Source organism: Coregonus clupeaformis, chromosome 40 (assembly GCF_020615455.1).
Source record: "Coregonus clupeaformis isolate EN_2021a chromosome 40, ASM2061545v1, whole genome shotgun sequence".
NCBI lineage: Eukaryota > Metazoa > Chordata > Actinopteri > Salmoniformes > Salmonidae > Coregonus > Coregonus clupeaformis.
Window position 1 is genome coordinate 23,559,248 of NC_059231.1, and position 72,089 is coordinate 23,631,336.

Genomic DNA, 72,089 nt, shown 5'->3' on the forward strand with positions numbered 1-72,089 from the left:
GCGTCGCCAGCCCGGTCCGGCCTGTTCCTGCCACCCGCACCAAGTCTACGGTGCGCGTCGCCAGCCCGGTCCGGCCTGTTCCTTCTCCCCCGCACTAGCCCTGAGATGCGTGTCCTCAGCCCGGTACCTCCAGTTCCGGCACTACGCGCCAGGCCTAGGGTGCGCCTCAGACGGCCAGAGTCTGCCGTCTGCCCAACGGCGCCTGAACTGCCCGTCTGCCCAACGGCGCCTGAACTGCCCGTCTGCCCAACGGCGCCTGAACTGCCCGTCTGCCCAACGGGCGCCTGAACTGCCCGTCTGCCCAACGGCACCTGGACTGCCCGTCTGCCCAACGGGCGCCTGAACTGCCCGTCTGCCCAACGGGCGCTTGAACTGCCCGTCTGCCCAACGGCGCTAAAGCCGCCCGTCTGTACTGAACCTGCAAAGCCGCCCGTCTGCCATGAGCCTTCAGAGCCGTCCGCCAGACCGGAGCCGCTAGAGCCTTCCGCCAGACAGGAGCCGCTAGAGCCTTCCGCCAGACAGGATCAGCCAGAGCCTTCTGCCAGACAGGATCAGCCAGAGCCTTCCGCCAGACAGGATCAGCCAGAGCCTTCCGCCAGACAGGATCAGCCAGAGCCTTCCGCCAGACAGGATCAGCCAGATCCGTCAGCCAGCCATGAGCAGCCAGATCCGTCAGCCAGCCACGAGCAGCCAGGTCCGTCAGCCAGCCATGAGCAGCCAGATCCGTCAGCCAGCCATGAGCAGCCAGATCCGTCAGCCAGCCATGAGCCGTCCAGCCAGGATCCGCCAGAGCCGTCCAGCCAGGATCCGCCAGAGCCGTCCAGCAAGGATCCGCCAGAGCCGTCCAGCCAGGATCCGCCAGAGCCAGCCAGCCAGGATCCGCCATTCAGTCCGGTGCTGCCCCTTAGTCCGGTGCTGCCCCTTAGCCCGGTGCTGCCCCTTTAGCCCGGTGCTGCCCCTTAGTCCGGTGCTGCCCCTGAGTCCGGTGATGCCTCTTAGTCCAGTGCTGTCCCTTAATCCTGTGGGGTTTAGTTGGGGGTGGTCATTTGGAGGAGGCTACGTAAGCGGGTAGTGACTATGGTGGGGTGGGGACCACGACCAGTGCCAGAGCCGCCACCATGGACAGACGCCACCCAGACCCTCCCCTAGACTGTATGTTGGTGCGCCCGGAGTTCGCACCTTTAGGGGGGGGTACTGTGACACTCTGGCTCCATGGACTTTGAGTATTGAGCCAGGGTTGTTCATTTTCTTTTGGGTGTATTTCTATGTTGGTGTCTAGTTGTTCATTTCATGTTTGGTGATTAGTCATATGACTCCCAATCAGAGGTAACGAGTGTCAGCTGTCGGCTCGTTATCTCTGATTGGGAGCCATATTTAAACTGTTGTGGTTTCACTGTGTGTTTGTGGGTTTTTGTTCCATGTACAGTCATTTGTCACTGTGGACTTCACTATCGTCATTCGTTTATTTGTTTTCAAGGTTGCTTTGATTAAATAAAGTCATCATGTTCACTCAACGCGCTGCGTATTGGTCCGCTTCCTCAGACGATCGTGACAGTATCCTTTTCTCTCTCCCTCTCCTCCAACACTACTCACTCTGCCCCTACACAGATGGTAATGCGCCGTCGCAACCTTCGCTCTCTCTCTCCCGCTACTCTCTCCTCTTCCATCCTATCATCTCTTCCCTCTGCTCAATCCTTCTCCCTCCAATCTCCTGATTCTGCCTCCTCAACCCTCCTCTCCTCCCTTTCTGCATCCTTTGACTCTCTATGTCCCCTATCCTCCCGGCCGGCTCGGTCCTCCCGTCCTGCTCCGTGGCTTGATGACTCATTGCGAGCTCACAAAACAGAGCTCCGGGCAGCTGAGCGGAAATGGAAGAAAACTAGACTCCCTGCAGACCTGGCATCTTTTCACTCCCTCCTCTCTACATTTTCTTCATCTGTTTCTGCTGCTAAGGCCACTTTCTACCACTCTAAATTCCAAGCATCCGCCTCTAACCCTAGGAAGCTCTTTGCCACCTTCTCCTCCCTGCTGAATCCCCCCTCCTCCCTCTCTGTGGATGCCTTCGTCAACCATTTTGAAAAGAAGGTTGACGACATCCGATCCTCGTTTGTTAAGTCAAATGACACTGCTGGTCCTGCTCACACTGCCCTACCCTATGCTTTGACTTCTTTCTCCCCTCTCTCTCCAGATAAAATCTTGCGACTTGTGACGGCAGGCCACCCAACAACCTGCCCGCTTGACCCTATCCCCTCCTCTCTTCTCCAGACCATCTCCGGTGACCTTCTCCCTTACCTCACCTCGCTGATCAACTCATCCTTGACCGCTGGCTATGTCCCTTCCGTCTTCAAGAGAGCGAGAGTTGCACCCCCTTCTCAAAAAAACCAACACTCGATCCCTCTGATGTCAACAACTACAGACCAGTATCGCTTCTTTCTTTTCTCTCCAAAACTATTGAGCGTGCCGTCTTTAGCCAACTCTCTTGCTATCTCTCTCAGAATGACCTTCTTGATCCAAACCAGTCAGGTTTCAAGACTGGTCATTCAACTGAGACTGCTCTTCTCTGTGTCACAGAGGCTCTCCGCACTGCTAAAGCTAACTCTCTCTCCTCTGCTCTTGTCCTTCTAGACCTGTCTGCTGCCTTTGATACTGTGAACCATCAGATCCTCCTCTCCACCCTCTCCGAGCTGGGCATCTCCGGCGCGGCTCACTCTTGGATTGCGTCCTACCTGACCGGTCGCTCCTACCAAGTGGCGTGGCGAGAAGCTGTCTCCGCACCACGTGCTCTCACCACTGGTGTCCCCAGGGCTCAGTTCTAGGCCCTCTCCTATTCTCGCTATACACCAAGTCACTTGGCTCTGTCATATCCTCACATGGCCTCTCCTATCATTGCTACGCTGACGACACACAACTAATCTTCTCCTTTCCCCCTTCTGATAACCAGGTGGCGAATCGCATCTCTGCATGTCTGGCAGACATATCAGTATGGATGACGGATCACCACCTCAAGCTGAATCTCGGCAAGACGGAGCTGCTCTTCCTCCCGGGGAAGGATTGCCCGTTCCATGATCTCGCAATCACGGTTGACAACTCCGTTGTGTCCTCCTCCCAGAGTGCGAAGAGCCTTGGCGTGACCCTGGACAACACCCTGTCGTTCTCCGCTAACATCAAGGCGGTGACCCGATCCTGTAGGTTCATGCTCTACAACATTCGAGAGTACGACCCTGCCTTACACAGGAAGCGGCACAGGTCCTAATCCAGGCACTTGTCATCTCCCGTCTGGATTACTGCAACTCGCTGTTGGCTGGGCTCCCTGCCTGTGCCATTAAACCCCTACAACTCATCCAGAATGCCGCAGCCCGTCTGGTGTTCAACCTTCCCAAGTTCTCTCACGTCACCCCGCTCCTCCGCACACTCCACTGGCTTCCAGTTGAAGCTCGCATCTGCTACAAGACCATGGTGCTTTCCTACGGAGCTGTGAGGGGAACGGCACCTCCGTACCTTCAGGCTCTGATCAGTCCCTACACCCAAACGAGGGCACTGCGTTCATCCACCTCTGGCCTGCTTGCTCCCCTACCTCTGCGGAAGCATAGTTCCCGCTCAGCCCAGTCAAAACTGTTCGCTGCTCTGGCACCCCAATGGTGGAACAAGCTCCCTCACGACGCTAGGACAGCGGAGTCACTCACCACCTTCCGGAGACATTTGAAACCCCACCTCTTTAAGGATTACCTGGGATAGGATAAAGTAATCCTTCTTCCCCCCACCCCCCTTTACTCCAACCCCCCAAAAAAAAAAAAAATAATAATTGTAAAGTGGTTATCCCACTGGCTATAAGGTGAATGCACCTATTTGTAAGTCGCTCTGGATAAGAGCGTCTGCTAAATGACGTAAATGTAAATGTTATAAACAGAAGAAGAATTGCTACAAAAGTAAACACCCCTCAGACCATAGCAATTGCCTAGACTCCGGCCATTGCTAATTGAGCAAAAGACATGTTTGGGCCCGTTCAAACATTGAAAGTTCTTATGGAATTGTCATGTCAACCTTGTGACAAGGAGTTCGCATGCAAACTGGTGGGCACTCAGGCTTGCTTTGGCCTAGTTTACATCAACGTATAAAATACATTTCTCACCCACTCTTACCCCCCTCATCTGTTGAACAGAAACTACAGTAAAGTTTCCTGTCAAGTTCTGAAAGAAAAAAGGAAACATGTCAGCTAAATTATATCACATAATGCTTTAGGATTATATACTATATACAGTTCTGGCCAAATATTTTGGCACCTTTGCAATTTTCTGAAATTATTCCCCATTTCATCTATAATAAAATGAAATTAAGGTGAGTTTGAGAAGTTAAATCAGGTTTTCTTGTGCCTTCTTCGGCATTTTACATTTACATTTTAGTCATTTAGCAGACAGTCTTATCCAGAGCGACTTACAGTTAGTAGTTGGCCAGCTACTTTGACCTTCTTGTTGGCTAAAACTACAACAAAACATTGCCAACCTCAAACATGGCAGGTAAACAATAGTAGTGCTATCAAACACTTGGTAATGACACAATGAGCAGTGTATGATGTAGACTAGGCTACAATCCTTCAGCTTTACATTGTCAGATCGTTTGAAAGTGATAGACAATAATCATATCTTTGGCCAGGATCTTTGGCCACCTCCATTCTGGCCCCACCAATGTTAACATGCATTGGGACAGTTGGGTCACTTAGTGCCTTCTCCCTCTGCATGAACTCTGGCCATCTAGGTAGTACATAAACAGACAATGGGATAAATAATGTCTACCAGCTATAGGGCCATTGGGAAATATAAAATAATGTGAAAGCAGGCCTCCAACTGCATTGTCGAATTTGTGTTGATGAGAGGAATCACTTGAAACCATTGACGCGAACTGGCTGAGTCGATTCAATGGCTAGCTTTGCACTTGGCTGGCTAACAGTAGCTGCTAGGGGTAAGTTATAACCTACATTTGTGTTTTGTTTTTACATACTGGTAACCAGAGTCTTTCAAGGGAATTTGGGACATGGGTGACTAGTTATCGTTAGCGTGGCTCTCTCTGTGTGTTCGTGCCGTGGGAGGAGTTTTTTTTTAGTTGGCAGAGAGCAATAGCTAGCTAGTATGCTAACTATTCTAGCTAACTAACTGGCTGAATAAGTTGACGACGGACTTGCTCAAGCTGTCGGGACTAACCCAGAACTTTACACAACGTTAGACACGGACACGAATGATCTGCTTGGCATGTTGACACACTGGTGGTTTGTTGTGGCCGAGTATTGGTGCTAAACCGTGTTGTTGGAGGCTGGCATGCTAATTGGCTGTGGCGTCATAGGATTCGGTGCCCTGGACGGTTTTCACGGAAGAATACCGTACCAAGTTAGCTAGCTGAATAAACGAAGTTAGTCTATTCCTAGAAAATATTGAACCGCTGTAGTTTACAACAATTATAGTTTCTGAGGTGGAAGTTGGGAGAGTTATATTTGGGTGTTTCAGTGAAACGTAAGTGAGGGAGGCCCCGCTCTCTCGCTTTCCCAGATGTTTAGTTCATTTCATTCCGATCTCCTTTGCATTATTGTAGCCATTTTCTGTAGCCTGTCAACTATGTGTCTGTCTATCCCTGTTCTCTCCTCTCCGCACAGGCTATACAAACGCCTCACACCGCGTAGCTGCTGCCACTCTAACCTGGTGGTCCCTGCACGCACGACCAACGTGGAGCTCCAGGTCTTCGGCAGCCTCTGGAACTGCCATTCTGCGGCCAACAAAGCAGAGTTCATCTCAGCCTATGCTACCCTCCAGTCCCTCGACTTCTTGGCGCTGACGGAAACATGGATTACCACAGAAAACACTGCTACTCGTACTGCTCTCTCCTCGTCTGACCATGTGTTCTCGCAAACCCCGAGAGCATCTGGTCAGCGGGGTGGTGGCACTGGAATCCTTATCCCTCCCAAGTGGACATTCTCTCTTTCTCCCCTGACCCATCTGTCTATCTCCTCATTTGAATTCCATGCTGTCACAGTCACTAGCCCATTCAAGCTTAACATCCTTATCATTTATCGCCCTCCAGGTTCCCTTGGAGAGTTCATCAATGAGCTTGACGCCTTGATAAGATCCTTTCCTGAGGATGGCTCACCCCTCACAGTTCTGGGTGACTTTAACCTCCCTACGTCTACCTTTGACTCCTTTCTCTCTGCCTCCTTCTTTCCACTCCTCTCCTCTTTTGACCTCACCCTCTCACCGTTCCCCACTACTCACAAGGCAGGCAATACGCTTGACCTCATCTTTACTAGATGCTGTTCTTCTACTAATCTCACTGCAACTCCCCTCCAAGTCTCCGACCACTACTTTGTATCCTTTTCTCTCCCGCTCTCCTCCAACACTACTCACTCTGCCCCTACTCAGATGGTAATGCGCCGTCGCAACCTTCGCTCTCTCTCTCCCGCTACTCTCTCCTCTTCCATCCTATCATCTCTTCCCTCTGCTCAATCCTTCTCCGTCAAATCTCCTGATTCTGCCTCCTCAACCCTCCTCTCCTCCCTTTCTGCATCCTTTGACTCTCTATGTCCCCTATCCTCCCGGCCGGCTCGGTCCTCCCCTCCTGCTCCGTGGCTTGACGACTCATCGCAAGCTCACAGAACAGGGCTCCGGGCAGCCGAGGGGAAATGGAGGAAAACAAGACTCCCTGCGGACCTGGCATCTTTTCACTCCCTCCTCTCTACATTTTCTTCCTCTGTTTCTGCTGCTAAAGCCACTTTCTACCACTCTAAATTCCAAGCATCTGCCTCTAACCCTAGGAAGCTCTTTGCCACCTTCTCCTCCCTGCTGAATCCCCCCCCTCCTTCCTCTCTGTGGATGCCTTCGTCAACCATTTTGAAAAGAAGGTTAACGACATCCAATCCTCGTTTGTTAAGTCAAATGACACCGCTGGTCCTGCTCACACTGCCCTACCCTATGCGTTGACTTCTTTCTCCCCTCTCTCTCCAGATGAAATCTTGCGACTTGTGATGGCCGGCCGCCCAACAACCTGCCCGCTTGACCCTATCCCCTCCTCTCTTCTCCAGACCATATACAGAGACCTTCTCCCTTACCTCACCTCGCTCATCAACTCATCCTTGACCGCTGGCTATGTCCCTTCCGTCTTCAAGAGAGCGAGAGTTGCACCCCTTCTCAAAAAACCTACACTCGATCCCTCCGATGTCAACAACTACAGACCAGTATCCCTTCTTTCTTTTCTCTCCTAAACTCTTGAGCGTGCTGTCTTTAGCCAACTCTCTTGCTATCTCTCTCAGAATTACCTTCTTGATCCAAACCAGTCAGGTTTCAAGACTGGTCATTCAACTGAGACTGCTCTTCTCTGTGTCACGGAGGCTCTCCGCACTGCTAAAGCTAACTCTCTCTCCTCTGCTCTCATCCTTCTAGACCTATCTGCTGCCTTTGATACTGTGAACCATCAGATCCTCCTCTCCACCCTCTCCAAGTTGGGCATCTCCGGCGCGGCTCACTCTTGGATTGCGTCCTACCTGACAGGTCGCTCCTACCAGGTGGCGTGGCGAGAATCTGTCACCGCACCACGTGCTCTCACCACTGGTGTCCTCCAGGGCTCAGTTCTAGGCCCTCTCCTATTCTCGCAATACACCAAGTCACTTGGCTCTGTCATATCCTCACATGGCCTCTCCTATCATTGCTACGCAGATGACACACAATTAATCTTCTCCTTTCCCCCTTCTGATAACCCGGTGGCGAATCGCATCTCTGCATGTCTAGCAGAAATATCAGTGTAGATGACGGATCACCACCTCAAGCTGAACCTCGGCAAGACGGAGCTGCTCTTCCTCCCGGGGAAGGACTGCCCGTTCCATGATGTCGCCATCACGGTTGACAACTCCGTTGTGTCCTCCTCCCAGAGTGCAAAGAGCCTTGGCGTGACCCTGGACAACACCCTGTCGTTTTCCGCTAACATCAAGGTGGTGACCCGATCCTGTAGGTTCATGCTCTACAACATTCGCAGAGTACGACCCTGCCTTACACAGGAAGCGGCAAAGATCCTAATCCAGGCACTTGTCATCTCCTGTCTGGATTACTGCAACTCACTGTTGGCTGGGCTCCCTGCCTGTGCCATTAAACCCCTACAACTCATCCAGAACGCCGCAGCCCGTCTGGTGTTCAACCTTCCCAAGTTCTCTCACGTCACCCCGCTCCTCCGCACACTCCACTAGCTTCCAGTTGAAGCTCGCATCTGCTACAAGACCATGGTGCTTTCCTACGGAGCTGTGAGGGGAACGGCACCTCCGTACCTTCAGGCTCTGAACAGTCCATACACCCAAACGAGGGCATTGCGTTCATCCACCTCTGGCCTGCTGGCCCCCTTACCTCTGCGGAAGCACAGTTCCTGCTCAGCCCAGTCAAAACTGTTCGCTGCTCTGGCACCCCAATGGTGGAACAAGCTCCCTCACGACGCCAGGACAGGAGTCACTCACCACCTTCCCGAGACACTTGAAACCCCACCTCTTTAAGGAATACCTGGGATAGGATAAAGTAATCCTTCTACCCCCCCTTACCCCACCCCCCCAAAAATAATAATAATTGTAAAGTGGTTGTCCCACTGGCTATCATAAGGTGAATGCACCAATTTGTAAGTCGCTCTGGATAAGAGCGTCTGCTAAATGACGACAATGTAAATGTAAATGTTGTTATCTAACCAATAGTAATCAGCAAATTCATTGTGATAGTCTTAGACTTTGGAAAACCTTTGTTGCTTGACTGTAATAATGAAAACACGCCAGCACACTGGTGATGTTGAAGCTCCACTGATTTGATGGATATTACACCAACATGTCATACAGAGTTTGTCACATTATAGCAACCAGGGTCATATTTCTTTAGTACATCAGTTAGCAACAGAAAAAAATAGTTTCTCCTTGGGCACATGCAGCTGGGTCACTTCCCGTTTCAGACCATTTTCTTAGGTGTGCACATGAGTTGTGAAAGTTTTACTAATTAATTATGCTAATCAAATCATGGGGTGCATTTGCTTTTGGCCCACTTTTGGGTCGCCTGCCCTTAAGGGTTACACACAGATTTCTAACATAACAGATTTGCCTTTGCCTACTGAATTATCCTGGGAACGAATTAGCATATGAACTCACCAGCACATAAACGCCACAATTGTAGCTGTCTCTTTGCTTAGTGGGAGGTATTGTTGTCGCCTGCCAGGGAACATTGCTGAACACAGATACTGTGCCGGTTCTGTAGGTTTCGTTCCTCAAACCAATATCTGGTTGGAGAGGAAAACATGAATTGTTTATACATAGGCCATGACATTCTCTCCTCACATTGTTGTATTGTCAACAACATTCATGCACCTGCATAACATTGCATATTACATGAACAATGGCTGCTCATGATTAGAGGTGTTGACAAGCTGAATGTACGGAGCTGTCTATTTGGAATACTGGCACACAGCTCGGACACCCATGCATACCCCACAAGACATGTCACCAGAGGTCTCTTCACAGTCCCCAAGTCCAGAACAGACTATGGGAGGCGCACAGTACTACATAGAGCCATGACTACATGGAACTCTATTTCACATCAGGTAACTGATGCAAGCAGTATAATCAGATTTAAAAAACTGGTAAAAATACACCTTATGGAACAACGGGCACTATGAAGAGACACACACAAGGGTATAGACACATGCATACGCACACATTGTGATATTGTTGTATGGTGGTATTAAACATTTTGTATTGTAGATAGGTAGTGGTGTAATAATGCGATATGATGTACTGTTTTATATTTTGTTTTATATGTAATGTATGTGCTTTAATATGTTTGGACCCCAGGAAGAGTAGTGGGGATCCCTAATAAATACAAATGATTGAGACCACATGCTTGAACATAAATCAATAATGCTTCATAATTATCTCTTCATAGCCTAGAACATTCACAACATGAATACATAGGCTAATTGAGTCACCAATATGCAACTGGACTATACATGTAATCAGGGGCGGTGTGTTCATTAGGGCGATATGGGCGACGCACTGCCAAACGGGAAAAGGAAGGGATTTTTTTTCTAATCAATTATATCACGGCAACAGTAGTTATCAGTGTTCTAATCTAGACGTCTGATCTGCCACTAAATGTCCAATCAGGCTAAAGTCGTGCTTCAAATGGCCCCCGCTCTCTTTTGGGGGCGATTTCAGTCAGGTTGAAAATCGCCCCAGAAGTCTCTCATAGACACTCATGTAAAATCTTTTTTTTCAAATATCAGAGCTTTCAATACAATCTCTATGGGTTCCGGGAGGGCTTGCACTTACGCGCTTTCGTCATACGTAACATAACCATGAACGTAACTAAGAAAAGAGCGGGTAGCAGCGTCAATCAATTCACGTACTACTGTCAAGATGGCTAGCGTTCAGTGCAACTCGATTGTCTCTTTGAAAGAAGTTCCTTTTTTGTCGGCGAACAAATCAAGATAAATTGGCAACGAAACAATTAGGACCTCCCAGACCAAATTTAATAATTCAACAGGTTTCTACTAAAGGGGGAAAGTCCTACACCCGAGGATTTTCCAAAAATTGGTACTGAACGAAAAACCTGGCTAGCAGGCTGCGATGTAGCTAATGCAGTCTTCTGCTACCCCTGCTTACTCTTTCACCCTGAAGGCGGCACGGCAGACAGCACCGCTTGGACAGCGACTGGTGTAACGGACATGCACCATCTTTCAGAAAAGATTAAGAAACATGAGCTGTCAAAGACCCACATGGATAGCTGTTTGAGATTGTCTGCTTTGGGGAGAGTGAACATTGCCACTCAACTGGATGAGGGATACAGGCTAGCTGTCCGCCGCCACAACGATGAGGTTAGCAAGAACCACCACATCCTCAGCCGGCTAATCCAGTGTGTGAAGTTTTGCGGAGTGTTTGAGTTAGCTTTGCGAGGCAAAGATGAAACTGAGGGCTCCACCAACCCTGGTATTTTTCTTGGACTTGTCAACTTTGTGGCACAATTAGATGAGGTGTTTTATGGAAATGCATATTGTTTATGCAGTGTTGAGGAATGTGAAAGAACACCCTTGATTATTTTTACTGTGATAACTTATTTTGCTTTTGTAAGGCAACACTTTTGAGATCAGTCAATAAATGCTTCTGGTATTGACTTATATGCTGCCCCTGTCTTCATGTTGTTGCTGGACATATCTTTTTTTAAATGTGTGTAGGTCACCTAAATCATCAGAAAAATTGCCCCCCCCTGAGAATTTTTTCAGGAGCCGCCACTGCATGTAATAAAAGTCTCATCATTGAGAGGTCAACATAACTTTCTTGTCATTATGAATACTATGCTGGACATTGGAAAAACAGCCGAACAATCTTGTCACCAGATCATAGAATAGATTTACCATACCCGATGAGCTTGACAAGGTTCTCACTCATATGGTGCTCTGCATTAAGGGAACCAGTAGGGTCCAGGACAATGGCAGAGTGGGTCCTGTGATTGACATACTAAACGCAAGTGGTAATACCAAGTCATTGTATGAAAATGGCCTCAAACATAACATATTCAAGTCTCCCACAAAATGGTCCATCTTGTGCAGGTTACCAAGAGTATCCAGTGGAAGTTGCCACGTTGCAGGCTCCAATCAAGCAATTGTGCTGCTCCAGACCGGTCTACAGGAAGCGGAATGAAGATACATTAATATGGTGTGGCAGGCCACCTTTTGTCAGAAGGTGGCATCTCTCCACATATTGACCCCTCTAGCCTCATTTAGAACCATGACACAAAAACAACTCGGCAGACATGCATTTACCTTTGACAGAGTGTTCTTGTGCATCATCACCTTATCCCTGTGCAGGATATCCCTGCCACAAGGTGATCCACAATAAAAACATCTCTCTCCACTTCAAGGTCAATCCACTTCAGTTGGAGGTAGAAGTCAATAACCTAAACCAGAATGGCATATGGTTGGTCAATGTTGACAAGATGCCCAGGCAAGACAGTCATCCCAGGCAACAACTAATTATACTTTATACCAATGGCACACATGGCTATTTCATACAATTCAACCATAACATGTGGGTGACCTGAACATACCACCCCACTAAGCCACTCATTGGGCTTCAATGTAAGGAACTCATCGAGGTGCAGGATGGCAACGCGTCCTTCCAACAAATCCTTGCGGTTGCCCTGTCCACTCCATCCGACGACATGGCCCACAGTTTCTTCACCTACACAAACAGATCATGGGCAGAAAAAAATGGTGTCCAAACTGCCTGACTGTACAGATGTGATTAACATACAGTAGGAGAAGGTGCAGTATGTAACCAAAACAGTTTCACATTCCACTTACTCTATTCTCCAATTCGTCGTCCTTGATGGGGTGTTTCTCAGACCAAGACTGTTAGAATTGGTCACCCTATAGAATAAATGTTGACAGTTCAGTTGCGGACAGACCTGCCTTTTGTATTCATGGTTATACAGAAAACCCATGAGGACCACATGGCTTAGTAAAATGGTCAACATTTTGTCACATACCCACATAAAGACAAAATCAGTAACCAGTAACAAATGAGACCTACTTGATCAACGGTCGATGAATCTTCCTGGCGTTTGGCGGGCATCTGGACATCGTCCTAGGTGTCACACTTATGGCCAGAGTTGTTTGCGCCCAGATGCCTTGTCCTTAGCTTTATTGGAATAGGACAGTCAACACTCGCCAATGGCCAGTATAGCTGCCAGTCAGTGGACACCTCTGGGCGCTGTCCGATGCAGAGCAGGAGCACGTCTCCGTTGGCAACAGGGTAACGACGTGCTGCTGATCTGAGAAACCCTGGTAGAGGAACGATTGGGTGCATGGCACCGGGTTGATTCATCCTTTTGCCTCGATCATCCTGGCCAAGGCCTCAGCTCCAGTTTCTGCCATGTCATCCTCTGACATGTTTCATTTCTATTTTTGTTCAGTATAGATCTGTCATTCTCATTGAAAGCAAGTCTAAGAAGCAGTATATCTGTTCTATGTGCGCTATTTCTATGCTTCCCGTTCTTAAGTTTAGTTTTTGCGTATTTTACTTTTGGTTTTGTACACCAGCTTCAAACAGCTGTAAATACAATATTTTTGACTGTAGAAAATATATTTCACAGCAGTTTAGATGGGCAATGATTCTCTACACAATTACTGCTTGTTTTGTCACAAACTGAAATTAGGCGAACTATTAGAATTCAAGCAACCAGGAAATGGCAGAGTGATTTCTGCATATTGCTCCTTTAATGTATGAAAGTAAGTTACATAATAAGACAATGTTTTTAGTTTTATTGTTTTACTCTTATTATTACTGTACATTTGAGTGTGATTCCATAGCCAGAGGAGAGAGTTGGTTTACACACATTCCTCATTTACATACAGTACCAGTCAAAAGTTTGGACACATCTACTCATTCAAGGGTTTTTCTTAATTTGTACTATTTTCTACATTGTAGAATAGTAGTGAAGACATCAAAACGATGAAATAACACATATGGAATCATGTAGTAACCAGAAAAATGTTAAACAAATCAAAATATATTATATATTTGAGTTTCTTCAAAGTAGCCACCCTTTGCCTTGATGACAGTTTTGCACACGCTTGGAATTCTCTCAACCAGCTTCATGAGGTAGTCACCTGGAATGCATTTCAATTAACAGGTGTGCCTTCTTAAAAGTTAATTTGTGGAATTTCTTTCCTTCTTAATGCGTTAGAGCCAATCAGTTGTGTTGTGACAAGGTAGGGGAGGTATACAGAAGATAGCCCTATTTGGTAAAAGACCAAGTCCATATTAAGGCAAGAACAGCTCAAATAAGCAAAGAGAAACGACAGTCCATCATTACTTTAAGACATGAAGGTCAGTCAATACGGAACATTTCAAGAACTTTGAAAGTCTCTTCAAGTGCAGTCACAAAAACCATCAAGCGCTATGAAGAAACTAGGTCTCATGAGGAAGACCCAGAGTTACCTCTGCTGCGGAGGATAAGTTCATTAGTTACCAGCCTCAGAAATTGCAGCCCAAATAAATGTTTCACAAAGTTCATGTAACAGACACATCTCAACATCAACTGTTCAGAGGAGACTGTGTGAATCAGGCCTTCATGGTCAAATTGCTGCAAAGAAACCACTACTAAAGGACAACAATAATAAGAAGAGACTTGCCTGGGCCAAGAAACACGAGCAATGGACATTAGACTGGTGGAAATCTGTCCTTTGGTCTGGAGTCCAAATTGGAGATTTTTGGTTCCAACCACCATCTCTTTGTGAGACGCAGAGTAGATGAATGGATGATCTCTGCATGTGTAGTTCCCACCGTGAAGCATGGGGTAAGAGGTGGGATGGTGCTTTGCTGGTGACACTGTCTGATTTATTTGGAATTCAAGGCACACTTAACCAGCATGGCTACCACAGCATTCTGCAGCGACACTCCATCCCATCTGGTTTGGGCTTAGTGGGAGTATCATTTGTTTTTCAACAGGACAATGACCCAACACACCTCCAGGCTGTGTAAGGGCTATTTTACCAAGAAGGAGAGTGATGGAGTGCTGCATCGGATGACCTGGCTTCCACAATCATCCGACCTCTAACCAATTGAGATGGTTTGGGATGAGTTGGACCTCAGAGTGAAGGAAAAGCAGCCAACAAGTGCTCAGTATATGTGGGAACTTCAAGACTGTTTGAAAAGCATTCCAGGTGAAGCTGGTTGAGAGAATGCCAAGAGTGTGCGAAGCTGTCAGCAAGGCAAAGGGTGACTACTTTGAAGAATCTGAAGCATATCTTGATTTTTTAAAACACTTTTTTGTTTACTACATGATTCCATATGTGTTATTTCATAGTTTTGATGTCTTCACTACCATTCTACAAGATAGAAAATAGTAAAAATAAAGAAAAACCATTGAATGAATAGGTGTGTTCAAACTTTTGACTGGTACTTGTCACGAAGAAACACAGGAATACATAACATATTAGGGTTTTATTACTCCACCCAACACAAACACATGTATATACAGTGGGGAGAACAAGTATTTGATACACTGCCGATTTTGTAGGTTTTCCTACTTACAAAGCATGTAGAGGTCTGTAATTTTTATCATAGGTACACTTCAACTGTGAGACGGAATCTAAAACAAAAATCCAGAAAATCACATTGTATGAAGTATCAAGATCTCGCAATACATGGCCCCATCCATCCTCCCCTCAATATGGTGCAGTCGTCCTGTCCCCTTTGCAGAAAAGCATCCCCAAAGAATGATGTTTCCACCTTCATGCTTCACGGTTGGGATGGTGTTCTTGGGGTTGTACTCATCCTTCTTCTTCCTCCAAACACGGCGAGTGGAGTTTAGACCAAAAAGCTCTATTTTTGTCTCATCAGACCACATGACCTTCTCCCATTCCTCCTCTGGATCATCCAGATGGTCATTGGCAAACTTCAGACGGGCCTGGACATGCGCTGGCTTGAGCAGGGGGACCTTGCAAACCTGCAGGATTTTAATCCATGACGGCGTAGTGTGTTACTAATGGTTTTCTTTGAGACTGTGGTCCCAGCTCTCTTCAGGTCATTGACCAGGTCCTGCCGTGTATTTCTGGGCTGATCCCTCACCTTCCTCATGATCATTGATGCCCCACGAGGTGAGATCTTGCATGGAGCCCCAGACCGAGGGTGATTGACCGTCATCTTGAACTTCTTCCATTTTCTAATAATTGCGGCAACAGTTGTTGCCTTCTCACCAAGCTGCTTGCCTATTTTCCTGTAGCCCATCCCAGCCTTGTGCAGGTCTACAATTTTATCCCTGATGTCCTTACACAGCTCACTGGTCTTGGCCATTGTGGAGAGGTTGGAGTCTGTTTGATTGAGTGTGTGGACAGGTGTTTTTTATACAGGTAATGAGTTCAAACAGGTGCAGTTAGTACAGGTAATGAGTGGAGAACAGGAGGGCTTCTTAAATAAAAACTAACAGGTCTGTGAGAGCCGGAATTCTTACTTGTTGGTAGATGATCAAATACTTATGTCATGCAATAAAATGCAAATTAATTACTTAAAAATCATACAATTGATTTTCTTGATTTTTGTTTTAGATTCCGTCTCTCACAGTTGAAGTGTACCTATGATAAAAATTACAGACCTCTACATGCTTTGTAAGTAGGAAAACCTACAAAATCGACAGTGTATCAAATACTTGTTCTCCCCACTGTATATACAAAAGGGATGTAACCCAAACAAAGAGTGAGGTGTAACCTCTACACAATATGAGACCCGTAAACAACAATACACGGTACTCACGAGACCAACGGACATGGGACAATAATCGACAATGGGGAACAGAGGGCACTTATATACGCATACTAATCAGGGGGAATAGGAATCAGGTGTGCGTAATGAGACAAGACAGTCCGGGGTTGTTGGTAATGAACCAGATCAGTGACGCCTATAAGGTGGTGACGTAGACCTCCGGAGCTGGTGAACGGAATGAGCAGCAGTACTGGGGGGATCCGTGACAGTACTGTACATAAAGTAAGGTCTTTATGAGGTATAGGTGAATTCACTTTAAAGTATTTGATCCCCTGCTGATTTTGTACGTTTGCCCACTGACAAAGAAATGATCAGTCTATAATTTTAATGGTATGTTTATTTGAACAGTGAGAGACAGAATAACAACAACAAAATCCAGAAAAACGCATGTCAAAAATGTTATAAATTGATTTTTACATTTTAATGAGGGAAATAAGTATATAACTTATAAATGCCTCATGAGCTTAGTTCAGCTGTCTTACTCTATCAGAACCTGAAATATAATAATATTTTACTCCACTGTTTGTGAACAAACTAAATGTAAACAAACACTATTTAGCCTCAAAATATGGTGAATACTATAATTGTTGTATCATCCTTGCATCCATAGCTCTGTCCAGGAATTTGAGTGTGGTTATATTTCTCCAGCCCCATCCCTCAGCTTTTTACCAAAACAGGGGTGGGGTGTGCTTTGTTATTGATTCAACTTCAGATTGCTTCTGATGTGTTCAGTAATGTCCGTAGAGTGAGTTGAGTCTTTCGAAGTACTGACTCCGCTGGCATTGTGCTCTTCGGGCAGTGTGACGTTGAGATGGGGCATTGCTCTCCTGTAGGGGAGAGAAGAGAGGTGAGCAGGAGGGAGGAGAGAGGTGAGCAGGAGAGAGGAGAGAGGTGAGCATGAGAGAGGAGAGAGGAGAGCAGGAGATAAGAGAGAGGAGAGTAGGAGAGAAGTGAGCAGGAGAGAGAGAAGGAGAGAGGTGAGCAGGAGGGAGGAGAGAGGTGAGCAGGAGAGAGGAGAGAGGTGAGCATGAGAGAGGAGAGAGGAGAGCAGGAGATAAGAGAGAGGAGAGTAGGAGAGAAGTGAGCAGGAGAGAGGAGAGAAGGAGAGAGGAGAGCAGGAGAGAGGAGAGAGGTGAGCAGGAGAGAGGAGAGAGGTGAGCATGAGAGAGGAGAGAGGAGAGCAGGAGATAAGAGAGAGGAGAGTAGGAGAGAAGTGAGCAGGAGAGAGGAGAGCAGGAGAGAGGAGAGAGGTGAGCAGGAGAGCAGGAGAGAGGTGAGCAGGAGAGAGGTGAGAGGTGAGCAGGAGAGAGGTGAGCAGGAGAGAGGAGAGCAGGAGAGAGGTGAGCAGGAGAGAGTTAAGTTAAGAGATAGATGAGAGGTGAAAAGAGGAGGGAAGGGGGGGGGGGGGTGAAGGGAAGGAGTGACACAAAAAGAGAGTAGAAGACCCGTACAGAGAAAACACATGAATTTCACATTTGAACATGTGATCACGTGATTTAATGTGAAGTTAATGTGACAACATGTGAAGCAACATGTGATAACATAAAACTACACATGACAACATGTTAGTGCATGTAAGAACATGATCTTGTGAAAGTAATGTCAAATTAATGTGACAACATGGGGATGCAAAATATCAACATGTGATAACATGAAACTACGTGACAACATCTGAGCAAATGTGAAAACATGATCTCGTGAAATAAACAACATGACAAAATGGGGAGGCAACATTTCCACATGTGATACCATGAATTAGATACTATTTTTACTGCTAAACTAAGGTGTTAATATTGAATGACAGTATGCTTCTGTATAATGTTTACTTGGGACTCAACCTCAATTGGATTTTGAACTACAACCTCTTGGTTGCTAACTAACTGAAGTTCCTGCTGCGCCACCAGGTCTGTGGACATAATGGTGATATGTATATATATATACTATATACAAACTAATTTCTTAAAAAATGAAGAAGAAGCAAGAGAGAGAGTGAGAGAGATAGCTAGCTATGTTTTATTGTATTTTTTTCACTTTCACATTCACATTCACTTATTTAGCTAATGAATGCAGCTAGATAGCTTAGCCTTCTCAATCAGAGAGGGATGCTATGTTAGCTAGCTGGCTATGGCTATTCAACACTGGAACTCTTCCAAGTAAATGTAACCTTTTGATTTTATTAATTTATTGCCACTGGGACCTGCCGGTGTAACTGCTAAAATGCACTGTACTGCATGATTGTAGCGGGTTTACTAACGCGTTAGTTCTCGTAGTTTTAGTTGACTATGGCGTGACAACGATGTAGGCTGTGTGTAGCGGTTATGATATGAAGGTTTGGCTTGGAAATATTTTTTCGCCTGGTCACAGACAGATGATGTGTTGTGCACTGAATTCCACAAGCGAAGGGAAAAGGTGAGAGGAGGAGAGCGTGTAGATAGTTGCAAGAAGGAATTATATGTACAACGAGCAAGGTGATCATGCTGTTGTTATGTGGCTCCAATGAATGTGAACTGTTTGCGTGTGATCAGGGTTGTATTCATTCCGCCGATTCTGTAGAAAAACTTTTCTTAAACGAAAGCAAACAGAACGAAACGGGGATAAACATACCTGAATTTGTCCAGAAGAAACTCTTATTTGCAACTGTTGGACTAATGATTACACCCTAGATCAGCTAGATACAGGAAATAGTGTGCAAGGAGGTATTGAATGTGTGACTGTCTGTCACCTTGATTACTAAAAATTATCTCGACCTGTGCACCTACGTTGTAAACTTTCATTCATAGGCTAGGTTGTAGCAACCTCATGATGGGTACAGGGACATTTTGAGTATGATGTAGTAGCCTTAACCTATCGATGTTACATTGAGCTGGGTGAATGGAATATGATTGACTCTCATCCAATATGCTGCAATAGAAATAAGGCCATGCTGATAAAAAAAAGAATCATCCTACCTCATCTTAAACGGCACCGACCGCCACTGGTGTGAGGATATACACCACATGGCCAAAAGTATGTGGACACCCCTTACAATTAGTGGATCCGGCTATTTCACCCACACCCATTGCTGACAGGTGTATAAAATCGAGCACACAGCAATGCAATCTCCATAGACAAACATTGGCAGTAGAATGGCACGTACTGAAGAGCTCAGTGACTTTCAACGTGGCACCGTCATAGGATGCCACCTTTCCAACAAGTCAGTTCATAAAATGTCTGCCCTGCTAGAGCTGCCCCGGTCAACTGTAAGTGCTGTTATTGTGAAGTGGAAACATCTAGGAGTAACAACGGCTCAGCCGAGAAGTGGTAGGCCACACAAGCTAACAGATCGCCGAGTGCTGAATCGTCTGTCCTCAGTTGCAACACTCACTACCAAGTTCCAAACTGCCTCTGGAAGCAACGTCAGCACAATAACTGTTCATCGGGAGCTGGGTTTCCATGGCCGAGCAGAGGCACAATGCAATGCCAAGCGTCGGTTGGAGTGGTGTAATGCTCACCGCCATTAGACTCTGGAGCAGTAGAAACGCGTTCTCTGGAGTGATGAATCACAGGGGGGTGTTTTTCATGGTTTGGGCTAGGCCCCATAGTTCCAGTGAAGGGAAATCTTAACGCTACAGCATACAATGACATTGTAGACAATTCTGTGCTTCTGGCCTGCACAGAGCCCTGATCTCAACCCCATCAAACACCTTTGGGATGAATTGGAAGGCCGACTGCGAGCCAGGCCTAATCGCCCAACATCAGTGCCCGACCTCACTAACGCTCTTGTGGCTGAATGGAAGCAAGTCCCTGCAGCAATGTTCCAACATCTAGTGGAAAGCCTTCCCAGAAGCGTGGAGGCTGTTATAGCAGCAAATGGGGGACCAACTCCATATTAATGCCCATGATTTTGGAATTAGATGTTCGACGAGCAGGTGTCTACATACTATTGGCCATGTATTGTTAATTCTTGGTAACAAATAATCATCTGAAGGCACTGCTGAAATATTAATCCACTCCAGACCAAAAGGTTGCAAATTCAAATCCCGAGAGAATTTATGCACACTAGATTCTATCAGATCCGCGCTAGCGTTGTCACGATCGTCGACTGAAGACACGGACCAAGGCGCAGCGTGATAAGCGTACATTTTATTTCGTACACAACACGAACAAAACAACAAACCAAACTATACGTGAAGTCCTTGGTTAATACAAAACAAACCTTACGGAACAAGATCCCACAAAGACTAGTGCAAAACAGGCTGCCTAAGTATGGTCCCCAATCAGAGACAACGAGCTACAGCTGCCTGTGATTGGGAACCACCCTGGCCAACATAGATCTAAACGATCTAGAACAAAACATAGAAAACTATAACATAGAATCCACACCCTGGCTCAACATTTAATAGTCCCCAGAGCCAGAGCCAGGGCGTGACAGTACCCCCCCCAAAGGCGCGGACTGCGACTGCGCCACACAAACACAAGAGGGTAGGGGCCGGGTGGGCATTCCACCTCGGAGGCGGATCCGGCTCCGGGCGTGACCACCACTCTCTCTCCAACCCCCCCGTTGCGCCCCTGATCTGGTCTGGCCCCGCTGGCCGGAGCTGGACTGGACACCGGTGGAGCAGATTGCTCTGGCTCCGGAGTGGAGCAGCTGACCGGTGCCGGACCAGGCACCGGTGGAACAGGCCGGACTGGACACACGCACCACTGGCTTGGTGCGGGGAGCAGGAACGGGCCGGACTGGGCTGACGACGCGCACCATTGGCTTGGTGTGGGGAGCAGGAACGGGCCGGACCGGGCTGACGACGCGCACCACTGGCTTGGTGCGGGGAGCAGGAACAGGCCGGACCGCGCTGGCGACGCACACCACTGGCTTGGTGCGGGGAGCAGGACAAGGCCGGACCGGGCTGGCGACGCGCACCACTGGCTTGGTGCGAGGGACAGGAACAGGCCGGACCGGGCTGGCGACGCGCACCACTGGCTTGGTGCGAGGGACAGGAACAGGCCGGACCGGGCTGGCGACGCGCACCACTGGCTTGGTGCGAGGGAGAGGAACAGGCCGGACCGGGCTGGCGACGCGCACCACTGGCTTGGTGCGGGGAGCAGGAACAGGCCGGGCTGGACTGTGGAGGCGGACTGGAGGTCTGGAGCGGAGAGCTGACACAACCCGTCCTGGCTGAATGCCTATTTCCACACAATATGTGTGAGGCATCAGCACAGGACGTACAGGGCTGTGCACTCGTACTGGCGCTACAGCACGTGGCACTGGCGCAGGATATCCGGAACCGAGGAGGGGTACTGGAGGCCACGAGCGTTGAGCCGGCACACCCCGTCCTGGCTGCATGCCCACCTTTGCACGACACGTGCGTGGTGCTAGCACAGGACGTACAGGATTGTGCCGGAACACTCGCGGCACAGTACGTGGCTCCGCATAACACGGAGCCTGCCCAGTCTCACGCTTCCTAGCCTGAGTACGGGGAGTTGGCTCTGCTCTACCTCTAGGCTCCGCCAACCACCCTTTTAGCCCCCCCAAAAAAAATTATTGGGGCTGTCTCTCGGGCTTCCTCCTCGGCCGGTACCCTCTGCGTTGCCGTTGCTCCTCTCTGTAGCGCGCCTCCACAGTCTCCTCTCCTGCCTGGGCATTCACCTTTGCCCATGTCCCTCTGCCCGCGAATATCTCCTCCCAAGACCACCATTGGTCCACCTGCGACATCGCCATCTTCTCCTCCTGGGCACGCTGCTAGGTCCTCTTATGGTGGGATCTTCTGTCACGATCGTCGACTGAATACACGGACCAAGGCGCAGCGTGATAAGCGTACATTTTATTTCGTACACAACACGAACAAAACAACAAACCAAACGATACGTGAAGTCCTAGGTTAATACAAAACAAACCTTACGGAACAAGATCCCACAAAGACTAGTGCAAAACAGGCTGCCTAAGTATGGTCCCCAATCAGAGACAACGAGCTACAGCTGCCTCTGATTGGGAACCACTCTGGCCAACATAGATCTAAACGATCTAGAACAAAACATAGAAAACAATAACATAGAAAATCCACACCCTGGCTCAACATTTAATAGTCCCCAGAGCCAGGGCGTGACAAGCGTACACCAGCATAGCAGTTGTTTTGGCGGTGTCGGAGGTGGAACTGCGTTAGAGCTGTCAAATCCACAAGTGGCTCCTGGTATTATACCGAAAGCGGACATTGCCATTGGCTGCATGGAGCTGCATTCAGATAAATCCCATAAAGCCTTGTTTACCAGTTGGAACCACTGATATACTGTACAATCAGTGGCCAGTTTATTAGGACATCCATCTAGTGACGGGTCGGGCCCCCTTTGCCTCCAGAACAGACAGACTTTTTCAGGGCATGGAAACATTGCTCAATTGGTATCAAGGGTCCTAATGTGTGCCAGGAAAACATTCCCCACACAATTTCACCACTGCCACCAGCCTGTACCGTTGACACCAGGCAGGATGGGGCCATGGACTCATGCTGCTTACGCCAAATCCTGACTCTGCCATCAGCATGACACAACAGCAACAGGATTTTTTACACTCCTCAATCCGGTGTGGTTGTCTGCTGCAATAACCCATCCGTGACAAGGACCAACGAGTTGTGTGTTCTGAGATGCTGTTCTGCACACCACTGTTGTACTGCACCATTATTTGCCTTAATTGTGGCCCACCAAATTTTGCCATTCTCCTTCGACCTCTCATCAATGAGCTGTTTTGCCCACAGGACTGGCGCTGACGGGATGTTTATTTTTTTGTCTCACCATTCTCGGTAAACCCTAGACACTGTGGTGCGTGAAAAGCCCAGGAGGCCAGCCGTTTCTGAGATACTGGAACTGGCGTGCCTGGCACCGCCCGATCATACCACGCTCAAAGTTGCTTAGGTCACTCGTTTTGCCCATTCTAACGTTCAATCGAACAGTAACTGAATGCCTCAATGCCTGTCTGCCTGCTTTATGTAGCAAGCCACGGCCACGTGACTTACTGTGTGTAGGAGCTAAACAGTTTCGTGAATGGGGTGGTGTACCTAATAAAGTGTATATAAAACCTTAATCGCTGATGCTATGTATTGGCCATTGAGAAGCTTTGAAGCCACCGGTCAGCCATATTGGCATTCCCCAGTAACTGCAGTGGAATTCTTCAGTATTTCAATTAAATGTTTTAATGACAAAATTACATGTATTTAAGTATTTTTGTTGTTGTAGTGGGGACAGTAACAGTACTCTCTAAAAATATACTTCAAGGAATATGTTTTTATTATATTTTTGAATTTGAAATGTTTATGTTTTAGCCCACATAATATTATTTATTAAGTATGAATTAATGTGTCTGTAATAGAAAATGAATGTAGACATTAATAAATGCATTTCTAGAGCATCCCAAATCTTTTTTTTATAATGGAGGAGTACCAAGATGGCTGCAGGGTGGGTTCAATACGGCTCCAATTGACTTTAATTTTGGAAATCTGTTCCAAAGTATTCCCACGCATAATAGAGAACTATACAGTGACTTCAGAAAGTATTCACCCCCTTGACTTTTTTCAAATTTTGTTGTGTTACAGCCTCAATTTAAAATAGATTAAATATAGATTTAATTTGTCACTGGCCTATACACAATACCCCATAATGTCAAAGTGTAATTATGTTTTAATTATTTATTTATTTTACAAATTAATTAAAAATGAAAAGCTGAAATGTTTGGAGTCAATAAGTATTCAACCACTTTGTTATGGCAAGCCTAAATATGTTCAGGAGTAAAACTTTGCTTAACAAGTCACATAATAAATTGCATGTGCAATAATAGTGTTTAACATGATTTTTGAACGACTATCTCATCTCTGTACCCCACATGTGCAATTACAGTGCCTTGCAAAAGTATACAGACCCCTTGGATTTCTTCACATTTTATTGTGTTACAAAGTGGGATTAAAATGGATTTAATTGTCATTTTTTGTCAATATACTCAAAATAATCTCTAATGTCAAAGTGGAAGACAAATTCAATTTTTTCAAGATTAATAAAAATTAGAACTAAAATATAGTTGTTGCATAAGTATTCAGCCCTTTGTTTAGGCAAGCCTAAATTAGTTCAGGAGTCAAATTTGGCTTAACAAATTGCATAATAAGTTACATGGACTCTGTGTAAATTAATAGTGGTTGACATGATATTTGAATGTCTAACCCTTCCTCTGTCCCCCATACATACAACATCTGTAAGGTCCCTCAGTCGAGTATTGAATTTCAAGCACAGAATCAACTACAAAGACCAGGAAGCTTTTCGAAAGCCTCATAAAGAAGGGCAGTGATTGGTAGATGATTAACAATAACAAATCAGACATTGAATATATCTTTAACCTCTTAAGGTGGAATGTATATAACAGTCACAATAACAGCTGAAAACTCCCTCGGGAGGTAGAAGGGTCGGCATTTGACCATCAGGTATTCCAAGACGTGTGAACAATGGGTCAAGACTTCCACTGCGCTCGAGTCAGCACACCATTTGTTGTTAATGAAGAGGTAAACCCCTCCCCCTCTCTATTTCTCTGATTCCACTGTCCTATCCGCTCTGTGAATGGAGAATCCATCGTGTTGGGGGGTATCTTGTCCAATAGCCATATTTCAGAAAAGCAGAGAATATCGCAATTACGAGAGTCCCGTTGGTAGCAAATCTGCGATCGGCGGTAATCCATTTTATTATGCCAAAAGAATGGAGGGAAGAGGTGGCCAGACGTACAGGATTGTGCCGGAACACTCGCGGCACAGTACGTGGCTCCGCATAACACGGAGCCTGCCCAGTCTCACGCTTCCTAGCCTGAGTACGGGGAGTTGGCTCTGCTCTACCTCTAGGCTCCGCCAACCACCCTTTTAGCCCCCCCAAAAAAAATTATTGGGGCTGTCTCTCGGGCTTCCTCCTCGGCCGGTACCCTCTGCGTTGCCGCTGCTCCTCTCTGTAGCGCGCCTCCACAGTCTCCTCTCCTGCCTGGGCATTCACCTTTGCCCATGTCCCTCTGCCCGCGAATATCTCCTCCCAAGACCACCATTGGCCCACCTGCGACATCGCCATCTTCTCCTCCTGGGCACGCTGCTAGGTCCTCTTATGGTGGGATCTTCTGTCACGATCGTCGACTGAATACACGGACCAAGGCGCAGCGTGATAAGTGTACATTTTATTTCGTACACAACACGAACAAAACAACAAACCAAACGATACGTGAAGTCCTAGGTTAATACAAAACAAACCTTACGGAACAAGATCCCACAAAGACTAGTGCAAAACAGGCTGCCTAAGTATGGTCCCCAATCAGAGACAACGAGCTACAGCTGCCTCTGATTGGGAACCACCCTGGCCAACATAGATCTAAACGATCTAGAACAAAACATAGAAAACAATAACATAGAAAATCCACACCCTGGCTCAACATTTAATAGTCCCCAGAGCCAGGGCGTGACAAGCGTACACCAGCATAGCAGTTGTTTTGGCGGTGTCGGAGGTGGAACTGCGTTAGAGCTGTCAAATCCACAAGTGGCTCCTGGTATTATACCGAAAGCGGACATTGCCATTGGCTGCATGGAGCTGCATTCAGATAAATCCCATAAAGCCTTGTTTACCAGTTGGAACCACTGATATACTGTACAATCAGTGGCCAGTTTATTAGGACATCCATCTAGTGACGGGTCGGGCCCCCCTTTGCCTCCAGAACAGACAGACTTTTTCAGGGCATGGAAACATTGCTCAATTGGTATCAAGGGTCCTAATGTGTGCCAGGAAAACATTCCCCACACAATTTCACCACTGCCACCAGCCTGTACCGTTGATACCAGGCAGGATGGGGCCATGGACTCATGCTGCTTACGCCAAATCCTGACTCTGCCATCAGCATGACACAACAGCAACCAGGATTTTTTACACTCCTCAATCCGGTGTGGTTGTCTGCTGCAATAACCCATCCGTGACAAGGACCAACGAGTTGTGTGTTCTGAGATGCTGTTCTGCACACCACTGTTGTACTGCACCATTATTTGCCTTAATTGTGGCCCACCAAATTTTGCCATTCTCCTTCGACCTCTCATCAATGAGCTGTTTTGCCCACAGGACTGGCGCTGACGGGATGTTTATTTTTTTGTCTCACCATTCTCGGTAAACCCTAGACACTGTGGTGCGTGAAAAGCCCAGGAGGCCAGCCGTTTCTGAGATACTGGAACTGGCGTGCCTGGCACCGCCGATCATACCATGCTCAAAGTTGCTTAGGTCACTCGTTTTGCCCATTCTAACGTTCAATCGAACAGTAACTGAATGCCTCAATGCCTGTCTGCCTGCTTTATGTAGCAAGCCACGGCCACGTGACTTACTGTGTGTAGGAGCTAAACAGTTTCGTGAATGGGGTGGTGTACCTAATAAAGTGTATATAAAACCTTAATCGCTGATGCTATGTATTGGCCATTGAGAAGCTTTGAAGCCACCGGTCAGCCATATTGGCATTCCCCAGTAACTGCAGTGGAATTCTTCAGTATTTCAATTAAATGTTTTAATGACAAAATTACATGTATTTAAGTATTTTTGTTGTTGTAGTGGGGACAGTAACAGTACTCTCTAAAAAATATACTTCAAGGAATATGTTTTTATTATATTTTTGAATTTGAAATGTTTATGTTTTAGCCCACATAATATTATTTATTAAGTATGAATTAATGTGTCTGTAATAGAAAATGAATGTAGACATTAATAAATGCATTTCTAGAGCATCCCAAATCTTTTTTTTATAATGGAGGAGTACCAAGATGGCTGCAGGGTGGGTTCAATACGGCTCCAATTGACTTTAATTTTGGAAATCTGTTCCAAAGTATTCCCACGCATAATAGAGAACTATACAGTGACTTCAGAAAGTATTCACCCCCTTGACTTTTTTCAAATTTTGTTGTGTTACAGCCTCAATTTAAAATAGATTAAATATAGATTTAATTTGTCACTGGCCTATACACAATACCCCATAATGTCAAAGTGTAATTATGTTTTAATTATTTATTTATTTTACAAATTAATTAAAAATGAAAAGCTGAAATGTTTGGAGTCAATAAGTATTCAACCACTTTGTTATGGCAAGCCTAAATATGTTCAGGAGTAAAACTTTGCTTAACAAGTCACATAATAAATTGCATGTGCAATATTAGTGTTTAACATGATTTTTGAACGACTATCTCATCTCTGTACCCCACATGTGCAATTACAGTGCCTTGCAAAAGTATACAGACCCCTTGGATTTCTTCACATTTTATTGTGTTACAAAGTGGGATTAAAATGGATTTAATTGTCATTTTTTGTCAATATACTCAAAATAATCTCTAATGTCAAAGTGAAAGACAAATTCAATTTTTTCAAGATTAATAAAAATTAGAACTAAAATATAGTTGTTGCATAAGTATTCAGCCCTTTGTTTAGGCAAGCCTAAATTAGTTCAGGAGTCAAATTTGGCTTGACAAATTGCATAATAAGTTACATGGACTCTGTGTAAATTAATAGTGGTTGACATGATATTTGAATGTCTAACCCTTCCTCTGTCCCCCATACATACAACATCTGTAAGGTCCCTCAGTCGAGTATTGAATTTCAAGCACAGAATCAACTACAAAGACCAGGAAGCTTTTCGAAAGCCTCATAAAGAAGGGCAGTGATTGGTAGATGATTAACAATAACAAAGCAGACATTGAATATATCTTTAACCTCTTAAGGTGGAATGTATATAACAGTCACAATAACAGCTGAAAACTCCCTCGGGAGGTAGAAGGGTCGGCATTTGACCATCAGGTATTCCAAGACGTGTGAACAATGGGTCAAGACTTCCACTGCGCTCGAGTCAGCACACCATTTGTTGTTAATGAAGAGGTAAACCCCTCCCCCTCTCTATTTCTCTGATTCCACTGTCCTATCCGCTCTGTGAATGGAGAATCCATCGTGTTGGGGGGTATCTTGTCCAATAGCCATATTTCAGAAAAGCAGAGAATATCGCAATTACGAGAGTCCCGTTGGTAGCAAATCTGCGATCAGCGGTAATCCATTTTATTATGCCAAAAGAATGGAGGGAAGAGGTGGCCAGTTTTCCCTTCGCTTTAATCTCGCCAGGACCCTACCTCTCTTGCCTTTGTAACATTGGCGTTTCCTCTTGAATACCCTGAAAATTGGGTCAGAATTACAGAGAGAGCCCAGGGCAGATGAGACAAAGTTGAAGCTGGAATTCAGGTAAGTAACTGCTGATCTGATCTTTAAAAGTTATTGTCAGTTATACACTGAACAAAAATATAAACGCAACATGCAACAATATTTTACTCACTTACAGTTCATGTAAGGAAATCAGTCAATTGAAATAAATTCATTATGCCTTAATCTATGGATTTCACATGACCGGGAATACAGATATGCATCTGTTGGTCACAGATACCTTTAAAAAAGTAGGCTGTGGATGAGAAAACCAGTCAGTATCTGGTGTCCTTCGCATAGAGTTGATCAGGCTGTTGATTGTGGCCTGTGGAATGTTGTCCCACTCCTCTTCAATGGCTGTGCGAAGTTGCTGGACATTGACTGGAACTGGAACACGCTGTCGTATACATCAATCCAGAGCATCCCAAACATGCTCAATGGGTGACATGTCTGGTGAGTATGCAGGCCATGGGAGAACTGGGACATTTTCAGCTTCCAGGAATTGTGTACAGATTCTTGTGATATGGGGCTGTGCATTATCATGCTGAAACATGAGGTGATGTCGGTGGATGAATGGTAGACAATGGGCCTCAGGATCTCGTCACGGTATCTCTATGCAGTCAAATTGCCATCGATAAAATGCAATTGGGTTCGTTGTCTGTAGCTTATGCCTGCCAATACCATAACCCCACCGCCACCATGGGGGACTCTGTTCACAACGTTGACATCAGCAAACCGCTCGCCCACACAACGCCATACACGCTGTCTGCCATCTGCCCAGTACACTTAAAACCGGGAATCATCAGTGAAGAGCACACTTCTCCAACGTGCCAGTGGCCATCAAAGGTGAGCATTTGCCCACTGAAGTCAGGTCAATACCCTGGTGAGGACGACGAGCACGCAGATGAGCTTCCATGAGACGGTTTCTGACATTTTGTGCAGAAATTCTAGGGTTGTGCACAGTTTCATCAGCTGACCGGGTGGTTGGTCTCAGACAATCCTGCAGGTGAAGAAGCCGGATGTGGAGTACCTGGGCTGGCGTGGTTACACGTGGCCTGTGGTTGTGGGGCCGTACTGCCAAATTCTCTAAAATGACGTTGGAGACTGCTTATGGTAGAGAAATGAACATTCAATTCTCTGGCAATAGCTCTGGTGGACATTCCTGCAGTCAGCATGCCAATTGCAGGCTCCCTCAAAACTTGATACATCTGTGGCATTGTGTTGTGTGACAAAACTGCACATTTTAGAGTGGCCTTTTACTGTCCCCAGCACAAGGTGCACCCCTGTGTAATGATCATGCTGTTTAATCAGCGTATTGATATGCCACACCTGTTAGGTCGATGGATTATCTTGGCAAAGGAGAAATGCTCACTAACAGGGTTGTAAAGAAATTTGTGAACAAAATCTGAGAGAAATAAGCTTTTTGTGCTTATGGAACATTTCTGGGATCTTTTATTTCAGCTCATGATTTCCATGTAGGAAATGATAGCGGATACATTTAGTGAAATATAAAGTAAAGATAAACACCAAAACAATCACAAAATAGCTAAGTTGGGTCGGAAGCTCGCAAAACAGCAGCCATCCAGTATGGCGGCGTATGTTCAGCAAAACACTGTAGAAATGTACTGTAAAATGACAAAAATATCTCCAAATTAACAGCAATGGCTAACTGTGTAGTTTCATGTTATCACATGTTAAAAAACATGATTTCACAAGTGGAACGTGACATTTCACATGTGAAAAAGTGTTTTTGTAACACTTCATGTGACATTTCACACTTGAAAATGTTTTTTGGAACACTTCATATTTGACATTTCATGTGAAATAATGTGTGAAGACGTGTTTTTGGAACACTTCATGTGACATTTCACATGAAAACGTGAAAACATTTGTTTTTGGAACACTTCCCGTGACATTTCACATGTGAAATCATGTGAAAACATTAGTTGTTTGAATACTTCACGTGACATTTCACATGTGATTACATGTTTTCATGTGTAATTTCATGAGTTATTGCTGTTCAGCTAAAATATGACTCCACCTTTTGATTTGAACTCACAACCTCTGAATGTGAAGTACGCTGATCTTTGTGCTGCACCACAAAGTCTGTAGCATTCTTCTACACATTCGTTACCTATAATACATCTCTGCACTTAGCAAAATAGTGCCATCTGCACTGCTATTGTAGGCCAGAGTTCAATCCGATCAAGGTTATAGGCATTGCAGCTTTTAAAGGCAATGTTTCCGCATTCGCGGAGACTACATTCACGGTAAATGCTGCATATGTCGTCTCAATCGGAAATTACCTTTAGATTTCTATCGCAGAATCTGTAACGCTTCAGCGATAACAGATTGAATAGAGCCCTTAGTTATCAGTTATTCTGACTATTCTCTCATCATTGATTTCATTTACTTATTTCAGCAATTTTAAGGTTTTCTGTATAGTTGTCTAATGTTGGTGGGGCATATTATTTTTAACATATTAGTTTTAATGTTACTCCTGAATCACTATGATAAATATAATAGTTTTTCTTGAGTGTATTTTTAACAATGCTGAGATGTAGTTTGATGTCCAAAGTGTAGATTGGAATTCCATGAACCAAGAGGTTGTGTGTTCCCATCCCAGGTAAGGACATGTTGAATAATAATGAATGTATAAACATACACAATGTAGTAAAGTGTGTCAAATATTTAAGTTGAAAACACTACGTTAAAAGCACTGTGTGTGTATCATAACAACTCATTTTTGTTTGTAGGCCATCACCTGTGAAATTTTTATCCACATGTATAAGGTTATGTGATCACATGAAAATCCACATAATCACATGTGAAGTGTTCCAAAAACACGTGGTTTCATATGATTTTACATGTGCAAAACGTGGAAATTTCACGTGAGAAATCATGTGATTTTCCACAATTGAAATGGTGTAGAGGTGAAGAAAGGAGACAGTGGTGATTAAGAGAAGACAACGTCACTGGTTTTAGAAAAGGCAGAGGCTGCGCAACCTGTGTTCGCTCAGCCCCCAGGACGCCTTTTCCCATTTTCTAAAACTCCTTACGTACTTAAACATTTTTCAAAACAACATAAACATAAGTAGGAGGCTGTGTAAAGGTTTTAGTGTGTAAGGAAAACACGTGCAAAACAGGAGTTTTCGAAAACGTGAAATGGCGTCCTGGTGGCAGGACGAACACAGGTTGAGCAGCCATTCCGTTTAGAAAAATGATCAAGTGCTTTGAGCTACTGACCTCTCCTCGCCTATCACAATGACTTGTCTGTTCCTTTTTTCTTTTCCTGCAGAAACAAGTTAACATGTATTAGGGCTGGGATTCAATCCAATCACGCTTTGTCGGCTTTGCACCTTTTAAAGGCACTGTTTCAGCATTAGTGGAGACCGCATTCACAGTAAATGCTGCATATGTCGGCTCAATCGGAAATTACCTTTAAATGTCAAGTGCGCTATAATGTGGATCTACCACTGATCAGATTGAATCCCAGCCTAGGTAGGCCTACTTCGTTGAAAATACAACTCCTTCTGAACTATAAATACAATATGAAACCACAGTGCTTTGGGCAATGCAGGTTTGTTTGAATTGAGCCCTTAGATACACAACTTTGAGTTACTCACCTATACAGCCAGACCATACAGCAGATACCAATGCACAGAGCCACTCCTCCAATAGCAGACGGAATTGTGAAGAGCAACAACATCTGTAGGCCATGTTCAGCATTATCTGTGTTAAGTCAAACAGACACAAAAAATGGGGATTATCAGGAAAGTCTCAAAGATCTAAAACGAGTGTCATATTCCTTTGCTTTACAACAATATAGTAAACTGGGGGAAAAACCAAATAATAACGTTCAATATTAATTGTTCGCAATAATTATCACAATAATGTACACATAACAACATTTGGTTGGTAAATTGAACCTTGTGGCTGTTCAATTTAACACTTTTGAAGTGTTTATATGAGAACCACCAGAAAATGTTGAATTTACACTTTTCAAAGTGTTGCTCTTTTAACACTGATACTTTGCAACGTAACATTTTACTCTAACTCTGTGTTAAAGGTACACTGTTATGGTGTTCCCTACTACCTTGTATTTAACACTTTAGAATTAGATTTTTATACTAGGTCAGTGTTAAAGGTAAACTGTTATGGTGTTTACTGATACCTTCACAGCAAATTCTGTAGTGTTAAATTAACACTGGTCCTATAAGGGTCCACACTTTTCAGTGTTAAATTAACATGCTGCTTAGTGTAAAGCCTTATTTGCATATTTCCCAGAGTGCCTTGCCTTTCAATGTGAAATGTAGGGTTACCACCCATGACTGTACTTGTTAGTGACAGAGACATGGTTGTTGCTTTCATTCATTTTCAGTCTTGTGGTCTTCACTGAGATCCTAAATTAATGTTATCATTAAAATCTAATTGTTTAACAAAATACAACAGATCATTCATGGAACTTTATTTTGAGGTCCAAGTTTTACCCTAATACAAAGGCCTGCAAGTCACATTATGCTGGCTTGCAAAGTGCAAAGTGATGTGTAATTCCTATTGGAATCCAGCCAGAGTGGGGATAGCCAACAGTTGGAATTTTATTCACCTGCAACCTGCATTGAGAATGACTGCTGGGTTTAGAAGAGTAAGATCTGAGACTACCTTAAACATCTAAACTGGAACAACCATTTCAGTAAAGGGAGCCATAAATCCATATAACAGATTGGATTAAAATATGTTATTTATATAAGCATAAGATTCATTAATTTATCAATGTACATGCAAAACATAGATGGTGAAACAAACCATTCAAAAAATCTAACTGCAATAGAGTATGCTGGGAAATATCATAATGATGGGTGTGGTTTTGGTTAAACTGGTTATTTGTCACACCGTGATCTGTTTCACCTATCTTTGTGATTTCACCTTCCCCATTATCCCCAGTGTATCTATACCTGTGTTCTCTGTTTTTCTGTTGCCAGTTCGTTTTGTTTTCGACAAGCCTACCAGCGGTTTTCCCCTTGCTCCTGTCATTTTCAACTTCCTGTTTTCCCGGTTTTGACCATTCTGCCTGCCCTGACCCTGACACTGCCTGCCGTTCTTTACCTTTTGGACTCTGATCTGGATTACTGTCGTTTGCCTGCCCCCTGTTTTTGTAATAAACGTTTGTTACTTCAACACTGTCTGCATCTGGGTCTTCTCCTGAAACGTGATTGTTATTAACACCAACACTTTACACCAATGAGTGTTAATTTAACACCTGAATCAACACTCTAAATATTACACTGAAAAATATACATTAGGTAATACTGGCCAATTTGACACGCTGCTATTTTTTAACACCAGCATTCAGTCCGTTCAGAGTAACACAAAGTAACACCATATCAACACCAAAACTGCTAACACCAGGATATGAACACTGACAATTTTTCTGTGCAGTTTTGTTCATGTCACAATTCTTTAGAAATGTGCATATTTACATGTAGTATTACAGAATACAGTTTATTCTCTGGATGTTACAGTATAAACAGAAAATCACGTTCATTACCTATGAGGTTATCTGTGATAGTCAAATTCCACTCCATTGTCTTAACACCCATTCGATCTGAGACAGTACAGCTGTAGGTCCCGGCGTCAGTTACCTCTACAATAGATATAATCAGCTCTGTAGGAATAAGAGAGTCAGCCCTCATCCTGCCTGAGGTGAAGTTTCTGAGAGTTTTTTTCCCCTTGGAACGAGAGAGAATAAGAATTGTGTCCTTTCTCCAGACGACCTGTTTAGTTGTGTTCATCATGGATTCATTGCACACCAAAGAAACATCTTCTCCCAAAGAAGCTGATTTATTTGTTTGAAGTTTTGTTGCTGACTCTATGGGAGAGAAAGGAACAAAGACAATGTTGACAAACAGAGAGGCAAGTAGGCAGATAGATAACAAGATTATCAGATACTCAACAAGAAGGTCTGATTTCATTATTACTGAAACAGGACCCAAGTGGTAAATATTAACATCCAGTCCATTAAAACAATTAGAGGCCCCTTACACTTCAGTGTTGTGATGCAACAATTCTAGCAAAGTGCATAGCGCATAGAATTAAAAAGGTATTGTTGGATATTATTCATTCTAATCAGACAGGTTTTTTTTACATGGACGATACATTGAAGATAATATAAGACAAGTACTGGAAACAATAGAACACTATGAATAATCTGGGAAACCAGGCCTGGTATTCATAGCTGACTTTGAAAAGGCTTTTGATAAAGTATGACTGGAATTTATTTATAAATGCCAGGAATATTTCAATTTTGGGTTATGTATAGTAACCCTATATGTAAAATAGTAAATAATGGCTACTTCTCAGAAAGTATTAAACTGCCAAGAGGAGTAAAACAACTATCGGCATGTCTATTTATTATGGCCATCAAAATATTAGCTATTAAAATTAGCTCCAACAATAATATCATGGGCCTAGAAATCCAGGGCTTAAAAACAAAGGTGTCATTGTACGCTGATGATTCATGTTTTCTTTTAAATGCACAATTTGGATCCCTCCACAGCCTCATAGATGATGTAGATACTTTTTCTAACCGTTCTGGATTACAACCAAATTATGATAAGTGTATTACATTACCTATTAGATCACTAAAAAATACAACTTTTACATTACCGTGTAGTTTACCAATAAAATGGTCTGATGGTGAAGTGGACATACTCGGTATTCATATCACGAAATAAATAAATGATCTCACTACAATACATTTTAATAGAAAGTTGGCAAAAATAGATAGGATCTTGCTACCATGGGAAGGAAAATAACTGTCTATTTAACTATTTAGTCATATTCCAGTTTACCTATTTGCTTATGGCTTGCCTACATCTAGCGACTTGTTTTTTAAATTATATGAGCAAAAAATATTCCATTTTATTTGCAACGGTAAGCCAGAAAAAATTTAACGGGCCTATTTATATAAATAATATGAATTCGGAAGGGAGAAATTATTAAATATTAAAGCACTAGACCTCTCACTAAAGGCTTCAGTCATACAAAAGTTATACTTAAATCCGAACTGGTTCTCTAGCAGATTAGTAAGAATGTCTCACCCCATGTTCAAGAATGGCCTTTTCCCCTTTATTCAGATTACAACCTCTCACCTTTGGTTATTTGAAAATGAAATAATCTCCAAAATATTGCTATTTTTAAAACAAGCCAAAGAAAGTTGGGTGCAATTTCAGTTTCATCCACCAGAAAAGACAGAACAAATATTACAACAAATGTTATGGTTAAACTCAAATATACTAATTGATAAAAAAAACTATACTTTTGGAATAAAAAATAAAAAAGGTATAATCTCTGTAAATTATATGATAAATAGGAGTTATGTCACACATGCAGCTAACAAAAATATATGGAAATGTCTGCTCTACTCAAAATTACAACCAACTAATTGCAGTATTACCGCAAAAATGGAAGAGGAAGGGGAGAAAGTAAGGAACTTGTCTGTTGGCTCTGCATTAAAGACCATAATTGGCTAAAGAAAATTGTGATAAATAAAAAAGTATACCAGTTTCATTTAAGGACCAAAAAATGTACAGCTGTGTCATATAGATTGCAAAATAGTTGGAAAGAGATTTTCGATGTACAGATTCCATGGCACATGGTTTATGAACTGATACACAAAACAACGCTGGATTCAAAACTTAGAGGTTTTCCATTTAAATTATTATACAAAATTCTTGCAACCAATAGAATGTTATATAAATTATATGGGTGATACTCTGCAGATTGTTCTGCAAAGAAACAGAGTCATTAGATGATTTGTTTTGGTGCTGTCCATATGTACAGTGCCTTGCAAAAGTATTCATCCCCCCTTGGCGTTTTTCCTATTTTGTTGCATTACAACCTGTAATTTAAATGGATTTTTATTTGGATTTCATGTAATGGACATACACAAAATAGTCCAAATTGGTGAAGTGAAATGAAAAAAATAACTTGTTTCCATAAATTATAAAAAATTAATAACGGAAAAGTGGTCTGTGCATATGTATTCACCCCCTTTGCTATGAAGCCCCTAAATAAGATCTGGTGCAACCAATTACCTTCCGAAGTCACTTAATTAGTTAAATAAAGTCCACCTGTGTGCAATCTAAGTGTCACATGATCTCAGTATATATACACCTGTTCTGAAAGGCCCCAGAGTCTGCAACACCACTAAGCAAGGGGCACCACCAAGCAAGCGGCACCATGAAGACCAAGGAGCTCTCCAAACAGGTCAGGGACAAAGTTGTGGAGAAGTACAGATCAGGGTTGGATTATAAAAAAATATCTGAAACTTTGAACATCCCACGGAGCACCATTAAATCCATTTTTAAAAAATGGAAAGAATATGGCACCACAACAAACCTGCCAAGAGAGGGCCGCCCACCAAAACTCACAGACCAGGCAAGGAGGGCATTAATCATAGAGGCATAAAAGAGACCAAAGATAACCCTAAAGGAGCTGCAAAGCTTCACAGCGGAGATTGGAGTATCTGTCCATAGGACCACTTTAAGCCGTACACTCCACAGAGCTGGGCTTTACGGAAGAGTGGCCAGACAAAAGCCATTGCTTAAAGAAGAAAATAAGCAAACACGTTTGGTGTTCGCCAAAAGGCATGTGGGAGACTCCCCAAACATATGGAAGACGGTACTCTGGTCAGATGAGATTAAAATTGAGCTTTTTGGCCATCAAGGAAAACGATATGTCTGGCGCAAACCCAACACCTCTCATGACCCCGAGAACACCACCCCCACAGTGAAGCATGGTGGTGGCAGCATCATGCTGTGGGGACTGGGAAATGGCAGGGACTGGGAAACTGGTCAGAATTGAAGGAATGATGGATGGCGCTAAATACAGGGAAATTCTTGAGGGACACCTGTTTCAGTCTTCCAGAGATTTGAGACTGGGATGGAGGTTCACCTTCCAGCAGGACAATGACCCTAAGCATAATGCTAAAGCAACACTCAAGTGGTTTAAGGGGAAACATTTAAATGTCTTGGAATGGCCTAGTCAAAGCCCAGACCTCAATCCAATTGAGAATCTGTGGTATGACTTAAAGATTGCTGTACACCAGCGGAATCCATCCAACTTGAAGGAGCTGGAGCAGTTTTGCCTTGAAGAATGGGCAAAATTCCCAGTGGCTAGATGTGCCAAGCTTATAGAGACATACCCCAAGAGACTTGCAGCTGTAATTGCTGCAAAAGGTGGCTCTACAAGGTATTGACTTTGGGGGGGGTGAATAGTTATGCACGCTCAAGTTTTCTGTTTTTTTGTCTTATTTCTTGTTTGTTTCACAATAAAAAGTATTTTGCATCTTCAAAGTGGTAGGCATGTTGCGTAAATCAAATGATACAAACAAAATAGGAAAAATGCCACTGTAGCTTGCCACTGTAGCATGCTTTTGGTCGCAGGTTAAGGAATGGCTGAAGAATTGCAACATTTACCTGGAGCTAACTCTGCAAATAGCACTGCTGGGTGATATAAAAAGTCATAGTCAATCAATAAATAATCTAATAATTATTTTAGCAAAAATGTTTATCTTTAATGTACAATATATATAATCTATGAGAGTAGAAAGGTTCAGAACTTTTGTGAAACATCACAGCAGAGTTGAAAAATATATGGCAAATAGAAATCAAAACTGGATGGTGTTCAGCAATAGATGGGAGGGGTTGAGTGGAGCTGAAGGATGGGACTAAAAACAAACAAAATATAACTATTGTAAAGTATACTGTGTCCGTAAAATTTATATAGTATGTACAGTGAGGAAAAAAAGTATTTGATCCCCTGCTGATTTTGTACATTTGCCCACTGACAAAGAAATGATCCGTCTATAATTTTAATGGTAGGTTTATTTGAACAGTGAGAGACAGAATAACAACAACAAAAAATCCAGAAAAACGCATGTCAAAAATGTTATAAATTGATTTGCATTTTAATGAGGGAAATAGGTATTTGACCCCCTCTCAATCAGAAAGATTTCTGTCTCCCAGGTGTATTTTATACAGGTAACGAGCTGAGATTAGGAGCACACTCTTGAAGGGAGTGCTCCTAATCTCAGCTTGTTACCTGTATAAAAGGCACCTGTCCACAGAAGCAATCAATCAATCAGATTCCAAACTCTCCACCATGGCCAAGACCAAAGAGCTCTCCAAGGATGTCAGGGACAAGATTGTAGACCTACACAAGGCTGGAATGGGCTACAAGACCATCGCCAAGCAGCTTGGTGAGAAGGTGACAACAGTTGGTGCGATTATTTGCAAATGGAAGAAACACAAAAGACCTGTCAATCTCCCTCGGCCTAGGGCTCCATGCAAGATCTCACCTCGTGGAGTTGCAATGATCATGAGAACGGTGAGGAATCAGCCCAGAACTACACGGGAGGATCTTGTCAATGATCTCAAGGCAGCTGGGACCATAGTCACCAAGAAAACAATTGGTAACACACTACGCCGTGAAGGACTGAAATCCTGCAGTGCCCGCAAGGTCCCCCTACTCAAGAAAGCACATATACAGGCCAGTCTGAAGTTTGCTAATGAACATCTGAATGATTCAGAGGAGACCTGGGTGAAAGTGTTGTGGTCAGATGAGACCAAAATCGAGCTCTTTGGCATCAACTCAACTCGCCGTGTTTGGAGGAGGAGGAATGCTGCCTATGACCCCAAGAACACCATCCCCACCGTCAAACATGGAGGTGGAAACATTATGCTTTGGGGGTGTTTTTCTGCTAAGGGGACAGGACAACTTCACCGCATCAAAGGCATGATGTACGGGGCCATGTACCGTCAAATCTTGGGTGAGAACCTCCTTCCCTCAGCCAGGGCATTGAAAATGGGTAGTGGATGGGTATTCCAGCATGACAATGACCCAAAACACACGGCCAAGGCAACAAAGGAGTGGCTCAAGAAGAAGGACATTAAGGTCCTGGAGTGGCCTAGCTAGTCTCCAGACCTTAATCCCATAGAAAATCTGTGGAGGGAGCTGAAGGTTCGAGCTGCCAAACATCAGGCTCGAAACCTTAATGACTTGGAGAAGATCTGCAAAGACGAGTGGGACAAAATCCCTCCTGAGTTGTGTGCAAACCTGGTGGCCAACTACAAGAAACGTCTGACCTCTGTGATTGCCAACAAGGGTTTTGCCACCAAGTACTAAGTCATGTTTTGCAGAGGGGTCAAATACTTATTTCCCTCATTAAAATGCAAATCAATTTATAACATTTTTGACATGCGTTTTTCTGGATTTTGTTGTTGTTATTCTGTCTCTCAGTGGGCAAACGTACAAAATCAGCAGGGGATCAAATACTTTTTTCCCTCACTGTATAAGCTGGAAGTAGATGCCTAATTGTTGTTGTCCATTAGTTTACTCCAATTAGTGGAGGGATGGTAGGGTTAGGGGAAATAATCAAGGAAAATATGTTTAAAAGTATCTCTATATACAGTGGGGGAAAAAAGTATTTAGTCAGCCACCAATTGTGCAAGTTCTCCCACTTAAAAAGATGAGAGAGGCCTGTAATTTTCATCATAGGTACACGTCAACTATGACAGACAAATTGAGAAAAAAATATCCAGAAAATCACATTGTAGGATTTTTAATGAATTGATTTGCAAATTATGGTGGAAAATAAGTATTTGGTCACCTACAAACAAGCAAGATTTCTGGCTCTCACAGACCTGTAACTTCTTCTTTAAGAGGCTCCTCTGTCCTCCACTCATTGCCTGTATTAATGGCACCTGTTTGAACTTGTTATCAGTATAAAAGACACCTGTCCACAACCTCAAACAGTCACACTCCAAACTCCACTATGGCCAAGACCAAAGAGCTGTCAAAGGACACCAGAAACAAAATTGTAGACCTGCACCAGGCTGGGAGGACTGAATCTGCAATAGGTAAGCAGCTTGGTTTGAAGAAATCAACTGTGGGAGCAATTATTAGGAAATGGAAGACATACAAGACCACTGATAATCTCCCTCGATCTGGGGCTCCACGCAAGATCTCACCCCGTGGGGTCAAAATGATCACAAGAACGGTGAGCAAAAATCCCAGAAACACACGGGGGGACCTAGTGAATGACCTGCAGAGAGCTGGGACCAAAGTAACAAAGCCTACCATCAGTAACACACTACGCCGCCAGGGACTCAAATCCTGCAGTGCCAGACGTGTCCCCCTGCTTAAGCCAGTACATGTCCAGGCCCGTCTGAAGTTTGCTAGAGTGCATTTGGATGATCCAGAAGAGGATTGGGAGAATGTCATATGGTCAGATGAAACCAAAATAGAACTTTTTGGTAAAAACTCAACTCGTCGTGTTTGGAGGACAAAGAATGCTGAGTTGCATCCAAAGAACACCATACCTACTGTGAAGCATGGGGGTGGAAACATCATGCTTTGGGGCTGTTTTTCTGCAAAGGGACCAGGACGACTGATCCGTGTAAAGGAAAGAATGAATGGGGCCATGTATCGTGAGATTTTGAGTGAAAACCTCCTTCCATCAGCAAGGGCATTGAAGATGAAACGTGGCTGGGTCTTTCAGCATGACAATGATCCCAAACACACCGCCCGGGCAACGAAGGAGTAGCTTTGTAAGAAGCATTTCAAGGTCCTGGAGTGGCCTAGCCAGTCTCCAGATCTCAACCCCATAGAAAATCTTTGGAGGGAGTTGAAAGTCTGTGTTGCCCAGCGAAAGCCCCAAAACATCACTGCTCTAGAGGAGATCTGCATGGAGGAATGGGCCAAAATACCAGCAACAGTGTGTGAAAACCTTGTGAAGACTTACAGAAAATACACTGTATTTGATACACTGCTGAATTTTCAGGTTTTCCTACTTACAAAGCATGTAGAGGTCTGTAATTTTTATCATAGGTACACTTCAACTGTGAGAGACGGAATCTAAAACAAAATCTAGAAAATCACATTGTATGATTTTTAAGTAATGAATTTGCATTTTATTGCATGACATAAGTATTTGATCACCTACCAACCAGTAAGAATTCCGGCTCTCACAGACCTGTTAGTTATACAGGTAACATGTTCAAACAGGTGCAGTTAATACAGGTAATGAGTGGAGAACAGGAGGGCTTCTTAAAGAAAAACTAACAGGTTGTCACGCCCTGGCTCGGGGGACTCTTGTATGTTGAGCCAGGGTGTTAGTTTCTATGTTTTGTTGTGGGTTCTAGGTTATTGTATTTCTTTGTTTGAGTGACTCCCAATCAGAGGTAACGAGTGTCAGCTGTTGGCTCGTTGTCTCTGATTGGGAGCCATATTTAACTATCTGTCTTTCACGTTGTGTTTGTGGTTTCTTGTTCATTTCGGTTTGTGTGAAACCGTAGACGTCACGTTTTCGTTTGTGTTTTTGATCGTGTGATCATTTGTAGTAATAAAATATGTTCACCTTCAACGCTGCGCATTGGTCCTCTATGGTAGACGATTGTGACAGAAGAAACCACCAAGATGGGACCAAGCAGCGTGTCCAGGAGCCGTCGCCAGGGAGATCCCTCACAGATCTCCTTCGCCTCCTGGACTGGGTCAAGCCGAGGGAGGAAGACAAGGGCTTGACATTATGGCAGAAGGGCGAGAAGCTGGCGAGGGATATGGAGACGTGGTCCACGGGTAGGAGAGACGCCCCGAAAATTTTTAGGGGGGGGCTCACGACGGCGGACCAGCAGGAGGCCGCGATAGAGCGGTCCAGTGGGTTGCCGGAGAAGGCCGCCGGGTTACGGGGGCCACTGGTAGAAGAGGGGATGGAAGGTGTGGAGGCACGGCGAGAGGTACTGGCGTGTGTTGCCAGTCCGGTCCGGCCCGTTCCAGATCCCGGTGTGGAGCCAGTGGTGTGTGTCCCCAGTACGGTCCGGTCTATTCCTGCTCCCCGCACCGAACCTGCGGTGCGCGTCGCCAGCCCAGTCCGGCCCATTCCTGCTCCCCGCATCAAGTCTGTGGTGCGTCTCGTCAGCCCGGCTCTGCCCGTTCCTGCTCCCCGCACCAGGTCTGTGGTGCGCGTCGCCAGCCCGGTCCGGCCCATTCCTGCTCCCCGCATCAAGCCTGTGGTGCGTCTCGTCAGCCCGGCTCTGCCCGTTCCTGCTCTCCGCACCAGGTCTGTGGTGCGTGTCGCCAGCCCGGTCCGGCCCATTCCTGCTCCCCGCATCAAGCCTGTGGTGCGTCTCGTCAGCCCGGCTCTGCCCGTTCCTGCTCTCCGCACCAGGTCTGTGGTGCGCGTCGCCAGCCCAGTCCGGCCCATTCCTGCTCCCCGCATCAAGTCTGTGGTGCGTCTCGTCAGCCCGGCTCTGCCCGTTCCTGCTCTCCGCACCAGGTCTGTGGTGCGCGTCGCCAGCCCAGTCCGGTCCATTCCTGCTCCCCGCATCAAGTCTGTGGTGCGTCTCGTCAGCCCGGCTCTGCCCATTCCTGCTCTCCGCACCAGGTCTGTGGTGCGCGTCGCCAGCCCAGTCCGGCCCACTCCTGCTCCCAGCACCAAGTCTGTGGGGCGTTTCGTCAGCCCTGTCCGGCCCGTGCCTGTTCCCCACACCAAGCCAGTGGTGTGCGTCGTCGGTTCGGCACGGCACGTGCCTGTTCCACTGGAGCCGGATCCGCCGCCTAGGCGGAGTGCCCACCCGGTCCCTCCCCTGTTGTGTTTCGTTGGCGCGGTCGGAGTCCGCACCTTTAGGGGGGGGTACTGTCACGCCCTGGCTCGGGGGACTCTCGTATGTTGAGCCAGGGTGTTAGTTTCTATGTTTTGTTGTGGGTTCTAGGTTATTGTATTTCTTTGTTTGAGTGACTCCCAATCAGAGGTAACGAGTGTCAGCTGTTGGCTCGTTGTCTCTGATTGGGAGCCATATTTAACTATCTGTCTTTCACGTTGTGTTTGTGGTTTCTTGTTCATTTCGGTTTGTGTGAAACCGTAGACGTCACGTTTTCGTTTGTGTTTTTGATCGTGTGATCATTTGTAGTAATAAAATATGTTCACCTTCAACGCTGCGCATTGGTCCTCTATGGTAGACGATCGTGACACAGGTCTGTGAGAGCCGGAATTCTTACTGGTTGGTAGGTGAACAAATACTTATGTCATACAATAAAATGCAAATTCATTACTTAAAAATCATACAATGTGATTTTCTGGATTTTTAGATTCCGTCTCTGACAGTTGAAGTGTACCTATGATAAAAAATTACAGACCTCTACATGCTTTGTAAGTAGGAAAACCTGCAAAATCGGCAGTGTATCAAATACTTGTTCTCCCCACTGTATTTTATATATATATATATTTTTTATTTTTTATATGAGGGACTGGAAATGATGCAGACAATTACATTGATGGAAGTCACAATGTATCTGCTATATTAAAGCTGATCTACCCCCCAATAAATGTAAATAAAAAAGGTAGGCAGATAGGCAGGATTACTGGCTGGCAGACACACACACACACACACACGCACACACACATAGTAGCTTACCTGTGCAGACAAGGAACAGCGTGATGACCACAGTCACCAAATCCCAGGACAGGAGATTCGCCATGACGACCCTGGACGTGACTGACAGAGAGAGATGGACAGAGTGGAGTGGAACTTCAGGTAGTGATCAGTGCCACCGCTAGCTAACCAGAAACCACACCACTGGTTAGGCTGAGGAGGACGTAGAACAGAGGAAGTGGTCGTATGAGAGAGAAGCTTAAAGATGTATGAAACCTCACAACCATGGAGCTCAGAGACATAACACATACCCACTCAGCACTGATTCCTGAGTGATTGACTATGTGCTCAGAGTTTGATTTCAAAGTGGAATTAACATCGAAAGCATCCAAATTAATTTAATCCCCCATCAATGTCTGTTAAGAAGTGGTGTAACTGGTCGAATTCGTACCCCATGATCAACTCAAGAGTCTGCGACCCAGGAATTACCATTTGTTTCATTATCTGGTTATTTTGTTAGTATATGACATATGCATATTCACTTCATGGCGTATGTGGACACCTGCTCGTCGAACATCTCATTCCAAAATCATGGGCATTAATATAGAGTTGATCCCCCTTTGCTGTTATAACAGCCTCTACTCTTCTGGGAAGGCTTTCCACTAGATGTTGGAACATTTCTGCGGGGACATTCAGCCACAAGAGCATTAGTGAGGTCGGGGACTGATGTTGGGCGATTAGGTCTGGCTCGCAGTCGGCGTTCCAATTCATCCCAATGGTGTTTGATGGTGTTGAGGTCAGGGCTCTGTGCAGGCCAGTCAAGTTCTTCCACACCGATCTCGACAAACCATTTCTGTATGGACCTTGCTTTGTGCACGGGGGCATTGTCATGCTGAAACAGAAAAGGGCCTTCCCTAAACTGTTGCCACAAAGTTGGAAGCACAGAATAATTTAGAATGTCATTGTATGCTGTAGTGTTAAGATTTCCCTTAACTGGAACTAAGGGACATACTCTGAACCATGGAAAACAGCCCCAGACCATTATTCCTCCTCCACCAAACTTTACAGTTGGCACTATGCATTCGGGCAGTGGGTAGTGAGTATTGCAGATGATTTTTACGTGCTTCAGCATTCGGCAGTCCCGTTCTGTGAGCTTGTGTGGCATACCACTTCGCGGCTGAGCCGTTGTTGCTCCTACATGTTTCCACTTCACAATAACAGCACATACAGTTGACCGGGGCAGCTCTAGCAGGGCGGAAAGGTGGCATCCTATGACGGGGCCACATTGAAAGTCAATGAGCTCTTCAGTACCGTCCATTCTACTGCCAATGTTTGTCTATGGAGATTGCATGGCTGTGTACTCAATATTATACACCTGTCAGCAACAGGTGTGGCTGAAATAGCTAAATCCACTAATTTGAAGGGGTATCCACATATGTTTTGCCATATAGTGTGTTAGGTTCTAAATAACAAGGTAAAAACTGACGGACGACTATTAAAGCTCAAACCAAGTTTATTCACCCACTGGGTCACACAGCTACATAAGACAAAATACATGTTCCAACCAGCACAGATATATATACTCCAATTTAGGTGACCTCCTCCTTCCCTCTAAACATTACATCTTCATTGCTAGGCAGGAAGTTAAGTGATGTGGGTAATAAACTGCTCCTTCTCCCTTAATGTGACCTGACCTCTACCCCATTCCTCACTAATCCACAGCTCTCCCTCCACCTTTATCAGTGACTGCAATCATGTGATTGCCTCTCCTATCCAACCTTAATTAACCCCACCATATACATTCCTCCTACAGATAACCATTAACTTCTGGTGTATAAACCAGACTATGTCACTCCTCATGTCTATAGGATAACTGATGATTAACAATATTTCAAGTTTAGAAGTCAGAACCCATCAAGTGGATGTGTTCTTTCCCCCTTATCGCTGTGTAAAATACAGATGGTGAGAGACAGCCATGCACAACAGTGGGAGGCTGGAGTGGGGGTGTCAAACTGATACAGGATGTGTTTGCGTGGTCTTGAAAATAACAAGAGAGATAGCGAAAGAGGAAATACCACAGCCTGTGACTGTGAGGTGCTGTTTTGGAACATGCACTCATAAATTCCATTCCATTTCTTAATGGAGAGTTCAGAAAGTTTAGTTCATGCTGATAAAATCTGTTAATCTCCTGCTGCAATGTACATCTGTTAATCTCCTGCTGATACTGTTTGTAATTTGGGAAAGTCTCCTTTGGGAAAGGCTGCTACAGCTCTCTATGTCCTTCTTTTCTAGCATTGACCACTGTAAATGTCATATTATTTTAATTTCCTTGATACAACCCCCTAAGGTCGATCTAATTAGCATGATAAAAAAATTGCTGGGACATTGTTTTTGCATGGTCTAGGTCTCAATCTACCACATCCGCCGATGACTACCTTCTGCAACTGCGGTGGAAGGTGGTAGAGCTACAGTTGTGTTTGTCAGACCAGGGGCCACATTTATAACCGTAAAGTAAATTTTCCACCAAATTTCTGCTTGCCCAATTTCTGAAAAGTCTGCACAAGTACAAAAATATTGGGATTTATTAAATTATCGCATGAAATACATACATGTTTCCCGTTATAAATTAGACCTGTGGTAAAACTCTGCCTGGAAAACGCACTCCATTTACCTTTTATGGTTTCAATAATGCCCTTTATTTGAGGTATAATTTAGAACTATTGGCATTAGGCCACGTTATGCAAAATACGAATTGTTGTTAAATATTTAGTTTATAACTAGATTATTGGGTTTATATGTCCTGCCTTGGTATAGGCTCTGAGATTAAAGAGTCAATTACGTCATGTCCTATCGCACATAAATACTGTAGCCTACCCCTACTGTCAAATATTTTACATAAGCTACCAGCCTATTTACTGTGTTGGCAGAATGTTTTAATCTTTAGCAGTGACTTATGCTGTATCTGGAAAAGGACTATGTCAGTTTCTGAAAGAGAAATCAATGACAAATTGTCGTCGATCTGTCAGCAGAACGTTTGAATTCAACAATGTTTTGCACCAACTTTCCCCCCCAATCATGGACTCCCGCGAATTCTGAAACATTGTAGGCTACAAAAAAAAATGCAATTACAGTACTTGTAGATCAACTTTAATATTGCAGATAGATTGTGGGTTCTATCAATTTAAATGTCCACATAATTTCCAATCCCCCTCATTTCCCCCCCCCCTTTTCTCAATACTTTCCCTCCTACCCTACCATCCCTACCCTTCTTGCAGCCTGGTCTCATAGGCTAGACATAACATAGTAAATCTAAATCCGGAACCTTCAAATTAGTATGATATGTTATGTTTGGTATGGTTACATAAGATAGATGGTTACTTAAGGCAAAAACTAAAGTAGGGTGGTTGCAGTGGCAACCCGTCATTTTGAGCCCCATCTGTTTAGCTGTTTTGCATGTTATTCTGGCATTAATACGTGTCACAGATCAGTTTACAAACAATGTCCCCCCAAAGATGTTGAGTTAATAAAGCCGCATACAAATACGGTCTCTTTTTTGCTTTCTTGAGTAAGGCAGGTCCAAAATGCAGGTGTTTCAGCCTAGCTCAGTGGTTTCTGTGGTGGAGGGGCAGCCAGTGGTAAATTCAGAGCGTAGACGTTGGTAATCTTCTCTAGTTGCGCCGTGATTGGCTCAGTGTTCTGTCACTCATGGGGACACTACGTCACCTCAGAATCTACAAAATGACATCATATAAAATGACGTCAAATCACGTTATATCTACCGTAGCTTTGATTGGACTGATCATGTCAACATCATACTTTAAAAATCTTAGCTAGCAAGCTAGACAAGCAGTCATCATCATGAATCACGTCGACAATCTACTGGCAAATCCTTTTCAATCCTTGTCATATGAAGATAAATTATAGATAAAACGAATCGGTACTCATCGGCCATTGGAGATAAACATTACAAAACAATGAGTGGTTTGGAAGGAATCGGTGGCTAACTACAAGCATTGCAAAGCAATCACTATTTTGCTTCCCCTGCCTGCTATTTGGTGGAGAGGGTGTGTGGTCCAAGTCTGGGTTTAAGGATCTCTTTTCCAAGCTTGAAAGGATAAACATTCACACGCAATATCATGGGCCAGAAAAGGTTGAATACATTGGCCATGCTGTCAATCCAGCATGACTTCTGCCGCGCTCAAAACAACTGGAAACTCGGAACTGGGAAATCTCAGACTTCAGTGAGTTCAAGACAACTGGGAACTCTGAAAAAACTAGCTCTGACTGGGAAAATACATTTTGAACGGTCATCCAACTCGGAATTCCAAGTCGGGAACTCTGGCCTCTTTCTAGAGCTCCAACCTGGAGAATGGCGCCGGAGGGGATGGCTGCCGTTTTATGGACTCTTAACCAACCTTGGTATTTTGTTTGTTTTTTAGCATTGTTTGAAACTTATTTTGTCTCTTATGACCGAAAAGAGCTTCTGGACATCAGAAGAGCGATTACTCACCTTGAACTGGACGAATAATTTTTCTTTAATGAGTCGGACGAGAGGGATTTTCTCCAGACACCTGACAGGGCCCTCATCCCCGTCATTTGCAGTAGAAAGAAAATTAGATATCGCGGAAGGAGAACGGGGTGCATGGTAAGGAGCCAGCGATGAGTGGCTAATCTGCCTTTGCCATCGATACTATTGGCCAACGTATAATCGCTTGATTATTTTTATTTTTGTATTTTTATTTCACCTTTATTTAACCAGGTAAGCCAGTTGAGAACAAGTTCTCATTTACAACTGCGACCTGGCCAAGATAAAGCAAAGCAGTGCGATAAAAACAACCACACAGAGTTACATATGGGGTAAAACAAAACATAAAGTCAAAAATACACAGAAAATATATATACAGTGTGTGCAAATGTAGCAAGTTATGGAGGTAAGGCAATAAATAGGCCATAGTGCAAAATAATTACAATTAGTATTAACACTGGAATGATAGATGTGCAAGAGATGATGTGCAAATAGAGATACTGGGGTGCAAATGAGCAAAATAAAGAACAATATGGGGATGAGGTAGTTGAGTGGGCTAATTTCAGAAGGACTGTGTACAGGTGCAGTGATCGGTAAGGTGCTCTGACAACTGATGCTTAAAGTTAGTGAGGGAGATAAGAGTCTCCAGCTTCAGAGATTTTTGCAGTTCGTTCCAGTCATTGGCAGTAGAGAACTGGAAAGAATGGCGGCCAAAGGAGGTGTTGGCTTTGGGGATGACCATTGAGATATACCTGCTGGAGCGCATACTACGGGTGGGTGTTGCTATGGTGACCAATGAGCTAAGATAAGGCGGAGATTTGCCTAACAGTGATTTATAGATGGCCTGGAGCCAGTGGGTTTGGTGACGAATATGTAGTGAGGACCAGCCAACAAGAGCGTACAGGTCACAGTGGTGGGTAGTATATGGGGCTTTGGTGACAAAACGGATGGCACTGTGATAGACTACATCCAATTTGCTGAGAAGAGTGTTGGAGGCTATTTTGTAAATGACATCGCCGAAGTCAAGGATCGGTAGGATAGTCAGTTTTACGAGGGCACGTCTGGCAGCATGAGTGAAGGAGGCTTTGTTGCGAAATTGGAAGCCGATTCTAGATTTAACTTTGGATTGGAGATGCTTAATGTGAGTCTGGAAGGATAGTTTACAGTCTAACCAGACACCTAGGTATTTGTAGTTGTCCACATACTCTAGGTCAGACCCGTCGAGAGTATGTGATTCTAGTCGGGTGGGCGGGTGCCAGCAGAGTTCGATTGAAGAGCATGCATTTAGTTTTACTAGTGTTTAAGAGCAGTTGGAGGCCACGGAAGGAGTGTTGTATGGCATTGAAGCTCGTTTGGAGGTTTGTTAGCACAGTGTCCAATGAAGGGCTAGATGTATACAAAATGGTGTCGTCTGCGTAGAGGTGGATCTGAGAGTCACCAGCAGCAAGAGCGACATCATTGATATACACAGAGAAAAGAGTCGCCCCAAAAATTGAACCCTGTGGCACCCCCATAGAGACTGCCATAGGTCCAGACAACAGGCCCTCCGATTTGACACATTGAACTCTATCTGAGAAGTAGTTGGTGAACCAGGCGAGGCAGTCATTTGAGAAACCAAGGCTATTTAGTCTGCCAATAAGAATGTGGTGGTTGACAGAGTCGAATGCCTTGGCCTGGTCGATAAAGACGGCTGCACAGTACTGTCTATTATCGATTGCGGTTATAATATCGTTTAGGACCTTGAGTGTGGCTGAGGTGCACCCATGACCAGCTCAGAAACCGGATTGCATAGCAGAGAAGGTACGGTGGGATTCGAAATGGTCGGTGATCTGTTTGTTAACTTGGCTTTCAAAAACTTTCGAAAGGCAGGGCAGGATGGATATAGGTCTGTGACAGTTTGGATCTAGAGTGTCACCCCCTTTGAAGAGGGGGATGACCCCGGCAGCTTTCCAATCTCTGGGGATCTCAGACGTTACGAAAGAGAGGTTGAACAGGCTAGTAATAGGGGTTGCGACAATTTCGGCGGCTATTTTTAGAAAGAAAGGGTCCAGATTATCTAGCCCAGATGATTTGTAGGGGTCCAGATTTTGCAGCTCTTTCAGAACATCAGCTGTCTAAATTTGTGTGAAGGAGAAGTGGGGGGCATGGGCAAGTTGCAGCGGAGGGTGCAGAGCTGGTGGCCGGGGTAGTGGTAGCCCGGTGGAAAGCATGGCCAGCCGTAGCAAAATGCTTGTTGAAATTCTCGATTATTGTAGATTTATTGGTGCTGATAGTGTTTCCTAGCCTCAGTGCAGTGGGCAGCTGGGAGGAGGTGCTCTTATTCTCCATTGACTTTACAGTGTCCCAAAACTTTTTGGAGTTAGTGCTACAGGATGCAAATTTCTGTTTGAAAAAGCTAACCTTTGCTTTTCTAACTGCTTGTGTATATTGGTTTCTAACTTCCCTGAAAAGTAGTTTATCGCGGGGGCTATTCGATGCTAATGCAGTACGCCACAGGATGTTTTTGTGCTGGTCAAGGGCAGTCAAGTCTGAGGAGAACCACGGGCTGTATCTGTTCTTAGTTCTGAATTTTTTGAATGGGGCATGCTTATTTAAGTTTGAGAGGAAAACACTTTTAAAGAACAACCAGGCATCCTCTACTGACAGAATGAGATCGATATCCATCCAGGATACCTGGGCCAGGTCAATTAGGAAGGCCTACTCGCTAAATTGTTTTAGGGAGTGTTTGACAGTGATGAGGGGTGGTCGTTTGACCGTGGACCCGTTACGGACGCAGGCAATAAGGCAGTGATCGCTGAGATCCTGGTTGAAGACAGCGGAGGTGTATTTAGAGGGTAAATTAGTCAGGATGATATCTAAGAGGGTGCCCATGTTTACGGATTTAGGGTTGTACCTGGTAGGTTCCTTGATAATTTGTGTGAGATTGAGGGCATCTAGTTTGGATTGTAGGATGGCCGGGGTGTTAAGCATATCCCAGTTTAGGTCACCAAGCAGTACGAACTCTGAGGATAGATGGGGGACAATCAATTCACATATGGTGTCCAGGGCACAGCTGGGGGCTGAGGTGGGTCTGTAGCAAGCGGCAACAAATAACAGACTTATTTCTGGAAAGGTGGATTTTTAGAAGTAGGAGCTCAAACTGTTTGGGCACAGACCTGGATAGTATGATAGAGCTCTGCAGGCTATCTCTACAGTAGATTGCAACTCCACCCCCTTTGGCAGTTCTATCTAGATGGAAAATGTTGTAGTTGGGGATGGACATTTCTGAATTTTTGGTGGCCTTCCTAAGCCAGGATTCAGACACTGCTAGAACATCAGGGTTGGCGGAGTGTGTTAACGCAGTGAGTAACTCAAACTTAGGAAGGAGGCTTCTGATGTTAACGTGCAGAAAACCAAGGCTTTTACGGTTACAGAAGTCAACAAATGATAGCGCCTGGGGAGTAGGAGTGATACTGGGGGCTGCAGGGCCTGGTTTAGCATCTACATCACCAGAGGAACAGAGGAGGACTAGAATAAGGATACGGCTAAAGGCTTTAAGAACTGGTCTTCTAGTGCGTTGGGTACAGAGAATAAAGGGGGCAGATTTCCGGGCGTTGTAGAATAGATTCAGGGCATTATGTACACACAAGGATATGGAAGGATATGAGTACAGTGGAGGTAAACCTAAGCGTTGGGTAACAATGACAGAGATAGCATCACTGGAGGCACCGATTGAGCCGGTCTCGGCGTGTATGGGGGGTGGAACAGTTCAAATTGGTGCTAAAGCACAGCGAGCAGGAAGCACGGCTGTTGTTTGCATGTGCTAGCGGGCCGGGGCTAGCAGATGGATCTTCGTGGTCGTCGCAATGGGAAGCCTGTTGAAACCACAGACGATTACGTCGGCAGACCAGTCGTGATGGATCGGCGGGGCTCCGTGTCGACTCTAGGAGGTCCCGTCCGGTTGACAGAGAGGTAGATAGCCGGGAGATGTGCCTGACTCGAGGCTAGCTCAAGGCTGATTAGCCAACAACAACATCCATTTGGTTGCAGCTAGCTAGTTGCGATGATCAGGTGTTAAAGGTCCAGTGATTCAGGCAGAAAATCCGATATGTTCTGGGTCAATAACGCGCTGTGCAGACAGTGCAGACTGGCCGATAATAGTCCAGGCTAGAGCTGGCTGGTAGGTAGTGCAGGCCACGGACAATGGTGAAAAACCGCTAACGGTGGCTAATAGCAAGTAGCTAGTTAGCTGGCTACTCCCATCCGGTAGACAAAGAGGTAGATAGCCGGGATATGGGCTTGGCTCAAGGCTAACTGGTGCTTGCTTCGGGGGCAGTGGTGATTAGCCTACAGCAACATCCATTCAGTTGCAGCTAGCTAGTTGTGATCCGGTTTTAGGGTCCAGTGATTCAGTTATTCCGGCAGAAAATCCGATGTTCTGGGTGAAAACCGCTAACGGTGGCTAATAGCAAGTAGCTAGTTAGCTGGCTAGCTAGTTTCAACTGGAGATTGCAGGAAAGTATATTTAGTAGAAGGATGAAAAGTGTGATAGGGAAATATGTACGAAAAATACAAAAATATACAAAAAACAGGCTATTTGCAGGGACACACAACAAAGAACACGACTGCACTGCTACGCCATCTTGGATAAATAATAAAGTGGACGAACTACAAGCCCGTATATCCTACCAACGGGACATTAAAAACTGTAATATCTTATGTTTCACCGAGTCGTGGCAGAACAAGGAAATGAATAACATACAGCTAGCAGGTTATACACTGTATCAGAAGGATAGAACAGCAGCCTATGTTAAGACAAGGGGTGGCGGTCAATGTACACTACCATTCAAAAGTTTGGGGTCACTTAGAAATGTCCTTGTTTTCGAAAGAAAAGCAATTTTTGTGTCCATTAAAATAACATAAAATTGATCAGAAATACAGTGCAGACATTGTTAATGTTGTAAATGGCTATTGTAGCTGGAAACGGCTGATTTTTAATGGAATATCTACATAGGTGTACAGAGGCCCATTATCAGCAACCATCAGTCCTGTGTTCCAATGGCATGTTGTGTTTGCTAATCCAAGTTTATAATTTTAAAAGGCAAATTGATCATTAGAAAACCCTTTTGCAATAAAAAAATAATAATAATAACTGTTGTGCTGATTAAAGAAGCAATAAGATCTCGTACAACGCTGTGTACTACTCCCTTCACAGAACAGCGCAAACTGTCTCTAACCAGAATAGAAAGAGGAGTGGGAGGCCCCGGTGCACAACTGAGCAAGAGGACAAATACATTAGAGTGTCTAGTTTGAGAAACAGGCGCCTCACAGGTCCTCAACTGGCAGCTTCATTAAATAGTACCCGCAAAACACCAGTCTCAACGTCAACAGTGAAGAGACGACTCCGGGATGCTGACCTTCTAGGCAGAGCTGCAAAGAAAAAGCCATATCTCAGACTGGCCAATAAAAATAAAATATTAAGATGGGCAGTCTGAGATATGGCTTTTTCTTTGCAACTCTGCCTAGAAGGTCAGCATCCCGGAGTCGCCTCTTCACTGTTGAAGCACGCCCCCCATTCTCATCGACAGGGCTGTAGTGGAGCAGGTTGAGAGCTTCAAGTTCCTTGGTGTCCACATCACCAACAAACTAACATGGTCCAAGCACACCAAGACAGTCGTGAAGAGGGCACGACAAAACCTATTGGCATGGGTTCTCAGATCCTCAAAAGGTTCTACAGCTGCACCATCGATAGCATCCTAACTGGTTGCATCACCGCCTGGTATGGCAACTGCTCTGCCTCCGACCACAAGGCACTACAGAGGGTAGTGCGTACGGCCCAGTACATCACTAGGGCCAAGCTTCCTGCCATCCAGGACCTCTATACCAGGCAGTGTCAGAGGAAGGCCCTAAAAATTGTCAAATGCTCCAGCCACCCTAGTCATAGACTGTTCTCTCTGCTACCGCAGGGCAAGCGGTACCGGGGCGCCAATTCTAGAGACTCCTGAACATCTAATCAATTGGCTATCCATACTATTTGCATTGCTAATCTAATTGACCTGGCCCAGGTATCCTGGATGGATATAGATCTCATTCCGTCAGTAGAGGATGCCTGGTTGTTCTTTAAAAATAATTTCCTCTCAATCTTAAATAAACATGCCCCATTCAAAAAATACAGAACTAAGAACAGATATAGCCCCTGGTTCTCCTCAGACTTGACTGCCCTTGACCAGCACAAAAACATCCTGTGGCGTACTGCATTAGCATCAAATAGCCCCGCGATATGCAACTTTTCAGGGAAGTTAGGAACCAATATACACAAGCAGTCAGGAAAGCAAAGGCTAACTTTTTCAAACAGAAATTTGCATCCTGTAGCACTAACTCCAAAAAGTTTTGGGACACTGTAAAGTCCATGGAGAATAAGAGCACTTCCTCCCAGCTGCCCACTGCACTGAGGCTAGGAAACACTATCACCACCGATAAATCTACAATAATCGAGAATTTCAACAAGCATTTTGCTACGGCTGGCCATGCTTTCCAACTGGCTACCACTACCCCGGCCACCAACTCTGCACCCTCCACTGCAACTTGCCCATGCCCCCCCCGCTTCTCCTTCACACAAATTCAGACAGCTGATGTTCTGAAAGAGCTGCAAAATCTGGACCCCTACAAATCAGCTGGGCTAGACAATCTGGACCCTTTCTTTCTAAAACTAGCCGCCGAAATTGTCGCAACCCCTATTACTAGTCTGTTCAACCTCTCTTTCGTAACGTCTGAGATCCCCAGAGATTGGAAAGCTGCTGTGGTCATCCCCCTCTTCAAAGGAGGTGACACTCTAGATCCAAACTGTTACAGACCTATATCCATCCTGCCCTGCCTTTCGAAAGTATTTGAAAGCCAAGTTAACAAACAGATCACCGACCATTTCGAATCCCACCGTACCTTCTCCGCTATGCAATCCGGTTTCCGAGCTGGTCATGGGTGCACTTCAGCCACGCTCAAGGTCTTAAGCGATATCATAACCGCGATCGATAATAGACAGTACTGTGCAGCCGTCTTCATCGACCTGGCCAAGGCTTTCGACTCTGTCAACCACCGCATTCTTATTGGCAGACTAAATAGCCTTGGTTTCTCAAATGACTGCCTCGCCTGGTTCACCAACTACTTCTCAGATAGAGTTCAGTGTGTCAAATCGGAGGGCCTGTTGTCTGGACCTATGGCAGTCTCTATGGGGGTGCCACAGGGTTCAATTCTTGGGCCGACTCTTTTCTCCGTGTATATCAATGATGTCGCTCTTGCTGCTGGTGACTCTCAGATCCACCTCTACGCAGACGACACCATTTTGTATACATCTGGCCCTTCATTGGACACTGTGTTAACAAACCTCCAAACGAGCTTCAATGCCATACAACACTCCTTCAGTAGCCTCCAACTGCTCTTAAACACTAGTAAAACTAAATGCATGCTCTTCAATCGAACGCTGCTGGCACCCACCCACCCGACTAGAATCACCACTCTCGACGGGTCTGACCTAGAGTATGTGGACAACTACAAATACCTAGGTGTCTGGTTAGACTGTAAACTCACCTTCCAGACTCACATTAAGAATCTCCAATCCAAAGTTAAATCTAGAATCGGCTTCCTATTTCGCAACAAAGCCTCCTTCACTCATGCTGCCAAACATGCCCTCGTAAAACTGACTATCCTACCGATCCTTGACTTCGGCGATGTCATTTACAAAATAGCCTCCAACACTCTACTCAGCAAATTGGATGTAGTCTATCACAGTGCCATTCGTTTTGTCTCCAAAGCCCCATACACTACCCACCACTGTGACCTGTACGCTCTTGTTGGCTGGTTCTCACTACATGTTCGTCGTCAAACCCACTGGCTCCAGGCCATCTATAAATCACTGCTAGGCAAATCCCCGCCTTATCTTAGCTCATTGGTCACCATAGCAGCACCCACCCGTAGTCTGCGCTCCAGCAGGTATATCTCACTGGTCATTCCCAAAGCCAACACCTCCTTTGGCCGCCATTCCTTCCAGTTCTCTGCTGCCAATGACTGGAACGAATTGCAAAAATCTCTGAAGCTGGAGACTCTTATCTCCCTCACTAACTTTAAGCATCAGTTGTCAGAGCACCTTACCGATCACTGCACCTGTACACAGCCCATCTGACATTAGCCCACCAAACTACCTCATCCCTATATTGTTATTTATTTTGCTCTTTTGCACCCCAGTATCTCTATTTGCACATAATCTCTTGCACATCTAGCATTCCAGTGTTAATACTAATTGTAATTATTTTGCACTATAGCCTATTTATTGCCTTACCTCCATAACTTTTTTACCCCATATGTAACTCTGTGTTGTTGTTTTTATCGCACTGCTATGATTTATCTTGGCCAGGTCGCAGTTGTAAATGAGAACTTGTTCTCAACTGGCTTACCTGGTTAAATAAAGGTTAAATTAAAAAAAATGTTTTACAAATCTATGCATAGTCACTTTAATAACTCTGACAAAATGTGCCCAAAGTAGGACCACCACACCACATTCCTGTTCAAGTGAGCACAGCACAACAACAGTGAGTCCAGATATGTATTGTATGCTGCTGCATAAATTATGTAATATGCCAGAGAGATATGTATACTGTAGCTAAGTGTATGTTGTGTAGTAAGCTGTTAGTAGCCCATGTGCCTCACCCTAATAACTTGGTCCCTTTCCCCCTCATAACTTAGCCTACTGTTCTGACTTGGTGGTGCACATGTTTTAGAGAAATGTCATCATCGAATATTGTAAGAGCTTTCATTGTCTGCTTATATTGCCCCTTTATTTATCCTACGGTTCTGACTTGGTGTTCAGGGAGAATACTGTAAGAACGGCCCATGTTCTGAATTCTGTCGCTGTACATTTCAAAAGTGCTGAAGAAATAGTTACAGTATATTGACTACGTCCATTTTAGCTCACTCATTAATGCTCATTGCCTCTTATCCGCTCATCGTTCACATATGCCATAGTTGTACATCTCAATTGTCAGTAGAAAACACATTTGTTTAAGCAAGGCAGCCATATTAGCTATGTTTTTTAGAAAGGCAGTAAATTAGGCTGAATGAAATGTTTCACTGCCAGACAAGCCTCCGCTGATAGCCAGGTGTAGCGGTGGTAAGGATTCACTCCATGGTGCTGAAAAGAAAGCTCTGATGTTGGGACAGCTTTATGTAGGCCCTAACAGTTTGTGGGCACTGTTTGACACCGTTATCGTGAGTGTTGTGTTGTGTAGTGGCTTTGTTGGCATGCATAAAAATATATACAGTGGGGAGAACAAGTATTGACACACTGCCGATTTTGCAGGTTTTCCTACTTACAAAGCATGTAGAGGTCTGTAATATTTATCATAGGTACACTTCAACTGTGAGAGACGGAATCTAAAACAAAAATCCAGAAAATCACATTGATGATTTTTAAGTAATTAATTTGCATTTTATTGCATGACATAAGTATTTGATCACCTACCAACCAGTAAGAATTCCGGCTCTCACAGACCTGTTAGTTTTTCTTTAAGAAGCCCTCCTGTTCTCCACTCATTACCTGTATTAACTGCACCTGTTTGAACTCGTTACCTGTATAAAAGACACCTGTCCACACACTCAATCAAACAGACTCCAACCTCTCCACAATGGCCAAGACCAGAGAGCTTTGTAAGGACATCAGGGATAAAATTGTAGACCTGCACAAGGCTGGGATGGGCTACAGGAAAATAGGCAAGCAGCTTGGTGAGAAGGCAACAACTGTTGGCGCAATTATTAGAAAATGGAAGAAGTTCAAGATGATGGTCAATCACCCTCGGTCTGGGGCTCCATGCAAGATCTCACCTCATGGGACATCAATGATCATGAGGAAGGTGAGGGATCAGCCCAGAACTACACGGCAGGACCTGGTCATTGACCTGAAAAGAGCTGGGACCACAGTCTCAAAGAAAACCATTAGTAACACACTACGCCGTCATGGATTGAAATCCTGCAGCGCACGCAAGGTCCCCCTGCTCAAGCCAGCGCATGTCCAGGCCCGTCTGAAGTTTGCCAATGACCATCTGGATGATCCAGAGGAGGAACGGGAGAATGTCATGTGGTCTGATGAGACAAAAATATAGCTTTTTTGGTCTAAACTCCACTCGCCATGTTTGGAGGAAGAAGAAGGATGAGTACAACCCCAAGAACACCATCCCAACCGTGAAGCATGGAGGTGGAAACATCATTCTTTGGGGATGCTTTTCTGCAAAGGGGACAGGACGACTGCACCGTATTGAGGGGAGGATGGATGGGGCCATGTATCGCGAGATCTTGGCCAACAACCTCCTTCCCTAAGTAAGAGTATTGAAGATGGGCCATGGCTGGGTCTTCCAGCATGACAACGACCTGAAACACACAGCCAGGGCAACTAAGGAGTGGCTCCGTAAGAAGCATCTCAAGGTCCTGGAGTGGCCTAGCCAGTCTCCAGACCTGAACCCAATAGAAAATCTTTGGAGGGAGCTGATAGTCCATATTGCCCAGCGACAGCCCCGAAACCTGAAGGATCTGGAGAAGATCTGTATGGAGGAGTGGGCCAAAATCCCTGCTGCAGTGTGTGCAAACCTGGTCAAGACCTACAGGAAACGTATGATCTCTGTAATTGCAAACAAAGGTTTCTGTACCAAATATTAAGTTCTGCTTTTCTGATGTAGCAAATACTTATGTCATGCAATAAAATGCAAATTAATTACTTAAAAATCATACAATGTGATTTTCTGGATTTTTGTTTTAGATTCCGTCTCTCACAGTTGAAGTGTACCTATGATAACAATTACAGACCTCTACATGCTTTGTAAGTAGGAAAACCTGCAAAATCGGCAGTGTATCAAATACTTGTTCTCTCCACTGTATATATATAGTTTGCCCCTGGGTGGTTGGTCAGGCGTATAACGCGAACGTCTAGCAACCCAAAGGTTGCGAGTTCAAATCTCATCACGGGCAACTTTAGCATTTCAGCTAATTAGCTACTTTGAAACTACTTACTACTATTTTGCTACTTTGCAACTACTTAGCATGTTAGCTAATCCTTCCCCTAACCCTAACCTTAACCCTAACCTTAACCATTTTAGCTAACCCTTCCCATAACCCTAACCCTTTTAGCTAACCCTTCCCCTTTAACCTAACTCCTAAACTTAACCCTAACCTTAACCCTAACCCCTAGCCTAGTGGACTCTTTGCTAGAATGTGTAACATATCATACATTTCGCAAACTCTAAACATATTGTAAGTTTTTTTAAATTCGTAACATATCATACGATCGAAACTTAACATATCATACTAAATGGAGAGTCTCGGGTTTTCGTACAGAATAATACGAAATGCTCTGAGACCAGATTGCTTATTGGAGTAAACTAATGGGCAACAATACTTCTACTGCCACTTACAGCTATTTTCGCTCACATCTATGGTATAGCAACCAAACAATCATGTCCCGCATTTTGTTAACAAATTCAAACACCATTAATTTAGACAGAAAATGTTGATTTGTCCCGTATTTCAGTCAGACATTCTGACCTGTCTCTTGTAGTCATCTTGCGCTTTAGAAAAAAATATATAATAAGGATGTGGTAGCCTAAACCTAATTGTGATGTTAAATGCATAACTCCAATCATTGTAGAGATCTTATATTCTGTGCAGCAGAAGAATATAAGATTGGCCAATGTCATAAGCCTATCATCAACCAATCATATTTTTCAAATTCTTTCGGGCTAAATCAAATCATATCAAATTTTATTTGCCACATGCGCCGAATACAACAGGTGTAGACATTACCGTGAAATGATTACTTACAGCCCTTAACCAGCAATGCATTCATTTGTTAATAAAAAAGTAAAATAAAAACAACAGCAACAAAAAAGTGTTGAGAAACAAAGAGCAGAAGTAAAATAAAATAACAGTAGGGAGGCTATATACAGGGGGGTACCGGTGCAGAGTCAATGTGCGGGGGCACCGGCTAGTTGAGGTAGTTGAGGTAATATGTACATGTGGGTAGAGTTAAAGTGACTGACTATGCATAAATAATTAACAGAGTAGCAGCAGCGTAAAAATATGGGGTGGGGGTGTTGGGGCAGTGCAAATAGTCCGGGTAGCCATGATTAGCTGTTCAGGAGTCTTATGGCTTGGGGGTAGAAGCTGTTGAGAAGCCTTTTGGACCAATACTTGGCGCTCCAGTACCGCTTGCCGTGCGGTAGCAGAAAGAACAGCCTATGACTAGGGTGGCTGGAGTCTTTGACAATTTTGAGGGCCTTCCTCTGACACCGCCTGGTATAGAGGTCCTGGATGGCAGGAAGCTTGACCCCAGTGATGTACTGGGCCGTACGCACTACCCTCTGTAGTGCCTTGCGGTCGGAGGTTGAGCAGTTGCCATACCAGGCGGTAATGCAACCAGTCAGGATGCTCTCGATGGTGCAGCTGTATAACTTTTTGGGGATCTGAGGACCCATGCCAAGTCTCCTGAGGGGGAATAGGCTTTGTCGTGCCCTCTTGAAGCTCTCAACCTGTTCCACTACAGCCCCGTCGATGAGAATGGGGGCGTGCTCAGTCCTCTTTTTTTCCCTGTAGTCCACAATCATCTCCTTTGTCTTGATCACGTTGAGGGAGAGATAGTTGTCCTGGCACCACACGGCCAGGTCTCTGACCTCCTCCCTATAGGTTGTCTAATCGTTGTTGGTGATCAGGCCTACCACTGTTGTGTCGTCTGCAAATTTAATGATGGTGTTGGAGTCGTGCCTGGCCATGCAGTCATGGGTGAACAGGGAGTACAGGAGGGGATTGAGCACGCACCCCTGAGGGGCCCCTGTGTTGAGGATCAGCGTGGCAGATGTGTTGTTACCTACCCTTACCGCCTGGGGGTGGCCCGTCAGGAAGTCCAGGATCCAGTTGATGAGGGAGTTGTTTAGTCAGAGGATCCTTAGCTTAGTGATGAGCTTTGAGGGCACTATGGTGTTGAACGCTGAGCTGTAGTTAATGAATAGCATTCTCACGTACGTGTTCCTCTTGTCCAGGTGGAAAAGGGCAGTGTGGAGTGCAATAGCGATTGCATCATCTGTGGATCTGTTGGGGCGGTATGCAAATTGGAGTGGGTCTAGGGTTTCTGGGATAATGGTGTTGATGTGAGCCATGACCAGCCTTTCAAAGCACTTCATGGCTACAGACGTGAGTGCTACGGGTCGGTAGTCATTTAGGCAGGTTATCTTAGTGTCCTTGGGCACGGGGACTATGGTGGTCTGCTTGAAATATGTTGGTATTACAGACTCAGTCAGGGACATGTTGAAAATGTCAGTGAAGACACTTGCCAGTTGCTCAGCACATGCTTGGAGTACACGTCCTGGTAATCCGTCTGGCCCTGCGGCCTTGTGAATGTTGACCTGCTTATAAGTCTTACTCACATCGGCTACGGAGAGCGTGATGAAAATGTATGCACTCACTAACTGTAAGTCGCTCTGGATAAGAGCGTCTGCTAAATCACTAAAATATCAATGTAAATGTGATCACATAGTCATCCGGAACAGCTGGTGCTCTCATGCATGCTTCAGTGTTGCTTGCCTCTAAGCGAGCATAGAAGTGGTTTAGCTCGTCTGGTAGGCTTGTGTCACTGGGCAGCTTGCGGCTGTGCTTCCCTTTGTAGTCTGTAATAGTTTTCAAGCCCTGCCACATCCGACGAGCGTCAGAGCCGGTGCAGTACGATTCAATCTTAGTCCTGTATTGACTCTGCCTGTTTGATGGTTCGTCGGAGGGCATAGCGGGATTTCTTATAGAGTTATGGTCAGATTTGCCAAATGGAGGGCGAGGGAGAGCTTTGTATGCGTCTCTGTGTGTGGAGTAAAGGTGGTCTAGAGTTTTTTTTCCTCTGGTTGCACATTTAACATTAGGTAGAACTGATTTAAGTTTCCCTGTATTAAAGTCCCCGGCCACTAGGAGCGCTGCCTCTGGATGAGCGTTTTCCTGTCTGCTTATGGCCTTATACAGCTCGTTGAGTGCAATCTTAGTGCCAGCATTGGTTTGTGGTGGTAAATAGACAGCTATGAAAAACATAGATGAAAACTCTCTTGGTAAATAGTGTGGTCTACAGCTTATCATAAGATACTCTACCTCAGGCGAGCAAAACCTCGAGACTTCCTTAGTATTTGATTTTGTGCACCAGCTGTTGTTTACAAATATACACAGACGGCCACCCCTTGTCTTACCGGAGTCAGCCATTCTATCCTGCCGATGTAGCGTATATCCTGTCAGCTGTATGTTGTCCATGTCGTCGTTCAGCCACGACTCGGTGAAACATAAGATATTACAGTTTTTAATGTCCCGTTGGTAGGATAACCGTAATCTTAAGTCATCTAATTTATTTTCAAATGATTGAACGTTGGCTAATAGGATTGATGGAAGAGGCAGTTTACTCGCTCGCCGTCGGATCCTTACTAGGCACCCCGACCTACATCCACGATATCTCTGTCTCTTTCTCCTGCGAATGACGGGGATATGGGCCTTGTCGGGTGTCTGTAGGACAGGGTTCTTCAATTCCGGTATTGGAGGGCCGAAACACCTCTGTTTTTCATCCTCTCCTTCTAATCTGGGGCTAATTCAGACCTGGGACACCAGGTGAGTGCAATTAACTACCAGGTAGAAATAAAAAACAGAACTGTTTCGGCCCTCCAGGACCAGAATTGAAGAACCCTGCTGTAGGATATCCTTCGCGTCCGACTCGTTGAAGAAAAAATCTTCGTCCAATACGAGGTGAGTAATCGCTGTCCTGATATCCAGAAGCTCTTTTTGGTTATAAGAGACGACAGCAGAAACATTATGTACAGAATAAATTACAAATAACGCGAAAAAACACACATAATAGTACAATTGGTTAGAGGGCTGTAAAACGGCAGCCATCTTCTCCGGCTAAACTTGGAGAGGACCCTTAAGCCTAACTACTTACAAAAAGCGTGCATCTGATGAAGAGCTACACAAGTAAGTAAATGGCCTTATTAGACTTAAATAGGTAATTTCGTCACTCTGCCACTTCTCACATTGGTGCTAGTTTAGTAAAGTTAGATCAAAGCTGAATCAATGTCTTGGAAGATCATATAATGATTAATTAGTATTCTACATAACAGAACCAAATATAATAGCATAGTATAACATTACTGTAATACCAAAAACTCCACCTCATTTCTTATGCGGCCAAAACTCAACAGCCTCGCCACTAGGCAGAATGTGCTTTGATTTAAACAAAATAAAGGAAGGCAAACAAAAATATAAACGCAACATGTAACAATTTGAACGATTTTAGTGAGTTACATTTCATATAACTGCTGCTCTTTAAATATTTTGTATTTGAATTTTTTACTTATTTATTTTTCTTAAAACTGCATTGTTGGTTAAGGGCTTGTAAGTAAGCATTTCACTGTTGTATTCAGCACATGTGACAAAAAAAATTGGATTTGATTTATAAGGAAATCAGTCATTTCAATTCAATTCATTAGGTCCTAATCTATGGATTTCACATGACTAAACTCATTCCACTGAGGGCCGAGTGTCTGCGTCTATTCGCTCCGCCCTTGTGCTTGATTGATTAATTAAGGTCACTAATTAGTAAGGAACTCCCCTCACCTGGTTGTCTAGGTCTTAATTGAAAGGAAAAACCCAAAACCTGCATATACTAGGCCCTCTGTGGAATGAGTTTGACACCACTGCCCCTCCGGAGAGCAAAGCACTCCACAGGTTGAACCCCAAGGCACATGACACAAAGCGCCCGCTTCCTCTGGGAGGAGGATGCACAAAAAATCTAAACAATTCCACTTTTCGAAACTTTCAAAGATGTAACCACTCCCAGTTTGTCCTTTACCTAGCCCAACACAATGCATGGGCCGACCAAAATGCAGGAAACCACTCTTTCCAAAAATCTCAATCCTACCAGTCGTAATATTACTTGGTTTGTATTCAGGAGACAAAGGTATGAACACTTTAAACAAAGGTGTGCACACAGGAGATGAATCTCTAATCTTAGCAGCGCCATTCTTACGCCGTCGCTTCACAGTACTTCCTTGCGTCCACCCTACTGGTGAACTTTCCAGGATTTAAATTATTCTTCTTCGTGTAGCTTTCCAGCAGACTAGATGCTATGTTGCGTATTGCTACCTTTCACAGTTTGGAAAGTGCATTGCAAAAAAAGGAAATATATATACAGTGCATTCGGAAAGTATTCAGACCACTTGACTTTTTCTACATTTTGTTATGTTACAGCCTTATTCTAAAATTGATTAAATTGTTTTCCCCCCTCATCAATCTACACACAATACCCCATGTGACAAAGCAAGAACAGGTTTTTAGAATTGTTTTGAAAATGTATTAAACATTTAAAATGGAAATATCATATTTACATAAATATTCAGATCCTTTACTCAGTACTTTTTTGAAGCACCTTGGGCAGCGATTGCAGCTTCGAGTCTTCTTGGGTATGACACTACAAGCTTGGCAAACCTGTATTTGGGGAGTTTCACCCATTCTTCTCTGCAGATCCTCTCAAGCTCTTTCAGGTTGGATGGCGAGCATAGCTGCATTGATAGAAGCCACAATCTATCTGCAATATTTTCTACATTGTAGAATAATAGTGAAGACATCAAATCTATGAAATAACACATATAGAATCATGTAGTAAATAAAAAAGTGTCAAAGAAATTAAAATATATTTTATATTTGAGATTCTTCAAAGTAGACACCCATTGCCTTGATGACAGCTTTGCACACTCTAGGCGTTCTCTCAACCAGCTTCATGAGGTAATCACCTGGAATGCAAGGTGTGCCTTGTTAAAAGTTAATTTGTGGAATTTCTTTCCTTCTTAATGCGTTTGAGCCAATCAGTTGTGTTGTGATAAGGTATACAGAAGATAGCCTTATTTGGTAAAAGACCAAGTCCATATTATGGCAAGAACAGCTCAAATAAGCAAAGAGAAACGCCAGTCCATTATTACTTTAAGACATGAAGGTCAGTCAACCAAGAACATTTCAAGAACTTTTAAAGTTTCTTCAAGTGAAGTGGCAAAAACCATCAAGCGCTATGATGAAACTGGCTGTGATGAGGACCGCCACAGGAAAGGAAGACCCAGAGTTACCTCTGCTGCAGAGGAAAAGTTAATTAGAGTTACCAGCCTCAGAAATTGGCAATTAACTGTACCACAGATTGCACCTCAAAGAGTTCAAGTAACAGACACATCTCAACATCAACTGTTCAGAGGAGACTGTGTGAATCAGGCCTTCATGGTCGAATTGCTGCAAAGAAACCATTACTAAAGGACACCAATAAGGAGAGACTTGCTTGGGCCAAGAAACACGAGCAATGGACATTAGACCGGTGGAAATCTGTCCTTTGGTCTGATTAGTCCAAATTTGAGATTTTAGGTTCCAACCGCCGTGTCTTTGTGAGACGCAGAGTAGATGAATGGATGATCTCCGTATGTGTGGTTCCCACAGTGAAACATGGAGCAGGAGGTGTGATGGTGTGGGGGTGCTTTGCAGGCAACCGTGTCTGTTATTTATTTAGAATTCAAGGCACACATAACCAGCATGGCTGCCACAGCATTCTGCAGCGATACGCCATCCCATCTGGTTTGCGCTTAGTGGGACTATCATTTGTTTTTCAACAGGACAATGACCCAAAACACACCTCCAGGCTGTGTAAGGGCTATTTGACCAAGAAGGAGAGTGATGGAGTGCTGCATCAGATGACCTGGCCTCCACAATCCCCCAACCTCAACCCAATTAGATGGTTTGGGATGAGTTGGACCGCAGAGTGATGGAAAAGCAGCCAACAAGTGCTCAGCATATGTGGGAACTCCTTCAAGACTGTTGTAAAAGCATTCCTCATGAAGCTGGTTGAGAGAATGCCAGCAGTTTGCAAAGCTGTCATCAAGGCAAAGGGTGGCTACTTTGAAGAATCTCAAATATAAAATATATTTTGATTTCTTTAACACTTTACTGGTTACTATATGATTCCATATGTGTTATTTCATAGTTTTGATGTCTTTACTATTATTCTACAATGTAGAAAATAGTAAAAATAAAGAAAAACCCTTGAATGAGTAGGTGTGTCCAAACTTTTGACTGGTACTGTATATACACAATGCATTCGGAAAGTATTCCGAACCATTGACTTTTTCCACATTTTGTTACGTTACAGCCTTATTCTAAAATGGATTAAATAGTTTTTTCCCCTAATAAATCTACAAATAATACCCCATAATGACAAAAAAAAAACAGGTGGTCTGAATACTTTCCGAATGCACTGTATATGTATAACTCAGCAGCGTGCGTGGGCACAATCACCGGGGACACCAAGCCAAGAAAAAAAAGCCATATTACAACATATGTGTTGTGATAACTGAGTTGTTTGCTCTATACCCTGTTAGTTCATATGCCTTGCGACCGTGATATACAGGCTCAAGGCTGAGACAATAAGAAGACACAGTGGCAGAATCAATTCAAAGACACCGGAGATCAACCTCTGTCCGGTGAAGTCCACAAAGCATATTGCATGTAACAAACAGTCAAGCAAGATAATGTTTCAGACATTTTCTGACCACTAAACAACTATTGATTTAGAACCACAGAGAGTTACATTTACATTACATTTTAGTCATTTAGCAGACGCTCTTATCCAGAGCGACTTACAGGAGCAATTAGGGTTAAGTGCCTTGCTCAAGGGCACATCGACAGATTTTTCATCTAGTTGGCTCGGGGATTAGAACCAGCGACCTTTCGGTTACTGGCACTACGCTCTTAACCACTAAGCTACCTGCCGCCCCAAGTTACCGCAAGTCGCAAAGAAAACAGGAGCTGCCATCACTATTCCAGCACCATTTCAGTTCAACATTTCAACATCATCAAATCACCTATGCTTAGTCTAATACAGTGATAACTAAAAGATACCAAAAACTATTTAGTCCTATCAATGTAAGCTAAACATTATGTATTGTCCATGGTTCTGATTTCTGTGTGTGTGTGTGTTCATACGTTTGTACAAGTAACAAAACATGTTGACTCATCCTACTTCTAGAGAAACGCTAATGCCATCCTCCTCTCGTTCATGTTGACGAAACAGTCTATCACTCTGTCATACAGTACACACTTTCATTGTTTATTGTCCTAAGCTACCTGGCTAAAATGCTTGCTCACTAACCTAACACCCTTTCATGCGCAACGTTAGTTAGTTAACATTAGCCTTCTACATCTAGCTACATATTGAACTTTCATCCTCTCAGGCCAGGGGCACAATGTATGAATTTATGGTTGGATCAGAATCGCTGTTTTAATCATTGGCCAGTTCGGAGAATTAAGTAAAACCACATGTCCAAATCCCTATCTCCATCCATGGTTAATTTAAGAAAGGGACTATTTTAACTAGCTAGCTAGCCACCGGAGGACAACCACATAATGAGATGCACAATGAGTTTCTGTCAATGATGTACAGTGAGGGAAAAAAGTATTTGATCCCCTGCTGATTTTGTACGTTTGCCCACTGACAAAGAAATTATCAGTCTATAATTTTAATGGTAGGTTTATTTGAACAGTGAGAGACAACAAAATAATCCAGAAAAACGCATGTCAAAAATGTTATAAATTGATTTGCATTTTAATGAGGGAAATAGGTATTTGACCCCCTCTCAATCAGAAAGATTTCTGGCTCCCAGGTGTCTTTTATACAGGTAACGAGCTAATATCAGTTTGTTACCTGCATAAAAGACAACTGTCCACGGAAGCAATCAATCAATCAGATTCCAAACTCTCCACCATGGCCAAGACCAAAGAGCTCTCCAAGGATGTCAGGGACAAGATTGTAGACCTACACAAGGCTGGAATGGGCTACAAGACCATTGCCAAGCAGCTTGGTGAGAAGGTGACAACAGTTTGTGCGATTATTCGCAAATGGAAGAAACACAAAATAACTGTCAATCTCCCTCGGCCTGGGGCTCCATGCAAGATCTCACCTCGTGGAGTTGCAATGATCATGAGAACGGTGAGGAATCAGCCCAGAACTACACGGGAGGATCTTGTCAATGATTTCAAGGCAGCTGGGACCATAGTCACCAAGAAAACAATTGGTAACACACTACGCCGTGAAGGACTGAAATTCTGCAGCGCCCGCAAGGTCCCCCTGCTCAAGAAAGCACATTTACAGGGCCGTCTGAAGTTTGCCAATGAACATCTAAATGATTCAGAGGAGAACTGGGTGAAAGTGTTGTGGTCAGATGAGACCAAAATCGAGCTCTTTGGCATCAACTCAACTCGCCGTGTTTGGAGGAGGAGGAATGCTGCCTATGACCCCAAGAACACCATCCCCACCGTCAAACATGGAGGTGGAAACATTATTCTTTGGGGGTGTTTTTCTGCTAAGGGGACAGGACAACTTCACTGCATCAAAGGGACGATGGACGTGGCCATGTACCGTCAAATCTTGGGTGAGAACCTCCTTCCCTCAGCCAGGGCATTGAAAATGGGTAGTGGATGGGTATTCCAGAATGATAATGACCCAAAACACAAGGCCAAGGCAACAAAGGAGTGGCTCAAGAAGAAGTACATTAAGGTCCAGGAGTGGCCTAGCCAGTCTGTGGAGGGAGCTGAAGGTTCGAGTTGCCAAACGTCAGCCTCGAAACCTTAATGACTTGGAGAAGATCTGCAAAGAGGAGTGGAACAAAATCCCTCCTGAGATGTGTGCAAACCTGGTGGCCAACTACAAGAAACGTCTGACCTCTGTGATTGCCAACAAGGGTTTTGCCACCAAGTACTAAGTTTTGTTTTGCAGAGGGGTCTACCATTAAAACCTACCATTTAAATTATAGACCGATCATTTCTTTGTCAGTGGGCAAACTTACAAAATCAGCAGGGGATCAAATACCCTTTTCCCTCACTGTATGCTCTTGATGCGATGTGATTGGAGTGAAGCCAAATCCAAACTGGCTTCCCATGACACTTTCTTTTGGTGCGCCAGGGCCATTCACAGTTGAACTCAATCAATTTAGCTTAACGCTGATTGGCTATTATTTTATGAATGCTTGCTGGCTTCCCTTGCATTCAATGCAATGGGAGGCAACAATGTCATACTCTTTTGGACCAAACAGCATCAGAAAGATGGCCTGCACATACAGAGACAGAGGGGCGCTGTTTCGCTCACTCGGATGCTTTCTCCGGTGAGATACATTCAGCCTCTTGCAAATTGAAGGATAATTATGAAACACAAAGAGACAAAATATATGTATATATATTTTATTTCTTGGTAAATTTTTTGGGGAAGCCTGACTTCCCTTGGCACCCATGAATACACGCCACTGGTATAACTACAAATAAAGTTACAGATAGTAAACAGTAGCAGTAGCGTATGTGATGAGTCAAAAAAGTTAGTGCAAAAAGGGTCAATGCAGATATTTGGGTACCTATTTTGTTAAGTATTTAACTACCTATTTAGCAGTCTTATGGCTTGGGGGTAGAAGCTGTACAGGGTCCTGTTGGTTCCAGAATTGGTGCATCTCAACCGCTTGCCATGCGGTAGCAGAGACAACAGTCTATGACTTGGGTGGCTGGGCCTTCCTCTGACAACATCTGGCATAGAGGTCCTGGATGGCAGGGAGATCGGCCCCAGTGATGTACTGGTTCGTACACACTACCCTCTGTAGTGCCTTGCGGTTGGATGCCAAGCAGTTGCCACACCAAGCGGTGATGCAGCCAGTCAAGATACTCTCAGTGGTGCAGCTGTATAACTCTTTGAGGATCTGAGGGTCAATGCCAAATCTTTTCAGCCTCCTGAGGGGGAAGAGGCATTGTCGTGCCCTCTTCACAACTGTGTTGTTTTCATTGGACCATGATAGATCCTTGGTGATGTGGACACCGAGGAACTTGAAGATCTCTACCCACTACAGGCCCACCGACGTGAATGGTTTCCTCCGTTTCCTGTAGTCCACGATCAGCTCCTTTGTCTTGCTGATGTTGAGCCATCTGAGGAAACCTTGCTTCTATAATCCAGTGCGATTTATCCCTTTTACTTTAGTTTTTGCAACAACTTTTGGATATAAATACATTTTCGCGTTTTGAAGGAGGATTGCCAATTTTGCTTTGAGATTGACTTTTTTGAACAAAAATGTACAGTAAGAGAAAGAGAGAGCGGAGGAGTAGACAGATAGGGAGAAAGATGGGGGAGAAAGAAATAGAGCGGAGGCAGAGAGAGAACCAATCATACAATGTCTGTTGGAGACAGACAGGTCAAGTGGCGTATGAGGTGAGCCCCTCTCCTCCTTATAAGGTGCCACTCGCCCGCATACTGTTCATTCTCACCTCTCTTCCTTGTGGAAGAGTTCACTACGCTCTCTGAAGCTCTCTTCAGCACGACTAGTTCCCTATCTCCTTACTGAACTGTTCTCAGGTGAACTGTGAAGTTACCGCTGCCAAACGTAGGTAGGTAGAGTACTGACCAAAATAAACATTTTTGTTGTTTGATGATCTTGCAGCGGTGGAAGGAGAAGGGGACCATATTATTGACGAGTTCGATTGCAAGGAAATTATTAAAATCTTCCTAAAGGAAGAAGAGGAAGACCCAGGCTCGAAGCCCTCTTCTTCCATCACTGGCACTTCGATACCTGTGACGGATTCAGGCTTATCAATGTCTGCAGATGGGCAGCGGCCAGACTCAATATCGAGTTGCTGATAGATTAATTATTAATGACTAATTATTACACCCTGAAACTGTGTATAATGTGTTAGAAATGTGTGAGTGTAGGACCAGTAAAGGCTATGGCATTGAGCCACCATTTAGCAATGTGAGTAAGAGTTAGGCCAGACAACAAAGACAACTGAGAAACTAAGATAAAGAGGCCTCCCAATTTAGGGAGGGGAGAAACTGTTATGAAAACATGGTGCAGAATATTGTGAGAACGGCAATAACTGAGTAATGCAGGGAGTAGGATATGTGTGTGTGTGTGTGTGTGTGTATGTATGTGTGTATGCATGTGTGTATATGTGTGTGTGTGTGAACTGAAGGTCAGTAGAGCAGTTTTAGAGTGGAAAACTACAGCCCGCCTACAGAGGGGAGGGATTTATTTTTGTATGACGTATGAGTATAAAAGATGGACTCTGAAATTGTGATGGCAGAATTCTCAATGAATAAATATCTCTGACTATGCAGACCGGGACTCTGGCCGTTACTTAAATCACAAAAGACTTACAACCTTTTGGGAGACGCACAGAGACACTAAAATAGTTTGTTAAATAATTCACGTAACAGCTTGGTCCTTCTGAGCCGTACTCCAATACCCTGTTTCTGTCATTCCAGGTAACTCTGAAAACCGTCGACGGGCGAATGATACATTCGTAAATAGAAAGTCCTGCCCTTTGACATTAAGGGTTAAAACAGGCCAGAGGACACCTGATTAATGACAGAGACGGTGACGGAATCCAAACCTACATTGAATCTCGGCTGCAAGGATAAGGTCAGTAGTCTTTATTCATTAACTTGGTGAAATTGATTTGAGGACTTGCTAAAATATTGAAAAGTAGCAAATTGATCAATGCGTAGCCATTTTAAGTGAAATGTGGGGTTGACTGTCAGGAATTATCAAGA